Consider the following 72,089-nt stretch of genomic DNA (forward strand, 5'->3'; position numbering starts at 1 on the left):
GTATTCCAAACTAAAGTTTTGAATACTATTCGCTCATCTCTAAAGAAGAACAAGAAAGAAGAAGAATAAGAAAGAAGAAGAACAAGAAAGAACAAGAAAGAAGAAGAACAAGAAAGAAGAATATCAAGAAAGAAGAAGAATACAGATGAGTGAATAGTAATCGAAATTCTAGTTTCGAATAACTCGCTCCTTAGGAATGAATGGAATCGGCGGGTGCGTAGCCGGCAATTAAACCCTTGGTATTCAGCCGCTTCCATTCTATCCTATGAGAGAAATGTATTTGAAACTAGAAACTTATAAGAATAAGAGAGAAAAAGAACAAGAAAGAACAAGAAAGAAGAAGAACAAGAAAGAAGAAGAACAAGAAAGAAGAAGAACAAGAGAGAAGAACAAGAAAGAAGAATTAAGATGAGCAAATAGTATTCGAAACTCTAATTTCGAATACCTCGCTCCATACGAATGAATGCAAGTGGACGGCGCACGGACGGCGCACAACATCTTGGTTTTCCGCCGCTTCTATTCAATTCAATGGCAGCGTGGTATTCCAAACTAAAGTTTCGAATACTATTCGCTCATCTCTAAAGAAGAACAAGAAAGAAGAAGAATAAGAAAGAAGAAGAACAAGAAAGAACAAGAAAGAAGAAGAATAAGAAAGAAGAATTAGAAGAAAGCAAGAAGAGGAACAAGAAAGAAAAACAAAAAAAGAACAAGAAAGAAGAACAAGAAATTAGAAGAAAACAAGAAGAACAAGAAATAAGAACAAGAAAGAACAAGAAAGAAGAAAGATCAAGAAAGAAAGAAGAAGAACATGAAAGAACAAGAACAAAAAAGAAGAACAAGAAAGAAAAAGATCAAGGAAGAAGAGGAATAGAGATGAGCGAATAGTATTTGAAACTCTAGTTTCGAATACCTTGCTCCATAGAAATGAATGGAAGCGGACGGGGCTTAATCCCTTGGTTTTCCGCCGCATCTATTCATTCGTATGGGAGCAAGGTATTCGAAACTAGAGTTTCGAATACTATTTGCTCATCTGCAATGAAGAACAAGAAAGGAGAAGAACAAGAAAGAACAAAAAAGAAGTAAAGCAAGAAAGAAGAAAAACTAGAAAAAAAGAAGAACAAGAAAGAAGTACAAGAAAGAAGAACAAGAAATAAGAAAGAATAACAAGAAAGAAGATAAAAAAAGAAGAAATATAAGAAAGAAGAAGAACAAGAAGATCAAGAAAGAAGAACAAGAAAGAAGACGAACAAGAAAGAAGAAGAACAAGAAAGAAGAAGAGGAAGAAGCAAGAAAGAAGAACAAGAAAGAAAAACAGGAAAGAAAGAAGAAGAACCAGAAGAAGAAAGAAGAAAGAAGAAGATGAAATTTAGGAAGACTGTCTCGGGCAGTCACTACATAAATGTTTGGGAGCAGTGGCGTAAATACCATGGTAGCAGTGGTAGCAGCTGCCACAGGGCCCCGGACATTAGGGGCCAGGCGACAGTTGCTACCCCTGCAGGGTTTTTTTTTCCTTAATAGGCTCCTTAATATCCCCACACCCTCAAGGGCCCCATACCTTCCCTACCAAAAGTAGAAGATCGGCAGTAGACAAATCACTGCTAGATGCAGGGCTGCAAATGCTTCTTGTAAAAGCATCCGCACACAGCAGCTTCCTGTGCCGCCCCTCCCCCTCCTCAGTATCGGAGTGTGAGGGGAGACATCCTATGCGATGTATCTGCTCTCTTCAACAGGCCCGAGGGTTCAGACAAGGCTGTAGCCTGAGCCCAACGCTCTTCAACATCTACATCAATGAACTGGCTACAGCCCTGGAGGCCTCACCAACCCCAGGCCTCACCCTGAACAATCCTGAGGTGAAGTTCCTGCTATACGTTGATGACCTCCTACTCCTGTCCTCCACCAAGAAAGACCTCCAAGAAAGCCTGTCAGTGCTGGAAAAATTCAGCACCACATGGGCTCTACCCATCAACCACAAGAAGACCAAAGTCATGGTATTTCAGAAGAAGGGCCACAACAAAGCCCCCACCCCACAATTCACACTGAATGGCTCCACACTGGAGAAAACCAACAGCTACACCTGGGGCTGGAGCCCAGCCAATCAGGAAGCTTCAAAGCAGCAATAGAAACCCTGAAAGCAAAAGCCTGCAGAACCTTCTAAGCCATCAGAAGACAACTCTACCACCTCCAACCACCGGTGAGGGTCTGGCTGAAGATATTTGATGTAGTCATCGCTCCGATCCTTCTCTATGGCAGCGAGGTTTGGGGCCCAGCCACCTACCCAGACCAGTCAAAATGGGATTCCAGCCCAACAGAGAACTTCCACCTGGAGTTCTGCAAGTACCTGCTCCATGTCCATCGCAGCACCTCCAACATGACCTGCAGGGCAGAGCTAGGCAGCTAGGCTATGGCTCACCATGCAGAAGAGGGCACTATCATTCTGGACACACATACAGGGCAGCAGTCCTGGCTCTTACCACCACCAAGCCTGGCTGAGCCACAGAGCCCCGAGAAAAACTGATACCCCCCCAACCAAGCATCAGCCATCTGCCAAGACAAAACCCCCAACATGCCCTGAACAAGGCTCAAATAAAAGGAGTCATTGAGAGAGACAGAGAGCGGTACATCGAGGAATGGAGAAGCGCAATAAATAACTCCAAGAAATTCACTGTGTACCAGTCACTGCAAAGGGACTACACCATGGCCACCTACCTGGAGAGAATATGCCACCCCAAACACAGACAGACCCTGAGCTGGTATAGACTGAGCGCCCACAACCTGAAGATGGAAACGGGGCGACACAGGCAGACGTACAAGCCACAGGAGAACAGACTGTGCCAGCACTGTGACCAGGGGGCCCTAGAAGACGAAACCCACTTCATGCTACACTGCACCAAATACTCAGCTGTGAGGGCCGTCTACTACCAAAGACTCTCTGCCCACATCCCAGACTTCATATCTGCAGACGAGAAGAGGAAACTCTACATCCTACTGGGAGAAGAAGAGGCCACTGTGGAGATCGCTGCCCAATATGTGTCCAGCTGTCACCAAACCAGAGGAAGATGAGACTCCACGGACTGTTATACCCTGTTAGCTATCTATCTCCTATCTATCTTATCTATCTATCTATCTATCTATCTATCTATCTATCTATCTATCTATCTGTATTTGCTTCTATACATGTCTACCATTATACATACTAGAATTGTATTTTATAATGTGATGTTTAGGCCTGATTCACATCTGCGTTCAGGTTTCCGTTCATGGAGTCTGCTTGGGACCCCCAAACAGAAACCTACACGCCTTAAAAAGCGGTTACTTTCAGGGTCTCCAATTATTATACTCTGTGGTCTGAAAAGACCCCAGAGTATAATAATTGTTCAAGGGTGTTCATTATGGGGCATAATGGTATGTGAGTAGGGGCCACTATGGGGCATAATGGTGTATGCAGGGGCCACTATGGGGCATAATAGAGCGCGCAGGAATTTGCCGGAGGTTGGTCGGTCAAGGTCTTTAGTGTCAGTCAGGAAGGGGGGGGGGCATGTCAAAAAATCGCCACGGGGCCCCACCATTCCTAGTTACGCCACTGTTTGGGAGGCTTTCACTGCGGAGCTGTTTAGGAATGTTGTCTTAGACAGTCATTGCAGTGGCGTTTGTGATGGCTTTCTTGGATCGTCACTTCAGAGGCATTTGGGAAGGCTGTATTGGATGGTCACTGCATGTGCGCAAGAAAAAACTGTGGAGATTGCAGGAAAGCTGTGTTGGACAGTCATTAAACAGACTGTATTGGACAGTCAATACTTCTTGGACAATCTTTAAATTAAACCCTATCAACCAACAAACAAGTGTTTATTCTTTTGTTAGCTGGTTGGTGCATTTTTACACGGGCCAATAGTCAGGAACAAGCGCTCACATTAACACTTGTTTTACCTAATCACTGGCTCCTGCAAAAGGGTCTTGCTTATTGAGCTTCTACAACTTCATGCTCAACTGACAATGTCTGTAATGCGCTGCAGAATATGATGGTGCTATATAAGTAAGCATAATAAATAACCAAATAATAATCTGTAGCAAAGTGTTACTGTTTGTTTGCCCCTTAATGCCCAGAGGGAAGGGCTTTCATCAGCCATGGTTCCCCAGACATTTTTTCTCCACAGGGAGTTTTCCTCTACTGAGTGTTGGCAGATGACTCTTTGTGAGTCTGGGGTTGGGATTTACTTGGTCATTTATGACCTAATCAAGCATTTGGCCTAATAATTACAATTATTACAAATAAATCTTATTTTATTAAAAAACCAAACATTTGTTTCATTATTACCAGTGTATAAGTATTTATACCTCCAAAATATCAACCTATCAAATATTAGAAAAAATGTGAAAGGTTCACAGCTCACCCACAATGAAAAGAGTCGGCTAAACCTTTATGTGCGCGAAAGATATACCCCCGGCTAGGGCAATAATGTAACCAGAAAAACAAACAATCTTCAGCACAAAAAAGGTATTTTTTTAAAACATAGTATTTATTTCAAAAACATTAAAAAATAGTACCAGATGTAGAAAAAATATAGCACTTACATGGTAGATTCCATAGATAAACGCATGTTTTGAGAAAAGTCAACCAGCCTACGCGTTTCAGGACATCCGTCCCTTACTCATGGCGATGTATCAAATATTAACCTGTTTCCCCACCGTCCCTGATGAAATGCTTTCCACCCTAATCGCTAAATCCAACTTCACCTCTTGCACGCTTTACCCGATCCAGTCTGATCTCATCACCAAACTCATTGAAGTCATTACTCCATCCCGAACTCATCTCTTCAAATTACCCCTAACCAAAGGGGCCACACGGTGGCTCAGTGGTTAGCCCTGCAGCCCTGGAGTCCTGGTGTTTAAATCCCTATAAGGGCATAAAACCATCTGCAAGGAGTTTGTATGTTCTCCCCGTGTTTGCATGGATTTCCATCCCATATTCCAAAGACATACTGAAAGGGAAAAATGTACATTGTGAGCTCTATGTGGGGCTTACAATCTACATTAAAAAAAAAAAAAATTACCCCTAACCAATGGATCCTTCCCGTCCAACTTCAAGCATACTACAGTCACTCCTATACTAAAGAAACTGTCCCTTGATCCATCCTCTGCGGCCAACTATCGCCCCATCTCACTGTTCCTGTATATCTCCATCCACTCCGAACTATCCTCCTATCTCTCGTCAAACTTACTGTTTGACAGACTACAGTCAGGCTTCAAACCCCGTCACTCCACCAAAGTCACTAACCACCTTCTAACTGCCAAAGCCAAGCGTCACTACTCTGTCCTCCTCCTTGAGCTCTCCTCTGCCTTTAACACAGTCGACCACTCCCTCTTGTTAGAAACTCTCTCATCCCTTGGCATCTCAGACCTGGCCCTTTGCTGGATCTCCTTATACCTCAGCAACCGCACATTCAGCGACTCCAACTCCCATCTCCTGACCATGCCCTCTCTCTGTAGGTGTCCCCCTCAGTCCTAGGACCCTTCCTGTGTTCCATCTACACCAGGGGTAGGGAACGTACGGCTCTCCAGCTGTTGCAAAACTACAACTCCCAGCATGCATACTTGCTCTGCTGTTCTTGGAACTCCCATGGAAGTGAGTGGAGCATGTTGAGAGTTGTAGTTTCACAGCAACTGGAGAGCCAAAGGTTCCCTACCCCTGATCTACACCCTCAGCCATCTCATAGAATCTCATGGTGTTCAATACCGTTGCTATGCTGACGGCACTCAAATCTCTTTGGACCAGACATTACCTCTCTGTTGGCTAGAGTTCCAAAGTGTCTAGCAGCCGTAGCCTCCTTTCTCTCTTCCCACTTTTTCAAACTCAACATGGAGAAAACAGAGTTCATCATCTTTGCCCCGCCTCGAACAGCCCCTCTATCTCAACCATCTATCAAGGTTAATGGAACCACACTTACCCCTGTCCTACGGGTCTGCTACCCTGGGATAATGCTGGACTCTAACCTATCCTTCAAATCGCACATACAAACCCTCAACACCTCCAACTCAAGAACATCTATTGAATCTGCTCTTTCCTCACCCCTGAAACCACAAAGATGCTAGTCCATGCTCTCATAATCTCCAGTTTAGATTACTGTAACACCCTTCTCCATGGCGTCCCAGCGAATACTCTCGCCCCCCTCCAGTCCACCTTAAACTGTGCCACTCGCTTAGTGCCCCTGTTCTTCTTCGGCCGCTCCCCTTTGCCAATCCTTCACTGGTTACTCATTGCCCAGTGGATGGAATTCAAAATACTAACGCTGACATACGAGGGGTGATCCAAAAGTAATGATAATCAATAATATACACAATGAATATAGTAAAAATAATTTATTTTTCTACATAGTCTCCTAACAAGTCTATACATTTAGTCCATCTCTTTTCTAAACTTAGAATTCCCTTAGAAAAAAATTCTTGATCTTGACCAGGGGTGCCCAATACGTCGATCGCGATCTACCGGTCGATCGCAAAGGATGTATGGTTCGATCAAGGGATGCAGCCAGGGATCCCCGCTGTCTGCTTGTTCACAGTGCAGGCTGAGAGTCGACTCTGAGCCTGCGCTGTGAACAAGTACTCCGGACACTTGCAGGTCGGGCAGCAGCAGCTCCGGGGGATGACGCGCTCCCCGCTTTTAGGGATGGAGGGAGCTGGGGTGCTGCTTGCTCACAGTGCAGGCTGAGAGTCATCTCCGGACACTGACAGGCGGGGTTGCCGCAGCCCCAGCCTGCCTGTGTCCAGAGATAACTCTCAGCCTACGCTGTGAACAAGCAGACACAGGGGATCCCTGGGCGGCCACAGAACGCCGCTGTCTTCTGCTCTCATGCTCCGCTCGACCTTACCCACATGCCTGGCCCCGCCCACAGACATGTCCCGTCCCACCCACAGACCCACCCCGGCTCCGCCCACAAGAAGTGGGTAGTAGATCTTTTGCCTTGGTTAGTTTATAAAGTAGCTCACATGCTGAAAAAGTGTGAGTACCCCTGATCTTGACCCTCAAAAAAATCCTCAACAGCGGTTATCACGTTGCTATCGTGGTCAAATTTCTTGCCCGGAGGTGTTCCGTGAGCCGAGGAAAGAGAAAGAAGTCACTGGGGGCTAGATCTGGCGAATGGGGGGGGGGGAAAGTTCCACCAGTTCAAAGCCCGCTTCTTGGACGGCAGCCACGGCAACTGCAGCTTTGTGAGCCAGCGCATTGTCTTGGTGAAACAGCACTCCAGCCCGCAGTTTGCTGCACCTTTTCTCCTTGATAGCCTCCCGCAATCTTCTTATTTGTTCTGCGTAGTAGGAGCCCGTAATAGTGGCTCCCTTCTCCAAATAGTCCACCATAATAATTCCTTCAGCGTCCCAAAAAACGGACGTCATAACCTTCCCTGCTGAGCTTGACACTGAATTTCTTCGGCGTCTGTTCGTTGGCTCGTTTCCATGTCATCGATTGTTGTTTAGTTTCGGGTTCAAAGTGGTGGATCCAGGTCTCGTCCATGGTCACAAAACGTGACAAAAAATTCTCCTGGTCTGCTTGGAACTTTTCAAGATTTGCTCTTGAAATGTCGACTCGTTTCTTCTTTTGCTCGTCGGTTAACATTCTCAGTACCCAACGCGTGGAGACCTTTCTCATATGCAATTCGTTCGCAAGGATTCTTTGAATACTGCCACATGAGATCCCTGTGACCTCAGCTACATGCCTGATAGTCACTCTTCGATCTGCCAATACAACTTCTTCAACTTTTTTCACGTTATCTTCAGTGAGGAACGTGGATGGGCGTCCTTCACGATGTTCATCTTCCGTCGATGTTCTTCCTAGCTTAAACTCCTTGGCCCAGCGTGCAACTGTGGAATATGGAGGAGAAGAGTCCCCCAATGTTTCCACCAAGTCGCTGTGTATGTCTTTGGTAGACATTTTTTTTCAAGCAGAGGTATTTGATGACAGCTCTGATTTCGTTTTTTTCCATTTTGATGTTCACTCCTCGGCAGTTCGTATTCAAATGAATGTAGCTCCCGAGAATCGCGGCCTATTTAAGTGATTTTTTTTTCCCTGAACTAGTGGGTACCTAAGAGAGCAGAGGACATTTTATTTTTATTTTTGTGTGCACCATAAATAGGATTTTCATTACTTTTGGATCACCTCTCGTACAAAGCCATCCACAACCTATCCCTTCCATATATCTCTGACCTAATCTCCTGCTATCTACCCCACATGCAACCTACAATCCTCCAATGAGCTCCTACTCTGCCCTGCTCTACTCTTATCCGCTCTTCACACAATCATCTCCAAGATTTCTCTCGTGCATCCCCATACTTTGAAAGTCCTTAGTAAGACACATAAGACTGACCCCCCACAATCACAGGCTTCAAAGAAGGACCTGAAGACTCACCTATTCAGAAAGGCCTACAACCTCCAATACCACTACTGTCACCACACCACCATCTGAACAGTCTCTATCCCTCTTCCCTCATAGATTGTAAGCCCCTGCAGGCAGGACCCTCTATCCCACTGTGCCTGTTGGTCACTGTTAGTAGTATATTTGTTTTGCGTATTTTATTTAAACCCTCAAATGTACAGCCTCATGGAATTAATGGTGCTATATAAACAATAATATATATATATATTATATATATATATATATATATATATATATATTAATTTATCCCTCTGCTTCTGATCGAGGTGGGACACCCATTTATCAGCCATTTGGGAGTATAACAGCCACATCTGGAAGAAGAATGGAAAGGGAATATGCGTAATATTTTGTTTATAGTGAGTCTATAATCAGTATATCCTACTAATATTATAAATGTGAAAGTTTGTGTGTTTGGATGTTTAGATGTTTGTGAGTTTGGATGTTCGTTCCTCAATCACGCAAAAACGGCTGAACGGATTTGCATGAAAATTGCCACATACATAGATAGGAACCCCGGTGACAACATAGGCTACTTTTTATCCTGGTAAATTACGTCACTACACGACCGCAGTGAAGGAATTTAGGTTCACACAACACTAAAGGACCTGTGATGACATCATCACAGGTCCTTAAGCCATTCTCAGATAGGATCATGCTAGGCAGTGGGTGGAGCTACACACTTTTGTGGGCGGAGCTATATAGGATGAAGCTGGACAGTGTGAAAGTCTCATAGAAGATCAGGAGACTACAGAACATGCAGGCTGTGTGTGGGCAAGAGGACTATATCGGGTGTAGAGTTTCAGTGAGTACTACAGGGAATGTGTTGTTCTGCCTCTGATGGGGGAGAACTTTGGCACATTTCAGCAACATCTGTTCAGCCCTTTGTAACAGAGAAGCTGCTCAGTCACATAACCAAACCCCTGTAATCACAATTGCACGATATAGCAGAGTTTAGGCAGTGCTGTAGCACACCTCTATTGGCTTTGGATATGCAAACATGTACATACAGCTGGGTATCCTACGCATATGCAGCGATGTAGCAGAGTTGAGATGCGGGAGCAGGCTGATCGAACTGTGGCAAATTTCTGCAACATCTGTTCAGCTGTTTCCAACACAGAAGCTACATGGCCAGATGTAGCAGAGCTTAGGCCGCGCTGTAGCACAGCTGAGTACGCAATCCATATAATCAGAGATGTACATACAACTGAGTATGCAGCGCATATGCAGCTATGTAGCAGAGCCGAGACGCGGGAGCAAGCTGATCATCCACAACAGCAATTGGCTAAATATAAGCGGCTCAGTGCCAACACCAACTTGCAAACGAAGTTGCGGGCAGATGCTAGTTGGTTATAAACCTAATCACAGTACCTTTTAGGTTGAAGCCCCACTTTGAGAAAATGCATTGTTACAGTACCTGCAAAGTGAATCATATTCTGGTTATCTACAAGTTGCAGAAAAAAAAAACCCCACCACATTTTTGAAAATCACAGCATGTCACTTATACCTGTGGAAACGTTGTTCCATAGGTGTAATAAGAGCTGAAGTCTGCAGAGGAAAACTGCAAAAATGCCAAGAAAAACGTTGTGGAACCATGATGAGTTTTCATCACATTTTTCTTCTGCTACGTGGAGCCTTAACCTTAGAGGTAAAAAAGTGCTCTTGGAAACTGTAGACTCACCTCTACAAGGTACTGGGATTAGGTTTATAACCAATTTTCTGCTGACAAACACACACAGGGTGACTGTAGGTACATTATACAGCTTCAGCCCATTTAAGTCTGTGCATGGGAACGGATGCAAATAAAGCTGACACTTCCACAAGAAGTTTTGTTTTGAGAGATGGCATGAGTAAGAGCTACAGCTTGAACACATCAAGCCCAATCTGTGTCTTTACAGTCAGGATATCGATTACACATTGTATACCTGTTGAGGCCTCCGTATTAACTAACCCTTATACAATATCATCAATCTTTCGCACATAAGAAAGCAGCCTGGTATACAATTTTTAGTGTATGTAGTGCAGTAATAAGCATTTAAAGTGCATGTAGATAGTTTTAGTCCTACTAGGTTAATCAATGTAGACAGAGTACAAGATCAGGCAGAAACCCCTCCAGAGTACCTCATAAGGTTGGCTCGCGTCTTCAGTCATTTCCTCCTGATAAAGACTGAGTAAAGTCCCTTGTACATCATGTTCGTGAGAACCATTCTCCTAAGGAAGTGTCTGGGATACTTCCCCTTCTCTCTTGACTTTCTTTCGATAAAAAAATAAAACAAAAACACAACACACACACGCTCTCCACAAAGTGGTATGGAAATGGCCTAAGAAACATTTTAAGATTCATTTTTCTGCAAGTTTGCTCAGAGATGCTGTAAGTCACCTTTTAGGATAAATCCACACACTAGGAGAAAATAAAAAAAATATTTGTGCATGTAGTGATCTGTGACAGACCTTACTTGGTTCACATGAGTGCCACATATGGCATAAATTGAGACTAGGGTCAGGCCTCAGGTGGCAAATTGCTGAATCCGTGAGGAAGTGGCACCTCTACTTCTACTGCCTATTAGGGCTAGTTCACACAGGCACAGAGGGGGCGGATTATGGCACGGAATCCACTCCCTCACAATGGTGGTCTATGGAGAGCTGCCCTTTCTTCAGGCAGACTCGCGGCAGCAACCTCCAGAGTCGGCCCATTCATTTGAGCCTACTCCGGAGGGGGAAGCCGTTACTGTCGGAAGCCGTGACAGTCGTGGCAGGCATATTTTGACCCGAGAGTGATGCGGCTCCCCGCGTCACTCTCTGTGCCAAAATCCGCCCTTCCACTCCCTGTGTGAACAGGACCTTAAGCTCTGGTTACTTTGCTGCCCCTATAAACAGCTGCATAAATTAGGTGCCGAGTCAGAGGATATGGGGAATAGATAGACTCCCAGACACTAAGAAGGTCTCAACATGTGCGAGGTCACATTCACCGTGCAAGAATGTGCTATGAGTTCCATTGTGGTCTATCTCCAAGGAGACGCAGGCAGAGTGTTAAGGAATTCTCTAACTTTGGAGCAAGGGGTGGGTGGCCGGTGCCAGTGTCAGTGCAAGTGTTCTTCAGGAATTAGAACGCTTCACTAACTATGGCACTGGTTTCTTCTGCTGGCAATCAGCTTAATTGTAATAAAGTGACCAAGACAGACATACTCCCCTTTCCCTCACAGTTGTAGGCTTCTGCTCCCCTTTTTGTTGTATAACAGGGTGCACCGCAAAAGCTGTGAGGCTCCCATGACCACTAAAGACTAATAAGTGAACTCCGTGGTCGCTGAAGAGGGGTTGATGACATCACTCACATATGTCAAATTCCTTCCTTAAACAGATTCCTTAAGCTATATGAGCATCACACCTTCCGATGCTGTAAATCCCAGCATGAGCATGAAAGGAGACCAGAAACTAACTGAGCACCAGGGATATCTTTCGTTTTAAACCCACTCTAGCCACCTCCAAGGATGTTCCAAGGATGTTCCAAGTCCCCGGACAACTATTTTAGGAATTAATGTCAGACAAAAATATAGGGCAATTCTAGGTAGTATTATCAAAACTATCCACACTGGCCTACAGGCCCACTGCCACATAAAAGACAACATGATTCTAAAAAAATATAAATTTATTGAAAATTACATAAATAAATAATAGTATACATTCAGAAGTAATTGGTGCAACCAGCAATAGATGCAATGAAATACATACTAGTAGGCTTCCATGAGGTAATATGTTTTATAATCAGTCAATGCAATATTCCATGAAAAAAAGTAGGTATCATTAGCTATATACGAGTATACAAGAGCTTTTGAATCACTAGAAATACTAACTAGAAAGCCAATGTGTTTACACTTAGTATTGCAGACATAATATTGCAGGCATAAAGAAGAGCATGTGAACTACTTTGAACATTACCTGTATGTATATCATGCACCGATACGCGCCCCGACGCGCGTTTCACCACGCAAGTGGCTTCGTCAGGGGGAGATAGTTATAGCTATCTCCCCCTGACGAAACCACTTGCGTGGTGAAACGCGCGTCGGGGCGCGTATCGGTGCATGATATACATACAGGTAATGTTCAAAGTAGTTCACATGCTCTTCTTTATGCCTGCAATATTATGTCTGCAATACTAAGTGTAAACACATTGGCTTTCTAGTTAGTATTTCTAGTGATTCAAAAGCTCTTGTATACTCGTATATAGCTAATGATACCTACTTTTTTTCATGGAATATTGCATTGACTGATTATAAAACATATTACCTCATGGAAGCCTACTAGTATGTATTTCATTGCATCTATTGCTGGTTGCACCAATTACTTCTGAATGTATACTATTATTTATGTAATTTTCAATAAATTTATATTTTTTTTAGAATCATGTTGTCTTTTATGTGGTAGTGGGCCTGTAGGCCAGTGTGGATAGTTTAGGAATTATACTAAAAGCAAATGTAAAACTCATCAGCAGTGTTCGATAGGTCATTGCACTTGTTGCCCAATTTCCAAGTCTATCCTTAGAAAAATTACTTTAATTCAATATACAACTGAGGGTTTTGAAGTCAAGGGAGTGGAAAGCTAGCATATAAAAGGCAAATGTCTTTACGATCCATTGGAGAAGGAGAGGCCATTTCAATTTTCACCTTCGACAGCAGAAAAGCTAGAATTCACTCTGTTTACATGTGGATTGAGTTACAGGTTCAACCTATAGATTGCAAAGTTTAAAAACTACACAGAAGTGATACGTTGTGGTTTTAATATATGTATTGCAGGTCAATTTGCTAAAATCTCATCCACTTTGCTTATACTGTAACGTATTATGTTTTTTCCTGCCTTTAAATTCAGTCTGAAGATTAGCAGTGTATCCACACCTTGTGGATGCTTGTAGCAGTTTTTTTCTATCAAATACATTTACCACCAGCACACCATATTGTGGCTGCTGCCAATCCTACCTTTAGCACCCATCCTATGGATAGTCAACTACATAATGTGCTGTTTCTACCAGATACAAATGATTTAACAGAAAGCAAAGTCCCACCACCAACCAAGAACAGAGACAGATTAAAATACCAGTTTGCATTTATTTTCTCATTGTACATGTGTTTATTTTTCTTTTTACAATCGAAAAATCACGTGTGTCAAATTCCAACTTTTACAGGCAGTCAGGCAGAGAACAGAATACAAAAACAGAGACAAACAAGTAAAGTTATTTTACAATTATAAGCTTTATTTTTATAAAGAAATTTTAAAAGGCAGAAATGTGGAACACAAGCTGAAGGTCTTGAGATAAAGCTAGTCTGAAGTTTTGCTGTACAAAGCATGAAAAAAAAAAAAAAAATCAAAGCACAGACAGGTGGGTTCTGCAAATTGATAATTCCATCTATCAAAAATGCTGGTGTATAATGTGTGCATTATTTAGCAATAGTGTGCAGGGAGACTTTTTTTTTCTTTTTTTGAGTGTAGGAAGTGGAACATAATTTAATACACAATGTAAAAAAAAAAAATTGATCCCATTCAGTATTGAGAATAAATCGCTGGTAGATCAACCACAAAATACATGGTTTCAATTGTGCCTTATTACAAGGTCTCTGGGGCTCATCCCTTTAACCTCTGAAATTCCTATTATTCATACACACATCATATTGGTTGTATTACATAAATCTAAACAATACCCTTGTGCAGTGGTGTGCCCCTAGTTATCACTAACATATGCAAGTGCCAAGGTCATTGTCACTCAACCTCCATTGGTTTTCTAGGAACAGATTTGTATATGTTGCATTAACAAAAAAAAAAAAAAAAAAAAAAGGTTCATGGGAACTATGATTTTGGCACACATTCTAATGAAGTGAGCAGAAGAATCAGACAGGGAACATGAAACACAGACCTACACGACTGCTGAGGTTGCAGCAGATCAACAAACTGCATGTCCATCTTCAATTTCCTGTCCCATTTCTGGTCTGTGAGGCCCATTTGTCTTGTACCACTTGAACATGTCACAAGATCGGTATGTGGGCATGTTAGAACATAACAATTGCCTCTTGTTGAAGTCTGAACTATTATTAGCATGAGAAGATTACCATCAATATACAAAACTAACATTGTCAGTAGGGTTTTCAGGAACATTCTGTAGGTTGTGAAAAAAGATGGGTACATTATAGGGAAGGGCATTAAAAATCACCAGTAGCCATAATATTGTTGGTCTAGAAAACTGCCTGGATTTTAAAAAGCAGCTATTTCAGTTATTAGACTGGCAAATTTAATTTGGAGTTGGAAAAAAATAGTTAAAAGACAACTATATAAATATCAGAAGAGCTGGGGGACGTTAAAACCAACTAGTATACAGCGACTATGACCTGGGAAACAGGCTAGTGCAACTTGCTATTGATCATATAGTTGTGCTATGCAAGTACAGCGAACCACCAAGTTTAAATGCTGTTCCTTATTCCAAAAGTGCTCCTAAGTCTAGGAAGCCATTTTGGAAAGGGATAGCCAAAAAGAGTCAAAACAGTTCCAAAATAAAATATGGCACAGACAAAAACACAAACTCCCAGAATCCCACATGTGCTTTTTACTTACAAAAACCAAGATTGTTTAGGGATAAAGAGTATGGATAAAGAAGGAGGCACTGCATGTACATTCGATGCTTCCTGAAGACATTTTCGCAATCCCACTCGTGCCTAACTCTAGATAGACATTTATGTGGAGAAACAAATGAAACAAAACCATGGATACATACATTTACAGTACAAACGGTGCATATAGCTCTTTGCTACTGAAGTCTCTGGCATTGTATAGCAGGTGGTGCAGCAGCAAAAGAAGCTACTCACTTTGTTCTATTCTTCTTTCCAAAAAGATTCTAGTACTTTGCTTATAGAATGGAGCAACGTTGCTTCTTCCTGTGTTTTCGGACTTGCAGTGCTGCCCTTGTTGCCATTTCAAACACTTCCCGCACACCATCCTTAGTCTTAGCAGAACATTCAAGATAACCAAAGGCGTTAATCCTATTGGCCATTTCTCTTCCATCTTCTGGTTTGACAGGCTCCTGTAGAAAAAAAAATAATAATAATATATTTTCTCTGGCGTGTGTATAATCTACATATCCATGCACTCGTCTTAGCAGTAGATAACAAATACATATACATTTATCTTCAGCAGTGCCAGGGAAGCATTTCAATAGTCTATGGGATCCTGGGTAACTGCTTTTTAAGTGGGCCTGAAGAACCAAAACCCAAGCGCAGGAGTGAACCTAGCATCACCTACAACTACGGTATTTGCTATGTTATGGTATGAAAAAAATTGCCAAAATTCTGCTTCAGGTTCACTCATAAGCTTCAAAGCACACTTGGGGAATTCATCACTCATTCTATGCCAGAAAATTGTCTTAGAGCAGTGGTTCTTAACCAGGGTTCAATCGAACCCTAGGCCATATGCACGGTTCATTTTGTGTACCAATAAAAAAACATATACCCATGTCTTGAATTTGGAAAAAAATCATTTCATTTATCATTAAAGAAGGGTTTGGTAGATGTGCATATGAAACTGGTGGGTTCGGTACCTCAAGGTTAAGAACTAGAGATGAGCGAACAGTAAAATGTTCGAGATTCGATATTTGTTTCGAGTAGCCCCTCAATATTCGACTACTCGAATTGAATATCGAATCCTATTATACTCTATTGGGGGAAAATGCTCATTTCAGGGGTAGGCAACGTTCGATCAAATTACACTTACCAAGTCCACGAGTGAGGGTCGGGCTGGATCCTCCGAGAAGTCTTCTCTGTGAAGCGTCCCCGCGGCGTCTTCTGGCTCTGAATTCACTCTGCCAGGCATCGGGCCTGGGCAGAGCCAACTGCGCATGCCTGCACTACAAGCGGGCATACGCAGTCGGCTCTGCCCAGGCCCGAAGCCTGGCAGAGTGAATTCAGAGCCAGAAGACGCCGCGGGGAAGCTGCACGGAGAAGAATTCTAAAGGTAGAAGAACCAGCGTTGATTGGCCGACTGTATAGCATTTGGCCAATCAATGCTGGTTCTGCAACTTTTCCGCTCGAATAGCGAGTAGTACTCGATCGAGTACGAGTATTTCGAATACCGTAGTATTCGATCGAATACCTACTCGATCGAATACTACTCGCTCATCTCTTAAGAACCACTGTCTTAGAGGGATGATATTATGGAACACATTATCTGCAAAGCCCTGTTTTAGAAACAAATGTGTTCTACAACCTCCATTCTATGCTTCACGTGCTACATTGTGTGACTATCGGTGGAGAAGGACAGGGCTGGGGACGCCTCGGCCAGACAGATTCATTATAACTTACACCACTTTTCTCCATTTTAGTGCAGGGACTTACACCTGATTTATTAAAAGAATGTGGCCTATTCATTAATATCTCATTCTCTGTGCCCTAGGTATATATACGCCATTGGCAAGCAGATTTCGGATGGCACATTTTGTATTTTTAGTAGGTCCATACTTACTTGTTTCATCTTTGTTAATTCCCTTCGGGTATGTTCATCATTTCTAAGATCTTTTTTGTTACCAACTAGAATGATTGGAACATTAGGGCAGAAATGTTTTACTTCCGGAGTCCACTTCTCTGGAATGTTCTCTGTTTTAAAGGGAGGGGGGAAAAAAAAATATAAGGTAAAAAAGTCAAAGCAGATCTGCAATTGATTTTTTTTTTTTTTTTTTTTTTTTTAAATAACCAAGCAAAAGCCTTTGGACTAGAACCAAGAGGTAAAAGGTACTTATAAGGGATTTTTTTTTTTTTTTTTAGCATGAGCGTGTGCGTGTGTGTGTGTGTTGGGGGGGGGGGGGGGAGGGATGGTGGGCAATTTATATTTTTCCCACCTTCCCCAGTCTCTGAAAAAAACAAAAACACACGTCAACTCATTTAGGGTATGTTCACATGATGGAAAGGTGGCGGTAATCTTTTCCGTCTTGTGAACTTTCTGCGCGGCTAGCAACGACAGGATGCTGATGCAGCATCGGCACTGTCACTGCAGCCTGCTCCTGAATAGGCCCGAATGAACGGGCCTAAACAGGAGCGTGTCTCGAGCTGCTGCTGATTTAGCCACGGAATCCCCAACAAGATAGGGCATGTTGCTTCTTTTTTCCGCTACTAGCTAGTGGGAAAAAAAAAGCAAGCAGTTCCCATTGAAGTCAATGGGAGCCTTTTTTGCAGGCATATTTTGAGACAAATTCCGCGTCGAAATCCGCCTGCAAAAAACTCCATATGAACATACCCTTAGCAATTTAAGCTGCGAGTCTAGTATGGTGGTACTCAGGCTGTCATGTGAAGCTTTAAATGAAGTGGCGGGACCCTTGCATGACCACTCCTTTCAAATGCCTCCATAATGGTGAAACTCAAGACTTCAGTTCTAGTTTTGGAGGGCAAGGAGTCAGAGCTGTCCACACATTATACCGTTATAACTTATTATGTAGAAAGGTGATAAAGGTTTGCGAAGAGATTTAACATTGCATTCTCATAGTATAAAAGCTCCATCTTATTCTTATTTTATTAATAAATAAAAGGCTAAAATAATGCAAATCTAAAGGAAGACTTGAACAGTGTACTTGCTGGATTTGGTGTATGACAATATTTTGTACTACCATCAAATCTCCTCCTCCCTATAGTTATACTTAACGCATGGATATGGCCATTTTCTTACCTAAACTGTCTGGGCTGTCAATTGAGAAACACATCAGAATAACATCAGTATCAGGGTATGAGAGTGGGCGCAGTCTGTCGTAATCCTCCTGTCCTGCTGTGTCCCACAGAGCCAGTTCCACCTACATTGAAATAACCTAATTAGTTTGCACAGAAGGAGAGGAAGGATTATAGGATTAGGAGCGAGCAGGAGAGATAAAGAGAAAAGTGGAACTTGAGAGGTGCTTAGCATTTAGCGCATTCAGATTGTATAACTGGCACGAATACCAAGAAGAATTGGACAATCCGGCTAAGAGCCACGCAATTAAAATGTAAACTCTCCCTCGAGACAGCTTTTTGTTTTAGCATTCTTCAAAGAGGCAAGTTTTATTTGTATACAGTAGAAACAAATTAAAGGGGTATTCGCACCACAGACATTTATAGTGCATCCTGTGGATATGCCATAAATGTGTGATAGATGTGGGGCGCTCACCCATCTGCAGAATGAGAGTCCCTTAATACACTTCCTACCTGGTGAGAAAGTCAGGCAAGTATAAATGGTAAAGTGGCTGTGCATATATGTGAGACATATACTTAAATGTATATTGAAGCTTTATATCTTGGGACAAACGTCTGGAAATCATGTATTCCGGGGTGGATTATAATCATTATAAACCAATTTAGTTATCTACTGTATCAGCATCCTATACTGTTTTGGGGCACAGGAGTCTACTGTAGGTGGATATTTGTTAAACTAACCTCAAAAGTTTGGTCACGTGAATATTCTTTACGTTTGCTCAAGGTTTCATTTGCCCAAATTTGCTCAACCAAATCTAGTATTCTCTTCAAACCCCAAGGGAGGAGAGTAAAAAATAGACCATGTTACTCACCTCCCCTGAAGTCTAGTGCAGGTTCCCGCTCTCTTCTGGCCTCAGGAGGCCCATGGAGGACAGGAACCTAAGTCAGAGCCAAGGGTTTATTCACCTCCCCTGGGCCTCTAGTATTATACTTCCTTTTAAGCTGATGAGCAGTTTGTGGATGGTCAACTGAACTGCGAAGGGGCCACATTGATATATAATACTGGGGGGGGGGTGTTTGCTATTGGACATTACTCTGTGACCAGGATCTTTGGTGGGAATTGGGGGGGGGGGGGGGAGCGGGCATATTATACTGCATCATTGTCTATAAGGCCTTATGCTCAGACTGATTATACTCAGACTGCTTTGAGGCCATATTGTATAAGCAAGTAAGAAAAGTAAGGAAAAAAAAAAAAAAAAAAAAAAAGAAAAAAGCATGCAGTTCTGCGTGCCATAAAAAATAGTGGTTTATAAAAGGGGCAGAATGGTATAAAGGCAATCCCTTGCCCCAGGGCAGCTGGTGGCAGCCAGTGAATGGCTGAGCAGGCATTTCATGTACATTAAGACAAAAATCAGGGAGCAGAGACCAGCAAGGACCTTTAGAAGGAGACCTTCTAGCCATCTACTTTACCAAATACTTATACATCTTCTGAGATAACGCCAAGTATGTTTTCTTAGAACTTGGCTTTGTGTTGTTCCTTTGTTACTATTCCTAGAAACTTCTGAACAAATTGACAAGTGGGCTCTATCAGATGGGTGCGTGTTTTTACACTCTGTCTTTATCCAATCAGTGCCGACAGTAATGAAACTTGTTCGGACACTCCCCTATGACAAATGAAATGGTCACCAAGTTGACACTTTTTTCCATATATTTCCAGGAGGAATTAAAAAGGAAAATAGTGTAATAAGGGTAATGGGAATATTTATGGAAATAGACATATTAGGAGTGTTGACAAGCCCTTTATAAGGAGGTGTCTGTAAGCAATGCTTATGGGGAAGCGCACAGTGGACCCTGGAGCAATATGCACCACTGAACATAAAAAGCATGGGCGGAGGTTGTAACAAGCAGCGTTAGCTGGCCATAAACCGAATCCTGCTGCAACAAACATCTACCAAAATGTATTAATGAATGAGAGCTCCAAAATTCAATAGCTGTCAGGACTGTAGAAATCAATATAATATTCAATATTTTTTGGAAAGCACTTCAGTATAGTAAATGTATCAACACTGGTATACAATAATACCGCAAACAAGTCAAACCATAAATGGTGTTAGAAATTCCATTTTGGAGATTATAATTTGATCAATTCAAAGAAACTGGCATGTATGGAATACTACATCTATTTCATTACATCCATTTTGGGCTCTGGCCAAAAAAATCTGCATCAAGAACAACTGTATGTGCGATTTCAGTTTAGCAAATATGGAGTCCTGCAGATTTTTAAATCTCCGATTTGGCCATTGCAGTTGATTAAATAAATCAGTATTCACAAAAAAAATCCAAATAAATGTAAAAATCTGACAAAATTAAAATATAATAAATGTTCACACCTAGATACTGTAGTCACAGTTTAAAAAAAAAAAAAAAAAAAAAAAAAAAAAAAACTATAATGGCATGCATCATACAATTTATAGTCTTACCTGTTTTCCATCTACTTCAATATCAGCAATGTAGTTCTCAAAGACAGTAGGCACATACACCTCTGGAAACTGGTCCTTGCTAAACACAATAAGGAGACAGGTTTTTCCACACGCACCATCTCCAACAATTACCAGCTTTTTCCGAATCGCTGCCATTGCTGCAAAGAGAATAAAAGATCGGATTTATTCACAGAACGGTCTTTTATAGGACAATCTCATGTAAATCATACTTTAGATGAAGAGTAGTGCGGGCGCTGTAATCCATTTAGTTTTAAAAGCCATTTTTATAACTTTATCATATTGTAGATAAATGATGGAAAAAATGACTGCACAGGCATACTCATGCACTGCAGATCTGTTGCAGACATTTTAACATCAAAAACAAAAAAACCCTGTCCACCCACATGAAGAGCGTTGTTTGGTAGCATGCATATGGATTTCTGCAAGCTGCAATATGACAAGTGGGACAATCGCACAAATTTCTGCAACAAATCTGCCACAAGTAAATCCACCAATAAGAAAGTTTCTCTGATCGAAGGCTTTAATAGTATTTTATTGGTATATAGAGATATACATCTCTATATGGCAGCATAAAAAAAAAAAATTAAAATCTCACAAAGTATACATGTTATAAATGTAAAGCAACATACTACTGTAATATTCAGATAAATTCTTAGTCACAATTTTAGAGGACATGAAACGTCATCTTTAACTTTTGCAAATATTATAAGTTGTTGCAGTGATATTGGTGCCATTTATTTTGGGTCAAGCCTCATAGCTCAAAATCAACGCTGGTTGGAGACTTACCACCCCCCACTCCCTGACAGTACAAACCTATAGAAGTATCCCGTCAAATTCCTCACCACCCAGCAATGATTCAGCTGCAATGCCGACTGACAGGGATATTGGTACCAAAGCAAACAGCATCAATATCTCTGCAACTGGAGCAGACACCAGCAAAAGTGACAGTGCAGAACATTGCCAGCTTTGTGCCAGTATAGAACACTCACAATGTGAGAGGACATGAAAAGGTTCTCTAAGTCAGCAGCTCAACCATTAGGTTTCCTGCCTTCCCCACACAGCATTATAGGTTCGAGAGCCAACCTAATATAATGAAAAATATACAGAATAAATAGATAGCTAGGGATCCTCATTACACTGAACTGATGTTACAGGGCAGGGAATACTAATGAACCGGCAACTGGGTGATCAGGTGAGGGGGCTGAAAATTGGGAGACTAACAGGAAACCCATGAGAGTTTTAGAGTGACTTCACAATATTATACTAGCAATCATGCCCCCTAGTGGTCAAGTCCCATAGTGGGACAAAGTATAAATGTAAAAACGATAATATATTATATAATAAAATGCTGTAAATGTTCTTCAATTGTCTTGCATAAGAAAAGTCATTTAAAATAGCCATATTTTGTATTGATGCAAAAACCTAGTACATAATAGAACATTGCTTAGCTGCTTATCCCACTGAGTGAACAATGTAAACAATTTAAAAAAAACAAAAAAAACAAACACTTTTTTTTGGTTACATTGCCTCCAATATAGTTAAACAGTCTTGGAAGTGCATATGTGTGGGAGTCGCAGGTGTCAGAACCTCGCACATCTATTATCGATGGCCTTTAAAATAGGTGATAAGCAAATGGCATTTTGTTGCAAAGGTATGAGGTTTTTTTTCTTTTCTTCAAGGGGTATAACCTTTATAAAAAGAGCACAGCTAAATATACTCAGACCCTATATAACTATATTGCACCCCGGATTGTTACCAGTTAAATAAAATAGTCAATAACAGACAAATATTGTCTTAAATTTTATTGTGTGTTTTAATGGTTTTGCCGATGCCAAATAAGTCTTACTTTCTATGTTTTGTAAAAGTTATTTAATTGTATTAACAAGGGTTTGTTGTAACTTAGTTTGCTTCTGGATGGTTTTATTAAAAAAAAATAAAAATAATTATAGAAACACCATGCTATAGCAAATCCTGCCCAAGGCTGGGGCCCCATGTGGCATAAAGGCTGCAGCAAAAACTAAGGCATTTTACAATCCTTGCAAAGTGCACTGCACCTTAAATCGTCTTAAGGCGCTGGTACACCTTGTGGCATAAATGCAACGATTTGTCTACAATTAAAACACCGTGTGAAATAAAAGGCATTTTACAGTCCCTGCGAATTCAATCCACACATTGTGGAAAAATTTGTGCAGTGGACATTTTTGGAAATCGCAGCATGTCAGTTATACCAACGAAAATGCCGACAGTTTCCCCATAGGTATAATGGAAGCAGAATGTCCGCAGTTCTGTGAAAAGTGCTGCAGGAAAGACTGACGCGTTGCCACCATGCTTTTTTGCTGCGGCCTGCAATGTGGAGCCTTAGATTATAAGATTCTGATGTTAACAGAATTAACACTTCACAAAAGAGAACAGCAAACAGATTGATCTTGGCTAGAACGCCATGTAGATCATCATAGACCTTTATGTGAAGAGTAGATTTGAAGCAATGTGTGGGAGGCATTACCAAAAGTAATACAAACAGCTGAAGGGGTAGTGTCTCTGTCAATGCATATTAACATCAAGAATCGACACCAAATGTTTTTAGTGAGGGATAACAAGTAAACACCAAGAGCCAATATCACAAAGCTGCAGTGACATGCATGCTGATAACAGACTATGGATTGTTAACATTAAATATATTACTTTTAAAGAAGAAGGACTGGATTATGGGTATGCAAAATTGTCAATTTATACAATTTCCTAATCTTGGGCCTGTGCAAAGTTTCAGGGGTTGTCCTATAGTGAAAAGGAAAACCTCTATGGCCAACTATAAGTGGAAACGAAAGAATGTGTTTGCTTTGCTGTATATAAAGGTAGGATTAAAAAAAAAAAAAAAAAAAAAAAATACACCTGGTGTACATTATACCTGAAATCTAGATCTACAAATGTGCCGATGTTTTCATGTGGCAATCTTGTTAAATGCTTAAGGGAAGTTTTTTAGATTTAGGCAAATTTCCCTATTGTGGCCCTACTTTTATTTAAAAAAAAAAAAAAAAAAAAGCATTAAAGAAACACTTTATTCTTATATGCTAATTATGTGTGCGGAGTACAGAGGGTGTTCCCCCTGTGCTCCAAGCACAGCACCGTCATATCCAGTATTCCGCTTTCTCTTGCTGCTGCACATCTTGTCATCCCCCCCTTCTCATTCTTCACTGTTAGCAGCACTTCTCACTCTAGCACATGAGCAGGATTTGTACAGCATATCTATTATACCTACAGAAACACTGACATTTTCCATATAGGTATAATTTAAGCAAAAAGTCCACAGAGGACCTTCCACTGCTGTTTTCCCAGGGCCACAACTCTAATGAGGCAAGGTGAGGCAGCCGCCACAGGCACCACTTTCGGAGGGGGTGGCAACAAACAGAGCGGCCCTATCCTGCACTAGTTTGGACCTCAGTCTGAGCGCAGGCGGAGTCATCACGCCACCTGTGTTCAGACGCAGACATCCTTTTGCTAAGTGAAGGCGGCGGCATGGGAGCAGCAGCGGCAAGGGATCTCAAGGTAGGCAAATAAATACTTTTGTTTTTTTTATTTAATAGGCCGCTACCTGTTGGGGATACTCCAGCACATAGTGGCTAATTTACATACCCGAGCCTGCTCATGGCCACCCCCTCGCTTTCCCCTCTTGTTATAGGATGGGGGGGGGGGCTGTGAGCAGGCCCAGGCCCAGGTCGTGAGCCCACTACTGTCATTATACTTGAGGGTTTTTTTCAGATCCCTGAGTATAATAATTGGAGCCCTAAGGAAAGTGAGGGAACATAATAAACACTGTTACTCACCTTGGCTGGTTCTGGTGTTAATCCTAGCAGGCTTCAGGCCTGTATGGTAAGGTCTCAAACCACATGACATCTGGGACATTACCATACAAGCCTGAAGCCTGCTACAGTAGGAGTAACATCGGATCCCGAGAGTTGAGTAACACTATTTATTATGTTACCTCACCTCCCCTGGTGTTCCGATTATTATACTCAGGGGTCTGAAAAGTATAATAGTTCAGGGTGGGCCATTATATGGCATAATAGAGTTGGGTGGGCAACTGTGGGGCATAATAGTTGGGTGGGTAACTGTGTGGCATAATAGAGGTTGTAGGAGCTACAGCAATCCTGGCAACCTCTATTATGTCCCCAGCGGCCCTCTCCAACTTCTATTATGCTCCACAGCCACTGTGAGGGATAATAGAGTTTGCAGGGAGCCGTACATGGATAAATGAGAAGTAAAAGATGTCTGTGTTGCAAACTTTACACAGTCACAGCTGTAAGAAGTGGTCATTGCAGTCCAAAGGGAAAACGTCTTGAAATGAGGGAGCCTGGAAATGTGGGAAGAAGTCACCTGTAAGTAACAAAATATTACTGCACTGTATACATTTTAATGTTACAGCTAGCACACCCACCACCACCACCTGATGCGCACGATCAAAAGAAAACCCATATCGCTCACCCTCCCCAGTCTCCAGTCCTGGGAGGGAGTCTTTTGATCATCCGCCTCAGGCAGCAGAGGGGCTAGGTTCACCGCAGCGTTTTTCCTGCATTGCTTTTTTGCTGTGGCTTGTTAAGGCCCCATCACATGGAGTATACGCTAGCTGATTCTGAACGTGTAAACATTCCAAATCAGCGGCGTTTAAAACAGATCCCATTGCTTTCTATGGGAGCCGGCATACGTGTGCTCACCATAGAAATGAATGGGCTGCTTTTCTCCATTCATTTCTATGGGGAGCATACAAAGAGCTTACCTAATTTTGAAACGTCCCCTCAAGAAATTTATCAAAGGGTGTAATGATCATTTTCATTTTCAAAAATTAACACACAATGCACAAAGGATTCTGCAAAATGAGGAATTTAATTTTTTGTGATATATGCCTTTTTGCACCAACTTGTGTGAAAGAGTCTGTTCTATCATTTCTATGGAGGGTTTTCGGCTCCCCCAGTGATCAGGAGGACAGGGGACTAATTTCCAGTGCTCCACTTCTATGGGGCTTAGGCTGGTGCCGGATATTACAGTCATGACAGTGTCATAGAGGTGAATAAAGGACTGGTCATGCAAGAGCACTGGCACTCCATTCACAAGGAGGCTATGGGGGAACTTTCGGTCCCCTATTCTTCTGATTGCTGGGGTTCTGATAGTTGTGTACTGTAGTAATCGGACATTTATCCCCTGTCCTGTGGATAGGGACTAAGTGTCCATAACAGCACAACCCCTTTAAAGAAATCTTTCAGAGATTTGCAGTCATAAGTAGACATCTGGCCATAGACGTTTATGGAGTAGTTGAGCAGGATAGCTGTTCAGGTGACAGTTATTTTAAGATCATGACCAGCTGACTTCTGTTTACTCAGTTTTCCTCTCCGACACGGCATTGGTTCAGGGACAATTTCAGTAGTGACCTTACAATTATTCATTCACTGCAGTAAACAAGACTTTGTATCCAATAAGTTTTCCTCTCAGACACCACTGAGCTCTGAAAACCACATATACCATCCAGTTATATCACACTTCTGACCTAGCCCTAGGAGGAAAGAACAGACACAAAGGAGGCCTTTCAGGTTAAGAGATGTATGAAATGGTCAATCTCACAGAAAACTATTTCTTCATGGAATGTGGATCCACCCCACAAAGGAAGGGGAAAAAAATCACCTGTATTGTTATCCGACACAGGCGTGGACTTTAGCCAAAGTTACATAACCTTGGCTGAATTTCACAACCTGTATTGCAGAAAGAAATCTAAGACGTGGTAGGAAAGGCACATGGCAGTACGAACTAGAGAAAGCTGGGTACAAGGAAACGCCTGTAACTATATAGCTATTTATAATGTGTAGAATATGTAGAAAGGTTACAGGAAGTCATTTATTATTTGTAACTGTGAATCACCTGTTGTTTTACCTTCCTACACCTGTGACATGATGAAACTTCATATACAGGCCGCGCACACTACAATTGTTTTATATGAGAATACATTTATCTGAAGGTGAAAGGGTGTGGCATTGCAGAGAAAGGTATACGACAATGCACTTACAAATGCTGAGATACCGTATATCATTGATCATCTGACAGCAAGGTAACCGCCATCTCGCAGTCATAGCAAAAGGAAAAACATACATGTGAAAAAGAGGAGAAATCCTGCACTAACAAAGATTTCTAATGAAAAAAGGGAAATTTGAAATAAAAATTAAAAAAATTAAATAAAAACCAAGTGAAATCTAATCCAAGCTTTAAGTGGTGGGATTTTTTCAGCCCATACTATTCATCCAACCACAGCAAGGAAGTGTACACGGCCTCCAGTGAGAGAGAAGCATTCAGAAAATTCCAACCGCATTCCTTTTAAAAGCCGATTAGCTTCTACTTAGAACACTTTACTGAGCCAACGTATCAGATTTACTCTCCACCACAAGATGCACCATGTCTGCTTACACAGAGGTTTGGAGAGGTTGCATGAAACCTACACCAATTCTGCAGACCCCGCATGATAGGAATGCTTATGGGAAGAAGGGTTTTATTTTGCCACGTACTGTAAACCATCAGACCTTGTTCACAAACCTGTCTTTCAGGGTCTTATCTCCCAAAGCCATCACTTTACAGCAGTAAAAGCTGAACTATTTCACCTTATGTTCTGCAGTTACCCTGAACCGCAGGACTTAGGAGTAGGGAAATATCACACACTTTTACTTCACTGCATATTTATATGGGGAAAAAAAATAAAATAAAAAATAAGCATCATGTTTACCCATCAAATGTACCCAAAAATCTGCCATTTCAATGTGTAATCCATAGGAAGGGGTTTTTGGAGTTTTTAACTCCTATTGATTCCTACATTTAAAATGGAGGTTGGAAGTTTTTTTTTTTTTTGAACAGGCTATAAAAGTTCTAACATTTGAAATCTTGCAGCATTAAATCAGCATCTTCCAAGCACATCAATGCCAAGGCCCCACGTTGCGGAAACCCAGCATTTTTTGTTGCGTTTTTTGAGCCAAAGACGGAAGTGGATTTAACAAAGGAAAGAGTCTTCCTTTTTTATTACCCATTCCTTTTCAAGCCACTCCTGACTGACACAAAAAAAAACGCAGCAAGGACCTAGTGGCAGCCCTCCGGCAAAATGACAGTACCCACCAGATAGTGTGGCAGTTGTGGAATATTTTACAATTCTTCTACTTTCCAAACCTTATTTTATGCCCCCTCTCTCGGAGTCCTTACTCTGCATTTGTGAGAAAACTTTTTGAGGTTAAAAAAAACAAACAAAAATAGTTGTGGAAAAGTCAGAAACAGCAAATTTCACAGAAATTCTGAAGAGTTTACTTCTGTGCACTTTCTGCTATTATATCTATACAGAAATTACAGCATTGCGGTACGTACAATTAACATGCTGCGATATACAAAGCAGCAAGCATTATTGAAATTGCAGCATTTCCACTAGGATATTTTTTTCTGCAATGTGTGGATGGCATTAGCCAGAATCCCATCCATTTTACAGGGACTGTAAAACGCAGCGTTTTTACATTTTCGCAACACGGGGCTCCACTGGAAACAGTTAACAAGTTTATCAAGCATCTAACAACCCCTAATACAGTTAACTCTTCAATGGTGGTTTCACTCTACAGGTTTGAGATTTTTGTAGTTTTCTGTGTTTTTTTTTAACCATTTTATCATCTGAATGAGCTGGTGAGGTGTGTGCGAGTGTGTGTGTGTGTGTGTGGGGGGGGGAGATTGGGGGTCACTAGGTAGACTATTGAAAGAGAAAATATATAAACTGAGGTAGTGTAAGAATTATACTTGATTGTGAACAACTTTATAATAACGCAAATCAAGCCTGAAATCTAGAATTTCAAGAAAACAATAGTAGATGAAACAATGCTATCTCTCTCGCAGGGACACTATATTCAGATATAAAATAAAGGATTCAGATAAAACAGGGGGAAGTCATGTACGTCATGGTCAAAAGGAAAATTTCAGAAGTTATGGTTGTTCTTAACTCTCCAAAAAAAAAAAAAAATGCCCAGCATTATGTTGGTAATCAGAGGGGACACAGAATTACACCAATGCCAACAGTGAAGATCCGAGATGTTCTTGTCTATGTGCTATACAATTTGACTGAATGCGAAGCAGTATGTCATTACAGCATTTCTGAAAGGTTCGTCTTTGAAAAAAGCCATTTGTCATTCATTCAATCCACTCGCATCAAGTTCTATCAAATGCATCCTGATCTTAGTCACAAGTACACTGTGTACATTTACACCGGTCACATGCACCAAGCATATGTAAAATGTGATTTATATAGAGGCTAGACGGGGAAAGCCTTTTCCCTGGGAAACAATTCTACTTGTCATCACCTCCAAAGGTTTATATTATTGATAAAACAACAAGGAATAAAGTCACACCAGTATGAAAAAAGGAAAAGAGTATATTAAAATACATAGAGATATATCTATATATACACACAATGCTATTTCCTTCCTTGACTCAACACATAGAAAGTCATGCATCTACATTATACATTACTACCATGTTATCATCATCATCATCATCCTCATTAGTTTGGGATGTTCGAGGTATGGGGGGGGAATAAATAAACAAAAAAAATTAAACACACCCCACAAACAATTCTCTGCTATAAACCCCTTATTGCCATATATGTATGGGTTATAGATTGTGCATACACAGAAGTTGCACGCACACCATAACTCGCCATAGTCAGCAATAACAGGCTTTACTTCCTCAGTAACAGACAAGATTGGCCACTTAAACCAACCAATGCCACCGGAGTCAAGTGAAGTAAAAGGTCCCTTGTTGAAACAAATACATTTTTTTTTTACAAGACTTCAAAAGGCTGCCTTAAAAATGTTATAGCTAAAAAAAAATACATCTCATCTCACATAAAAACAAGTAAACAAGCAGTCATCTATCGGCAACAGAATAAGAAAGTGTGTTGCAAAATGCCCATGCACAGTAAAGAGACCTCTCCTTATGGAAGGAAGACAATGGGGTAAATTTATTAAGATTGGCATTTCACATGTCAATCTTAATAAAGGGCCAACAGGAATAAATAAATAAAGCGCCTCCCTGTGCGCCAGAAAAGAAATCTACGCAACTGGTGAAGATCTCCTCCATAACCAGCTCATTCACATTCACGGACAGTAGAAAGCAAGTCACAGAATAAGACCTGTCACATCTTTAGCATAAGACAGGTCCAAAGAGGTTTGTCAAATTGCATATGACCATATTAGTATGTTGCTCCCATACGCACGTAAGCCACTAATCCCTCCACCTACAGTGAAGGTGAAGTAATTTATCTACCTTCAGGACAAGAATGTTAAAATATTCTATACACATGAGATAGCTGCTGATGAGATCTTGTTTTACCTTCAGTTATTCCTACTCATCCCCTTCCCATACACATGCATCCTCACTTGACTGGCTCTCAATAAGGAAAAGGGAATAAAGGTGGACAGCATATCAGCCCATTTCTAACCAATGATGTTGACGGAGTCTGACAACTATATAATGTTTATATGATCTTTTCCTACCTGGGGGCAACTAGAGGGGGGCATTGAATTAGGGCAGCTGGAGAGGGATATTAAACTGTGAAGTCTAGAATCATGTAATGTATAATAAAAACATCCTTAAAAGCTGAATGATAGATATAGTTGCTTATGCTTGAAACCAGGATATAGTGATATGTTGAGAAGAAGATGGCACTTGCACTTCAGAGAGCAAGAAAAAACAAATGTTTGGCTTGCTACCAGAAGACAGCTCCCCAAGGTTACCACGCAGGACCGACAGTAGCTGGCTATATATGGCACTGCTTAAACTTTTTCTGTTTGATTGAGATAGATCATACCAATCAGGAATGAATATGAAAACCTACGCTGTTATCTCTCTTACTTCTCTGCTACTATTTAACCCCCGTGGTCTTAAATAAAAGTGCGTCAGCACACATTCCTCTGCTAAGAGAGGAGCTAATACCAACCTTTGCGTCTGGTATCAATACCTCGTCGCTAGCCCTTAGCTCATATCAATTAGGACAATGACAGTTACCCGGGATGATTGGTCGATTAGTCATAAACATAACTCTGACCTTATCAAAACCATGGGGCAACTAAAGGGGGATGTTAATGTCCTGCTGCCGCCAGTTTAATGTCCTCCTCCGCTTGCCCTTAGTTTAATGTCCTCTTCCAGCTACCCCCATGTTTAAACACGACCTGGTATCCAGGACAGTTGGGAGCAGTGTCTCAGTTCCTAAGAGCCTCATAAATGCGTTTTTTCGGATGGTCTTAGGGGACCCCTTTGAAATGGTCGTTTGACCCCCCAAAGGGTTATGACCCACAGTTTGAGACCTGCTGCATAAGATTGTTGGCCAGGACCAGCAATGTAAGCAGCTTCAACCAATGAATAAACTAATGGGTCTATGGTCTTTACTTCCAGGAAATACCATAATATGGATAATGATTTTAGAACTTTATAACCAAAAGTATTTTTAAAATTTAAACAGGACTTCATACAAATGTGCACCATTTCCTGTGACATGACAGAAGGAGAGTATTTAGTTGGATAGGATTATAAACTACTTCTATAAAGGACAGATCCTTGATCAAGATCCAGTTATTGCGATGCAATTTGGCTATCCATATGGGATGCAATTAATGTAGTCAGCTAAACAATGGTAATTCTGGCAGATTGCAGTTGTCATGAGACTGGATTGTCTGCCAGCCTTTTCTAACATCCTATCAGTTCTAATGAGAAGAAGATTGAAGGTGCCTGGCTGTTTGTCAACTTTGGCATTTGACCCTCTAACAAATTGCCAGGTCAAGCCTGGGAAATTATAGGACTCCACAAGTGTTGACCCCATCATTTAAAATAGGATTCTCATTTTGTACTTTGCTCAAATCTACTAATTTTTGGAAGACAGAGGCATGAAACCGAACACCAGATAGTCATAGGATCAGGCATGTTAATGACTAAACCAGTGAAATACAAATAGCAATGTAGGCTCTCCATCTATATATGCACGTGCTGCCTGGATTGGATTTTCAGTCCCAAGTAAGGATGAGCAAAATTGGTTCATAACGAATCTTCCAGAAGTATCTGGTTAGGTCGAACCCACAATTTTGGGGCTCACCACCAATGAACCACCATTATATATTGTGTTAAACCTCAAGGGACTGCTGAGGTCTGTGATTGGGCCTCAGTGGTTATGTGGTGCATGCCAACATCATGAATGGCTAAAAAAGGAATAGGAAATATATAGGAAGTACTTATACTATTACATTGTGCTCAATCCACTCCTGACTTTGGTTCAAAAAACACAGAAAAATCTGCAACAAACTTTTTTTTCTTATGCAAAGTGAGGTTTCTACCCACCTCCCATGAGCCCCTGCTTATACTCTGCAGGCTGAAGAGATCCCAAATCTCAGCCTTCCAAAATTTATAAGTTTTCTATTGACATGATTTGCCACCATGTTGGTAAGTCAAATCAGGAGTGGGCTGAAAACACAGAAGAGGTGCAAACATTTCATTATACTACACTCTGTATAGTCTATTAGTAAATGTGAGCCATTATGTGAAGGGACCTAGTGAAAAAGCAAAGAGATTCTGGTAATATTCTGGGGAAAAAAAAAAAAAAGTATGTAGTTTGCAGTAATTTTCAGATCTGAGATCCTCCGCCACTGACCTCTACCCCCATAGTGTCAAAAGATAAAAGATTATCTATAATTTCAATTGCCCTTTGAACTTTTCTTTTTGTCACTACCTAGCACATAGCATTCATATCATATACATATCATATACGATGTGCTTGGTGTGGTTTGTTGTAATCCACATTACCTCTAGCACACTACAGTCAAGCTGGTCACCCAACTTCACACCCTGCCTGCACCACAATATCCTTCCCTATATTTTTGCAGAATTTACTATCTATGACCAAAAGAAAAGAAGTTCTTAATATGCACCCTAACCCTCTCTGAGCCACGAACTGATCAAATAAGGGACTATAGACAGATTAAAGGGATTGTATTACATTACAAAAATGCAACAATTTTACTCTAGAAACAGCATATTTGTATATCATCTGTACTGCAATTTAGCACCAGTCAAGCATCTGCAATACCAAATGCAGCCTATGGACAAGTGGTCCTGTTTCTGTGCTTCAAGAGGGATAGAAAGTCTACAGGTAAGAATTTTATCAAGTCAAAAATTAAATGTAGCCCATATTTTTAGATGCACATACAGCCAGAAAACCCCCCCCCCCTTCCTTTCCAAAAAAAAAAAAACCCAAAAAACAAAAAACAAACACACACACACACACACAGTGACTTGCAAAAGAAAAAGTATTCAGCCCCCTTCAACCTTTTGCCACATTTCAGGCTTCAAACAGATGTAGTAGAAGTAGTGCTTTTTTTTTTGAGCCACAGCCAGTAGATTATTAAAACAATGGGAACAATAAAGGAAGGACTTCTACTTCTTACCAAATCTACCCTGGCTTGACTAGTGCCAATCACTTGCTGAATGATATGAATGATAGTAGGTAAGTACTATGTGGCTTTAAAGAGGACACCTCACCAGGCCTGAAAAACCCAATGACATACATAATCTGTCACTGTGTCTAAGCATTTTTAGTGTTTTGTTTATCCAAAACTATTCAGCCATTCCAAAGATATGAGCCCTTTGTGGTTTCTCTGTAGGAGAGGTCTCTGTGTACTATATGCCATGCAGCATTACCACTCGGATAATATACAATAATTTGAATCAACCATAAAAGTGCTTGTATGTCTGAACAGATTGCAAGGCGATTAAACAAAAAGGTAAATCTAAACAGCCACTGAGCGTCCAACATCATTGGGTCTGTCTGGGTTTACATGAAGAGACAGTAGGATTTGAGAAAGTCTACAGCGACAGAAGATCTGTGGTTAGTGCTCCAAGATGTTCAGGCAAACTTCCTTTCAGAATTCCCTTCAAAAACTATGTGCAAGTTCACTTAGAGGAATTGATATTGTTTTGAAGGTAAAGGGTTATGACATTAAATATTGATTTAGATTTTGTCTACCTGACAGTCTGCCCGTAGCCCTATACTGTCAGAGGAGGCGTTACTTTCTGCCCAGCCATAACGCTAAGTGGTGATGAATACCGCCCCTGCCCCCCCCCCCCCTCCTTACAGTACTTATCTGTAGATGAGTAATGGCTGGGCAGTAAAGATCACCCCCTCTGACAGTATAGCGCTACAGAGACTATCAGGAACACCCTTCTTACAGTGAAGCGCTATCGGTAATGGTAGTGGTTCTCAACTTGTGGTACATGTGCTCCAGGTAGTATGAACCACAACTATGAACCACTGGTTGATGTTACATGCTGGTCTGCCTGCAGGCCCCCTGCCCAGGATGGACGCACATACATGTCTGCAGGCACCACACTTACTATAGACACACAATAAGCACTTCCATCAAAATGGATGCTCATTACAGTTACTAAACATCCCCAGGAGTGAGGGATGAGCTGTATTGAGTGCCAATGAGTACTGAAGCAAACGCCCACTGCGCTTCTAAAGTAAAGATAATGCCCGTAGCCATGCAACATGGGCACCTGTCCTGTGCGGGGAGGGGGGGGGGGACCCTGCATGCTGTGCAGTATACAAAATAGACATCACTGGGTGTAGGGCCATTATGTTACACGTGAACACTGTACATGACTTAAGTCCTGCTTTGGGGGTACTCAGTTGGTTCAGTGCTCAGTTGCAAACTTTTTTTTTAAATGTAGATTGTGAGCCCCACATAGAGCTCACAATGTACATTTTTCCCTATCAGTATGTCTTTTTTTTTTTTTTTGGAATCCATGCAAACACGGGGAGAACATACAAACTCATTGCAGATGGTTTTTTGCCCATGGCAGGATTTGAACACCAGGACTCCAGTGCTGCAAGGCTGCAGTGCTAATCACTGAGCCACCGTGTGGCCCCCCAGTTGCAAACTTTTGTAAAAAAAAAAAAAAAAAAAAAAAAAAAAAACAATAAGGGAGAAGACAAAAAGAGCTAAATGAGTAATACTATTTTTTTTCTTTATGTAAGTTGCGGGAAAGTGGATGTGGTTAAGCTGTGAAACTGATTTATATCAGATTTCTCAAATGCAAATTTTTTTTTTTAAAAAGGAGATACCTTGGCCGTAAGGTAAGAGCATAGAAAGCAGAGAAATATCTCAGGACAGAATTGTTGAAATTAAAGATTCACAACAAAGTTTGCCAAATTTGCCACAAAATATAGCCAATTGGGCCACTCATGATAGCATACCTCCCATTATAGATGGTAAGGGATCTTATATAATGACTATTGTTCACAACAAACCTTTAAAAGGGGCTCCATCATTGGGAAAAGTCATTTTTAACTAAGCACATACATGCATAGCCTTTACAAATGTTATTTCACACATACCTTTTGCATGTAAATTGTCTCAGTGGCTTTTGAATGAGCCAGTTTTTATTCATATGCCAATTAGCTTCCAGCCGGCACAGGAAGTTCCCAGCAGTACTCATCTCTGGTATTCTCTCCTCCTATCTCTGTGTGCAAACAGGAAGCAGGAAGTCAGCAGCAGCAGCCTGTGCTGTACACATACATAGGAAGCAATAGGCAGAGGGTGCACAATGAGACTTCCGAGGTGCACAGAGAGGCTAATTAGCATATGAATACTGCACAAGTGGCTATTTTCTCGTGGCCTCTGGGCATACGCAGTCTGCTCTGCCCAAGGTCCGAGGCCTAGAAGTTACAAGCCACCGCCAGAAGAAGAGTCTGAAGATGATGCTGCTGAAGAAGATGGAGGCGGCGCTGGAGAGAGCTCTCTCGCAGCATTGGGGACACCCCCAGTGCTGTCTGAGCGCTGGAGCCCGCCCCCAGTGCTGCGAGATAGCTCATTTGCATACCGACAAGAACCGGGATTGTAGGCGAACGGCGGCACGGAGAAGACAACGAAAGGTAGGAGACAAATAGCCTTTCTTACGGCTATTCCAAAGTGGTATCTAGAAAAAAAATAGTGTGTGAATGATAGGATCCCTTTACGTGATCATAAGCATGATGAAGATGTTTGGAGCAAACAATACGCAAGGAAAGGGAGGAAGAGTGTAAGGAAAAAAAAAAAAAAAAAAAGTAACAAGACATGTATCTGATGGAAAAATTTTTTTTACTTTTAAATAAAAAAAACAAAAAAACACAACAACCTTGTTTTCCCATAATTGCCCCGATTATTGGCCCCTAAGTTTCACTATAGATATTAGACTTTTGTTAATACAGTTGAAGTGATCTGCCAACTGTGAAATATTCATTAATCTACCCGAGTTAACCCCTTTCTTTCCATGTTGCAGCATGGAAAATGAAACACGACAGCCACCATTTTCTTGGAGACACCAATGGTTGTCAAAGCAGAGCCGAAGTACTGTATGTAAATAGAAGCTGTAATAACCCAGTTCTCCATTTTACTTATGGTACTGATTTAGGCAAATGTTTTACTCATTCAGATCTAAAATAAAACTTTACATTTTGGTAACAGGAAGCCAGGATGATGCCAAGTGTTCAACATGCCAACTATAGAACGACAAATATACATATAGCCTTCATCTAAATCCAAACAAATTGCATCCTATAAGTCATTCTTCTACAAGCCAGAATGGATAGTCAATCCGCAAGAACGTAACGTCTGCTCTGATAGACTTCAGCCAACCATGGATGGCCATTCATATGAACAGGTCATACATTTCTGGCACAAGTTGGCTGGCCCTTTGCTTCTTTGGGCAAAATCAGTTATTTGTTCTGAGAAAGGAAATTAAGCTTTTTTTTCACTGAACAAAAAACACTGTTGTGTTGCCTTGTGCAATATCTATTGGACAGAGAAACAAAATTTCCAGAGTTTAGGTGTAACTACACAACAGAATATAACTTGGACAATTTCTCCTGTATAAGAAGCGAGCCATTCACCATCAATAGTGACTTATGGCTTTCTTCTTTGCTAGCGATACATTATGTGCGTTTTAGCATTCAACAGGAATGTGCTGAAGAATGAAGGGGCTACACAATGCTCTGTATAATCTTTATCAAGGAGACCATCAGGGCAAACTATGCCAAGTTTCCATAGTAACCTTCTGACAAGCGCCAATGAAGCGTAGAAGGCCCAAGTCTACCATCTGCATGACTGTTACATTAGAGTCATCGCTGACTATAACACCCTGTATCAACAATGAGGGTGAAGTCTTCCTCAACATGGATAGATGTGGATTTCTTGGCCACAATTCTGACTTATGTTATTGACTGTGGCAGCGTTCCATTCCCATTTTGTAAATCTTCATGTTATCTTTACAGTACGTGGTGTTCACAGGTGTGAGAAACCCACAGCTATTTCAATAAGAGAAGATATCGATATCCAGGAAGCATGTTCAGACTACATCGGAATATATTTCAGGCTTACTTTACAGTAGTACACCTGAATATTATAGATCACAGCACAACTACAATGTGTAATACTGGACGACACTACATCTGATATGCAAATGTACAACAGAAACTCATGGCTGCCTCATTACTGCCATGCCTCCTCACAGGTTGTGTGTGGTATTGCAGTTCATGCACATTTTGGTTTCAAGAATCTAATATATTTACTAAATACCATACTGAACAGCAAATACAGCCTACAATTATATAGAGACGTCACAAGTAGCAGAAATAGCCAAGTTCAGGAAAACTCCCACACCTGGCGCAACAACAATGCTATATTGTCAGTATGTGCTCGATTTACACACAGTACAATTCATGTTTTACTTTTTCCTCCCTATTCAGGAAGGTCGTACTGTTTTGTACACAGTCAAAGCTGAATCATTTCCAGCAAAAGAACTGCCAAATTGTTTCATGGAGGGGTAACCGGAATATCTACTCCGAGTGTGCGCTTCCTGAATGGGGGCTATACAGGGGGATTTCCATACTCCCATCCCTCTCATCCTGCTTCATACAAAACAAAAGTCCACAATTCTCTGACCTACAAAACCTCAAGAGGGTGGGGTGATGGGAGGTAAAACACAAAATGAACAATGTCCTACAATAAGAACATTAGTCATCACTATGAATGAAGCAAACACCGCACAAACTTTATGCTATAGGAAGTGGGGTCATTGTGTCATTATTAAAATATTGCATAATTCATTCACATCTGATATGCAGGATACAAAGGAACTGCAGAGGAAAACAGCAACTTTAGGGCAAAATCTTTATCAAGCACGGGCAGGTATGGAGAACCAGAGAGGAGACCAATAGTTCTTCTGCATGGTTTTGTGTTCTATCCAGACAAGAAGGTTATAGTATGCTGTAAACGTCCATGAAAACAAAGCACTTACATGCACCAGCTTGCATTAGGAATGAAGAATGCATGCTTTGTGAGAAGAGAATGTAGGTCAGATAATTGGAAGAACATTATTTTGGTTACCTTGTGGATGTAAAAGCAGCTTCACTGAAAGTAAAAGGTGTGTACCTCTATTCAGAGAGGAACGCAGCTCCCTTCCAAGCAGTGAAAAGCAATACTTAGTAATGGCAATGCAGCACTACAAAGCAGAATAGCCAGAGTGGTCACCTAAACATGTGATTGGTTAACAAGAAATAGGAACATTGGAAATACAAAAGGAAGTGCTTATACTTTTCCCTTCTGCTCAGGCCACTCCAGGCTTTGGCTAAACACACACAAAAATAAAATAAAACAAATGCAGCTTTTCTGCAATGTAGAACTTCCTAATTGTAAAAACCATTTCAAAAAACGCCAAGCGGTTTTCCCCTCCCGTAAAGTGAATGGGCTGCAAAAAACGCACAGAAAAAAAAAAGCGCTTTTTTCGCCTCCCATTTACTGCTGAAAACAGGAAATAACGGCCACTTTGAGGCTAAAGATTTTTTTGTTCCCTTTTTTTGAGCCAAAGCCAGGAGTGGATTGAGCAGAAGGTAGACGTATAAGAGCTTCCTATACATCTCCCATTCCTTTTGTAGCCATTCTTGGCTTTGGCTCAAAAACTGCAACAAAATCTGCAACAACAAAAAAGCTGCAATTCCGCAACATGGGGCCTTAGCCTGAGAACGTGTCAGTAGTATAAACATACAAAAATCACCTGCAGGTCTATCTAGCCCATATGAATCACAGCAGCTAAAACTTATAAAAGTTCATCCCATACAGCTAACCAACAATAGACAGTCCAAAATCTTCAGAAGTTATATCTTATGTATAGGCACAAAACTATCAGAATGTTTTTAAATTTAGACTTTAGCTACATTGAAACAATAAAAGTTGGTTTGTGAAGGTGTGTATAGCTTTTAGAGGGCTCAAACTTCCATGCTCCTCCAGGTTACCAATTCAATATGGATATTTATCCCTAGAAATGTTCACAAAAACATGAGGTTAAAAGGGGTTATGTGAAAAGAGACATTTCTTCTCACTCCATTTAATTCATAGGTGTGTGGCAGAGTGCCTTAAAGATGTTGTCCAATTTTTTAAAAAAAAATATGCCAGGGGGAAGTGAAAAACCAAAAAAAAAAAAACAAAAAAAACAAACAAAATCATACTGACTTATCCTGGGCGCTCCAGTATCCTCTCAGTGGGGTCTGGTCATGTGATCGCTGAGACCAATCAGCGGAGCTCAGGAAGAGACCCGTGAGAAGAAGCACCAGACCAAACTGGGAGGACACCAGAGCCACAGTGATATTGCATATCCTTTGCTGAGACCACGGATTGGCCTCAGTATTCATATGTGGCTGGGACTTCCGCCACATGTCTGTATGGGACAGAAGACCAGACTGCAGGGAGCCACTGGAGCACTGTGGAAAGGAGAGTATGCAGTGAAGAAAATAAAAATTCATACTCTCCTTTCCACGGTGTCCCACTGCCTCCCTGCGTTGTCCAGTCTTTACAATCACATGCTGATGTATGGCTGAAGTCCCAGCCACACATGACTGCTGAGTCCAATCGGCGACCTTAGCGAAGGGCATGTGATGTCACTACCTGTGACATCATGAGTCTCTGCCCGAGGCCTGCCAAGGCCCATCAGCAGCATCCGTGACGTCATAGTCAGTCAACAGTTTTTCTTTGAGAAGACGCTGGAGAAGAAGGAACGGAACATGTCAGAATGACACCGGAGCATCAGGGACAGTTGAGTATTTTTTTTTTTAAACTTTTCTTTAGCTCCCCCAGTTGTCAAGACATAAAAAAAAAAAAAAAAAAAAAAATACATGGGACAACCTCTTTAAATCTCTGTGTTCTGCTACTCTATTCCTGGGCAATCACTGTTGTTATTTTTGGTGCCCGATATACTATTAAGACTCTTTACTGTCAGGAGGGCGGAGTTATGCAGGAGCAGAAAAAGGGTTGTGATTCTGAGTAATAGTTGAGGAGGGGTTATCATTAACCTATGCAACCGACTTCCTGAACCCTACACACTTGCTCGGCCACCACTCCTCACCTACACTAGCCTGCCAGCAATAACCTTTCCAACAGTCCCATATAAATGAATGGAGCAGTGGTGAGCATGACCATCAAACCAATCCTTGTGATCACTACAGGTACCAGCAGTTGGACCTCCAGCAATTAAAGACTTATTGCGCATCCACATGATGGGGATAAGGGCCTGTAGTGGGAAACAAGCGTTTACAGGGAACATAAATCAACACACATTTCTAATATAAACTTACAAACTCAATACAAAAGTGAAAAATTAATCCAATTTTTTAATAAAGAAGGAAAAAAAAAAAAAAGTATTGCCATTATGGTTGCTTATTCACATTCAGTTGAATAATAGCCCCCGTGGAATTGGATTTTAGGCTAGCGAAGAATGTAAGTCCTAGCATGGATTCATAGCAGGTACCTAAAATGTTGAAAGAACTGGATTTACATAACTGGATCAATGCCCAAGCTAAAGTAAGCATTTACCAACCACAGCAAATGAGGCCCACACGCCTTTCCTTTCCCTTGCAGAAGCATGTAATTGTCTAACTGCGTTTCAAAGTGAAGCCGCAATCCTATTTATTTCAACCACTTTGTACAAAAGGAATATGCCTAAATTTTAGATTACATCTGAAGGGTGCACAAGAGCAAGGAGGAGGCCAACCTTCTTAGGTCTTCGCCCAGCCATAAAGGAAATAAAAAATTAAAAAAAAAAAAAATCCTACACCTTTCTATGTGAATACTAGGAACCAGCATATAAAGTGTGGAATACCAATAAAACTAGCATAAGTTTACATACATCAGTCAGATAAATGTCATTCTTTACTGAGGCGGAAAGGACGTTCTGGAGAAATATTATAGGTATGACAGTAGGCAAATTTTTGTCTTTATTTTCTTTCCATAGACATTTTCTAAAAGTAAATGGGGCGGAGCTGCAATATCAGATACATTTCATTCCCAATAGTAGCACAGTTTCTGAAACAAACCAAAAAAAAAAGTGGCAGAAATATTGGTTTGTTGCAAAACTTGGCATGCAGTTCTGTCTCCGTGTCGGAGACCAAGCCTATAATAATTTACGAGTCTTACCACAAGAGGATGTAAAATTGCTTTACCAACTGCACTATATAAAGGCCATCAGAGGCTACTTTTGGGTAGTATACCTTTTGACAAAAGTTGTTAATTCATTTGAAATACATTTTGCCCAGCTTCCAAGGCTTTTAGAGAAGGAACAACACCAACAGAGAAGCAGGATGGATTTTTTTGATGAACTGCCTGCCACGTAGGTTGTTCTGAATGTTAGGAGCAGTGCATATGTGAGGGCACGTATACATGGAGAACAGATTCTGGATGCCGCAGACAGACCGCAGTATAGTGGATCTCTTAATCAACTGACAAACATATGCAGCTCTTGTGCACCATCCACACATAGGTGGCATATTATACACTCTTGTCTATGCCTGGTCCATTTCAGGCACTTAGCAGAAGGAAATTTGATGTCACAATGCCCATCACTTCTTCTCCCACTGATAACTAGCTACCATAGCTTTCGTTTGCAATGGTGTCATGAAGGAGAAATCAGATATGGACGGCAACTGTATTAACAAATCCAGGTTCTGTTTGGGATCAAACAATGGATGAGATCAGTTATGGAGAGCTTGTGGTGAGCGCTTTTATTGAGCTCCTTCATTGGAGCAACAGATGATCTGGGGAGTCACCCCTAGTAGTAATCCAAGGGAAAAGCTCAGCGATACATGCAGGTCATCCTTCAGCCATATACTTGGTTTCTTGCGGTAGGGCTTCCAACTGGCATTTTTCAGCAGGAGAAGGATTATCTGCCCACTTCTTTAGTCCGATTTATTGCCAATCGAACATTTATGAGATCAGCTTCAATAATCTACAACTAAGCAGGATCTACAAGCCAACTGCAACATCTGTGAGCATTCGTGCTGCAGGATACCATATGGAACCTGTATACCACCAGTGCCCAACCACATCTCGTCTTGTATCCTCTGAATTGTACAATTTTTTCCAATAAACTTCTCCGTTCACCCTAATATCAGTCTAATCACTTCCATATAATCACACATATCCTTTGATTCCAATAACTCCTTTTTGGTGCATTATTTTTCATCAATTAATGCATTTACGAGAGACCAAGCTTAATATAGAAAAGATTATGATACCATTTTAAAATATAGCATAGATTTGCACCTGATAGAAAGAACTATGTTGAATGGTCTTGGAAGGGCTTGTTGGTTGTTATGGAAACTTCTTGAGCTGGCTCTTAAATTTGTGAGTCACCTTCAGGATTTGACTAACAGCAGATGAATGTAGTCATATAGGAAAAAATATATATTTTTGTTTATGTCTTTAGGGAAATCAGAGCAGATTGCAAAACCAAAGAGCCTTCAGCACTACAGCATGCTGCCTTCATATGGTACTCTATTGTGCCATAGAAACACTGCTTCATGCAGGGAAACTACTGCCCATCTGAAATTGGGCACATACTAAAAGGTACAGTGTAAGCCTATATATATTACACCAAAAACACACAAAAATATTCTGATGTGTTTATGAGTTATCATACAACCAAAATAATGTATGGAGTAGATTTGTAATAACGTTCTGTAGACTAAAAAGTCTTCTCTTTAATGATCTTCCATCTATGAAGGACCTTTCTTTGAAGTAAATTTTCCAGGGTGATTTTTTTTTTTTTTTTTTTTTGATCACTTGATGTTATTAAACATGTATGGGCAGTCTGAACACTGACCAATATGGACTAAAGCCCACTTCACATCTGTGTTCGGATCATTCCTTTACCCTCTTCTACATGAAAAACGCGGAGAGAAAAGCGATGCAAGCAGCACATCTTTCATGTGGAAACAGAGCAGAAAGCACAGACTGCATTATAGTCTATGGGGTCTGCGGGTTTCCTAAGGTAACCACTTTTTTATGCAGATTAGGTTTCCATTTGTAGGTTCCCCAAGCGGACTTGCCGAACAGAAACCCACGCGCAGATGTGAACTAGGCCTTATTAGTATATGGTTGCAGCTGCAAAACAATCATTAAAAAATTGCTCATTCAATGGTGGTTCAACCATCAATCTTATTTTTATTTCAAGTGTAGGTTATTGATGACAACTCACAATTGTAACTCATATGTTCTCACTAATAGGAACAAAGCACAACAGAAGCTCAGCAGAGTAAGGCCTCGTTCACATCTGCATTGGTATTCTGTCCGGGGAAGTCCACATGAGGACCCCACCGAGCGTAATACCAAACGCAACTGCAAGCGCTGTGCCAGTGAAAGCACACAGACCCCATAGACTATAATGGGAACCATGACCTTGTCGCTAGATCTCCACAGGGATCATGCGGACAGGAAAGTAGTTCACAAGCTATGATTCGTGCGAGCAGCGAGCGGCAAGCACACGGACCCCATTATAGCACTTGCGTTCAGTATTCCGTTTGGGGGTCCCCATGTGGACTCCCCAAATGGAGTACCAAACGCAGATGTGAACGAAAGGCAAGAGGAAATGAAAACCTGCGACTGGCAAAAGCCCACATGTAATAGTCATTAGAAACATACCATCAACGTGGCACATGGGGTGGATTTTATCATATCCTACAATCCAGAATTGTGATGTAAAACAAATTATTTTAATACTAGATTTATAGATTAAATTTATCATACATTAGGCAACCTTTGGCTCAAATTATGCCAACATAGACTCCAGGTCCCATCATTCAATGGGATCCTTTGCTATACAGTGTTGCATTAAGGGCCATTTGTTCTGGGTGAGACCACCTATGTGTGAATGATATCCAATTGGGCATGTTATTTTTTTTTTCCTGCCAGATATTGTATAAAATCAGAGATGTATCAAGTGCAAACCTTAGACAAATGAGTGCCAAGTTACAGCTCTGCATACGGAGTGATAAAATATGTGCAAGTTCAGTCTGAACTGGATTTAGGATCAAATTTGGTAAATCCAAACCTGCCGTACAATGGACAGAAGCTGTCAGTGTCTAAAACAGATGTATGACAGTCTCACCAAGATTCTGGAGCATTTTTCACAGCAAATCTGCCTTCATGCGTCTGTGAAACTAATCTATTACGAGAAACTGCTCGCTTCAGTTTGTAGTCCATGAATGAAATTAATTCAGGTTTCTGTCAAAATATTTAATATCTTCATTTAATTCATGGACTCAATTAAACAGTTTCCAATTACAACCTTATGTTTTCTAACAAACAAGATGTGGTCTCCACCTGCCGAAGCAGCGGCACTCTAAGCACAACGTCATGTTCTTAACAGTATTCTGAACATTCACAAACCGCAAATTGGGGCAGGGTCAACCACATGAGAACTACTGGATCAGTCAGTGAGGCGAGGGCGCACATCAATCATTCTTTTGATGTTACTACTTGAAGTTTCTTTCGTATTTATTTTTATAGGGTTCTCAATCTTGGTAAACCCAAGTCCCATAGCATAGGGAGAAGTCAAGCTGAACTGTTTCTGACCCCATGAAGAGAAGATTTGGCATACTTTCACTGGATTTTCTCCTTTTTACATACATTCCACAGGGTTTATATATACATATTAGATTAGAAGTGCACAGGGTTGTTTTGTGCTACTGGAATTAGGGCTTTCTAGTGTACAATTCTGAGCGTCTGGATTTTTTACGAATGGCGGAGAGGGAATATACCGGTCATACGATGTTGTGGTGTTTTTCTGCTGCTTATATTTTTCATTTTGCGAGAACAAATTACTTTAAAGAATTTTGATAGTAAAACTCGGAGCTAGATTTATTTAGCCGAGACAAAGATTCAGTCTGCTGCCCTAGCCCTGTATCTAAATACTCTAGCTTGTGATTGCCGGCACCCAGGGGACATGCCCAGCAATACTAGAGGTTTCATACTCTTCCTCATAGAAGGCCTTACATGGATTCTGTAGGGCGAATTTGTAAAGTCACTGCCTGACCACATTATTTGCACTCAAAGTTTACATTTAGGCAGTGACACAGAAGAGATCACAGAAGAGAGTGCTCAGTCTCTACTAGGTGGAATCGAGGCAGAATATGTATTATATTACCATTCATTACAAGTGCCTTTTATGCTGAGTGAATCTAAATTGTAATGAATTCAAGTTATTCATGCATGTTTGCACCATTCATTGAGCAGATGATAATAGAAATTCATTTAGCTTTATTAAATAACTCATTTTTATACTGTTCAAAGGGTTCCAATAAAAACACAAGAAAATACGGTACTAATTCTATACAGATGTTACTATTGTTGTAGGCAAACTCATTGGTGTACCGAGACTTAGATAAATAAGATTTCTCACTCAATATACGGTACATTAACAAGTTAAATGGAAATTATAATAAATGTTTACTAATGAATGTTACTTTCTATGAATCTGAACCGACCAGTACTCCGAAGCAAAAGGAAACTAAAGTTTGAAACCTTCTGCTTTATGCAATGTATTCATTCTTAGGAGCCAAACTAATGTACTAAATGAAATCAGTAGAAGCTTAGCATGGTTGCAGTTCAAAGGTTACTCGGAAGGTGTGCAGTGGATTTTATTACTCATTTCTATTTTTAACTCTTATGACTCAAAGCAGATCCCTCTACTGAGGGATTTCCTCATGTAGAACCAAGGGGACTAAGAATAGACAGAGGCAAGTTGGTGGTTGATCAACCATTCAACGATTGTAGGAATGATCATCTTAATAGTCATTTCTGAGAAGCAGCCATGCACATTGTGGCCCATATGGCTTGTTTTAGTTGTTTAGAATGACCAAACATATTTGGTGACAAGTAAAGATTGAACCTTCCTGGGAGCCAGGGCTGTGGAGTCCAAACCAATTTTTGGTAGAGTCAGAGTAGGGGAAAAAATTGCCGACATCAGCTTCAAAATAGAATTATTAATACTATAATTAAATTAGGCACATAGTTCATTTACATATTTACTTTCATAGAAACTCAGCTACTAGCTTTTTAATGATTTAGAAGATTTTTACTGATAGCTGACCATGGTTACCAGCAATTTATGAAGGAGTCAGAGTTGGGCTGGGGAAAAAAAAAAAAAAGCAGGTAGGTTTGGGAACATTTTGACAACATCCTTTCAAAGGAAACATTGTTAATGGAAGAAAGATATTATAGGAGTTGTCCAGGAATTATTGATTAATTTACCTTGTCAGGCGGAATGAATTTGATGGACCAGAGGGTTCTGGCGACATCATGTTATAAACAGCTTTCAGCTCCCTGGTGTTGCTCCATGCCCACCCCTTCCCTGATCTCATAGGTAATTTACCTGTGCTATAGAGGCTGTCTAACCATAGAAAAGTAATCCTCCATAGCTAAGGTAATTAATTGCCTGTGAGATCGGGGAAGGAGTGGACAGAGCCAAAGAAAGAATCGAACGCTGATCACATGATTCGGGAACGTGACATCACCGGAGCCTCCTGGTCCATCAACAACATTCCACCAGACCTGGTAAGTGAAAATACTCCCTGAACAACCCTTTTAAGAGATACCATAGAAATTTTGTCACAATTGACCTACACATACATGCGCACTTGGAAGAATGCACTGTGCTGCTGCCAGACCATCCAATATCCTGAGCCTGTTTTCACCTGACATTGTCTATTGTGGGAAAGGACAGGTTCAGCTGACATTAACTTAATGCGTATGGTCAGCAGGAGAACAAAAGATCTTTCATTTGACTATAGGACAAACGTTTCAGACATGCAGTTTTACTCCAGGAGCATTCATTATGGTTTAATAGTATTGTAGTGTAATATCTAACTTCTTAAAGTGTTATTCCCATTTTGACATTTATGACTATGTAATTGGTATGCTTGATAGATGCCAGTCTTGCTTCTAAAATCTACTTTTACAATGTCTGTAAAGCGCTGTGGAATATGATGGCCCTATACAATTAAGCATAATAAATAAATATTGAAAACAGGGCCCAGTTTATGGCCGCAAGGGCAGGGGTCTTAGTATTCACTTACATGGAGGTTCTGAAAATAGCCAGAGCTGCCTGTTATTAGAAGACAGCTATGTTACAATCCATCCACAAATATGAATCTATGTATGTATTTCTATATATACAGTATAGGGCAGGTTCACACCTGCGCCCGGTCTCCACTTTACAGCGAAACCGGACACAAAGTTGGACATGCAGGACTTTGTGTCCGGTTTAAAAAAAAATAAAAATGTTTTCACCAAGGAGACCACAAGACGCTCACAGCCGCTCACGGGCAGACACTGAATGCTGGGTTTCCGTCTCCTGTTGGCAGAACACGGAAATCCACAAAGCGGAGATCGTGTGCTGGTGTGAACCCGCCCATATATGTATGCATTACTAACGTGTGGATGTGCTGTACAAAACTACTTTAATTAAATTGTTAGTCAGCGCTATACCATTCTGTTCTGCCTGTGCAGGCTACAAAGTTATGAATTCTATGCCAAACACCCATCTATCCTAAGAGCAAATTATAATATTTCTTTAGCTTTTGCTTCCTGAACGCCTTATTGGCTATGAACAAAGGTTATAGGTAGATCTATGAGACATCTAGTTTTCCAGAACTTTCTTGCAAAATTACAGTCTTCATTGTGGATATCACTAAAAATGTGATTAGTAAAATGTCAATAATCAGTAAATAATATGGCAGTAAATCTGGATCAATGGATTACGTGGGGCATTCAGGACATGCTTGTGCTCTGTGTTGTAGAACTATAAATACACAAATGGAAAGGTTAAAGTCAAACTTCCTCACCACTCACACTATGGCAAACCCACACGCCCCATTTCTAGGATTTGCTTTGACTTAGTAGGGCTTGCAGTTACACATTCCTTTATAAGGTTTGCTGAAGCTAGGAGATGCAAGGCTAGAATACAGCTATGTAGGGGAAGGAAAGGTGGTAAAGCAAAGGCCATGGGTAGTTGGTGCCATGGAGAACCAACAAGCCCTTTTTTTTTTTTCTCAATTCTAATGCAATACCAGTCCATGAAGAGGCTGGTTCTGTAGGGTAACTATTCCCTGCATCCAATTTAAAAAAAAAAAAAAAAAAAAAAAAAAAAACAAAACACAACAGAAATTGTTCCCCCTGCTGGGGAGAGCCAAATAGGAAGAAAATGTGTGAAAGACTAGAGAGAAAGGAAAGGGAGGAAAGAATATCAAGAGACTATGAATGGGTGTGGGGGACCAGAGGGAAGTCCAGATTCATAACTTCATAGTCCCCACGCAGCCTCTGGACTCAATGTAATTTGAATTATTTATAGTCAGAAGAATATAGTACCCAAAGAATAGGACCCAGTTATGCCCAGTCTTTTGAGAATAACCATATCTGTCACACAACTTAGCCATCAGATCTTCCATCAGTCACATACATCTCCAACGCTAAGGAGCCACTGTTGCAGACAGTTCCTGTACATCTCTATAGGGCTGGTATGCTGGCCCTGGCTGCATTGACTAGATAGCGCACTACCAATATGAAATAGGATTTCTATGGGATACCACTCAGATGGAGGAAGAAGGCCAGCATAAAATGTAGAGTCCGCAAATGAAGCGGGATTTCTCCATACGTCCCTCCACCAACAAACCTTTCTGCCTTGATCAAGGATTTTAGATACAGGGGTGGGACAGCAACCTTCAAGATATAGTTCAATAAGTCAGATTGGGTATAATTGTCTGATTGGTAAGGGTCTAACTACTAACAAGACCTTGTCAATTCTATGAGACTGCTTGAGATAGCCAAGTGCTATTCTTTTCTTTAGTCCCATAGAGTTGACTAGAGCAGCAGAGCAATCATAAAAGGCATCATGGGACCCCCTACCTCCACCATTTTTGTGATGGGTGGAAGTCCCTCTACCAATCAGCCAATTGTCCATAACATGGATAGAAGCTAACTTGCGGTAACAGAAATACACCTTTAGTCTTTTTTTCTTGGGTAAAGGAAAGCCTAGCTATGACCCTGTATGACAATATGCTGAGGTCAGACCTAAGAGAGAACTTTGCTATACATCGAGAAGAAGGTGTGGTAGTCAACTAGGACAACTCTGCTCTATACGTCTGGACGAACCAGATAAACTGCCTCTACCTCATGATCATGACTAGTAATAACCTACAAACATGACAACTTTAAAAATCAAATCTACCAGGAAGACATTGAAGCAAATAAATACAGTTTCTAAGTTCTTTCTTAGGTTGGCCATAAAGTAGCTAAGTTTTGTCCGACAGCTATCTCACCCAATCCCCCATACACATGCATATTCGACCAAGAAGTGCATGTGTACGGAATGGGACAGAGGTGGTAAGGAGTCTGGCAGTGGCTCATCTCCCCAAAGACAGAAAAATCAGGCGGCTAAAATCTTAAACATCTGTTGGTCCATTCTCCCCACCACACAGCGGGTCAGCATCTTTGGCCACCAATCTCATAACATGTACTTAATCTGGCACTATAATTGGTAAATAAATTTACAAATACTAAAACAACTAATAAATAATGTTTGCTTTTGATCAAAATCAATAAAAAAACAAAACAAAAAAACAGGCCATTTGTTTAGAATGGAATAAAGCTCACTAGTATCATTCAATTTGTAGCATTCACTAAGTTTTAAGACCCAACACTAGTACAAAAATAAGTCAAATGCTAGTATTTTAGGGTGTAAAACACAGCTTGTTCTACATACACTATGTACTGTTATAAGTGAATAAACAAGCAAACATTTGCTGACTTTTAATTCATATTTTTGACTCCTTGTGGCAAACCTTGTGAAAGCCACTGTGCACTGATCACACAGCAGAGATCAAGGCTCACATTGAAACGCCAAGACAGTCACAAGACATTCCCCAGCAAAGCATATGAAATGGTAGAAAAGTTGTGAGATGAATGTTGTTCATGGACGATCATAACAAATACATGTTACTCCATAGAGACCCAATTATTGAAGTCTTTTGTTCCAGAGCGTCAGTGGGTTAGAGTTACTATTGATGCATATTTTAATTAGTGTCACGTCTGACAGTCATGCAAGTGGGTTTATTCGGGAAGAAATGATATGTCTAAGGTAACCACATAGGTAATCATTTAGGACTATCGCCTCTGCCACACAAACACCCTATAAAAGGACTCATCCACTTCTAAAGATCAAAAACTGTGCTAGGAAGCAGCTAAATGTGGTGCAGCCCCCCTGCCACCTAATCATCAATATCTAATCGGTTAGGGCATTTGGTGTTGGAGCCCCACCAATCAGCTGCTCATAGCATATGAAACAGAGAATGGGTCAGGATACTGTGTAGTGGCCGGGCCAGGATACTGCAGCTTCGCTACCTTTCAAGTAAATAGGCTCTGCGGCTTGGATCACCTTCAATTTATTACTGATGAGTTTCCATTAGGGAAAAAAAAAAAAAAAAAAAAAACCTTTATTGCTGAAAAGGCAACTGTATGGAATAGCAGTGGAATAACATGTAGAGATTTGAAATATTCAGGTACTACCACAGATGCATTAGTTCCCATGTAGACCATGGCCTTCATCACCGTGACCTTGGCTCAGTTTTAAGAAGGGTATTTATGCCATCAACTTGCCACACAATTTCCTAAATTTAGTACTCATATAAAAGAACATCCTTCTCTGGACATATCTGTAATAAAGTGGCTACCAGACTTCAGAATTTGGAAGTGTTGCAGCATGGAAGCCATGAAAATGACACCAACTCAAAGGAAAATGACAAAAACTGTAGTCACAAATATGAGCAATAGTAATAATGGTCTCCATTGTCAGTGTAAAGAAACTGACACACCATTCCATAATCTGTATATAGATCACATTCTCCAGGTAAATCTCCACCTGGGACAACATTAAGTCTTCCTGAGTCTCCAGGAAAGATTTTAATATACCATAAGGAATTTAGTAAATTATATATCAAAAACAAAACCTAGAAGCATTATGTAACCATGCATGTGCTAGAAGAACAGAAAAACCTTGTACATTATCATTACTGAGGCCAAGACTGCAGAGTCCTAGGTATTAAAGGGATCCTATCATACAAACATATTTTTTTCTTAGTAACACGTTGGAATAGCCATAAGAAAGGCTATTCTTCTCCGCCATGCCGTTCGCCTAAAATCCTGGTTCTTGTCACTATGCAAATTAGTTCACTCGCAGCACTGGGGTCGGGCCCCAGCGATCAAACAGCACTGGGGGCGTCCCCAATGCTGCCAGAGAACTCTCCAGTGCCGCCTCCATCTTTGTCAGCAGTGTCCTCTTCATCCTCTTCTTCCGGCGCAGGTTTCTGACTTCTAGGCCTTGGGCAGAGCAGACTGCGCATGCCCACAGGCCATGAGAAAATGGCTGCTTGCACAGTATTGTAAGTGGCCATTTTCTCGTGGCCTGTGGGTATGCGCAGTCTACTCTGCCCAAGGCCCGAGACCTAGAAGTCGTAAACCTGTGCCGGAAGAAGAGGCCGTTGCTGACAAAGATGGAGACGGCGCTGGAGAGAGTTCTCTGGCAGCATTGGGGACGCCCCCAGTGCTGTTTGATCGTTGGGGCCCGACCCCAGTGCTGCGAGTGAACTAATTTGCATACCGGCAAGAACCGGGATTTTAGGCAAACGGCAGGGCGGAGAAGACAACAAAAGGTAAGAGAAGAATAGCCTTTCTTAAGGCTATTCCGACGTGTTACTAAGGGAAAAAATTCTGTTTGTATGATAGGATCCCTTTAAGCTGGCCTTAGACTCTACATCTAGTAGATGTCCTTCCATTCACAGGTGTCTAGCAACACTTTACTCTCCTCATCCCATGTAGAACATATGTATGCTTAGCCAAACTGAGTATCCCTTGTGTATGGCCAGACTTATTATATAAGCATATTGACTAGCACTTATTCATAAGGTTTTCACACGCGGGGAAATGTACAGACAGTATGTACATAATCTACTCTTATTAAAGTCATCCAATAATATTATTAAGGAATATCAATATTCCATTCACTTTTCTACCCTTGGATATTATCAGGATTATACATTTTGTTGGCAAGGACCGTATAGTAGGTCAATAAAAACGTATAAATGAAACTTTGTGAAGATATTCTTTGAACCCATTAGAACATGTGGAGCTGAAATACCAGATTTCTGGGCTCAGAGATCACACAAGGTTATATGGCAGATCAGTGAAATCCTTTAAAAGTTTATCTCAAGGAGAACATATTCCGTACCCCCCAAAAACCCCACAGCATAACGTTTTGAATAGTGAATAGCAGTATGGTAAAGATATGAGAACACGTTCGAATGGTAATAAGGAGAAATAAAGAGGAAGCTTTCACCTTCTTACACCAATCTGTCCGCATCATTAACCATTAGAGGCGCAGACAATAATGAGGCCTAAGGTAGCAAAACTTATTTAAACTGGTTTCCATGGAAACTGAAAGAGAGCTTCCCAAGCCGATAGTCTCTATAGAAGAACTCACACCCTCATTCCTCCCCACTCCTTTACCACCCACTTCCCCGCCCCTCTGCCATCACCCTGGATGCCACCTCTATACAGGACACTCCTGTCCCTCTCTCCTCCACCACAAGGCAAACTGGTTTCATAAACACTGGTCTTTTCTACAAGGGTGTGTGTCACTCACAGTCCCCGCTCCAAAGTGTCACACATAGATCTGTACAACAGCAAGTTAACGTTTAGATAGATCAAAGGGAGCACAAGTACAATATAAAATTTAATACAGAATATATAGAAGAATTATATGTAATCCATTCCCAGAGCCACCGCTAAGTAACCATTAATAATTCACTGTTTACAAATATGTAGCTAGAAACAAATACATGGACATGTCTCACCAATGAAGCTTCTATTATTATTATTACATGGAGTGAGAGCTGCCCTGGATCTGCCGCACAGTGTACACAGACACACAATAACCTGTGGATACTCAGACAGCTACAACACAACAACCCAACATCCAACCTGCTGCTACTTCTCCATTAGAATAACACACAAGGGTTAGACCCAGGACTCTGGAACTTGTACAAAACACAATAAACTTTGCTACAGATCCAAAGCCCGAAAACAGCAGCACTGGCAATAAACAGCAGCAATGTCTCAGAAATGAGTGTTGTGTAGACTTGATCACCTCCTATAGAGGTGTGGTACGCGCCCCTCTGGCTGGACAGACACTTGGCAGACACCCCCTGATCTGGGATGACAGGGACCCCTCACCTTATTAAGACTCCAGCAGCTCTGGCTCCCCAGGAAGGATGAGATGTGTGCTGCTTGCCCGGCCAAGGACTGCAGTGTCTTGGGCTTGACTGTCTGAGCAGTGGAAGTGACAGGCAGCTCCCACTCCCTACTCTCTAGACTGCAGGCTTCACTGAAGGAAGGAGGGGCAGCTCTGTGCTAGAGGAAGAATTAAATCCTCCACCCCCTCAGGGTTCACCATGACATCATTGTCAAAGGATTGTGGGAGAGGAGGTTGAAAGGAAAAAAAAGGCAGCTAATTAACCTGTGTGGCGCTGGAAATGCTCCATTCGGTACTGCATGGTGTGCACAGCACTGAAACAACTTAACATGTACTCCTACAAGCAGTGACTGCATCCACATGTCTGAGGACTGCTTAAAGAACCGTGCATTTGTGAACTGTTATTTATGTCACTGACATAGTCCGCAGTGCTCCTGCCTACCGAGGCGCTCCCAGCCTTAATGTTATTAGAACGCAAACACGTACACTATGGTTTGGTTCACAGGTAGCAAAATGAGAAGCTTACGGAAGTCTAAAACATTATTTATTAGGATAATCTATTTCAAATAAAAATGATAACTTTGCGTTTCCTAAAAATTCCTTATTGTTCTGTTTTTACAGCTTCTAGCTCCACGCTAAATCTGGCCATACATCTTAGTTTTTTTGACAACTGTAATTGTTGGTAACTACAATTTCACCATTAATGCTGGCAATTAAATTACCCTGTAGACAGTTTCAGAAAAAAAAACAAACAAAAAAAAAAACAAATAGTTTGTGAAAATTGTCTGATGATGGGCCAAAATTGGTCAGTTAGGACATGTTTGCATTCCGCATGTGAACATTACGCGCAGCTAACTGCGATGGGATGCTGGTGCAGTGCACCAGCATTCTGTTGTGGCATTCCGCTACAGATTAGGCCCAAATGAATGGGCTTAATCCGGAGAGAGCTTCACGCCGTGGACGCCATGGCTGATTCAGTCGCAGAATCCGTGGCGAAAGGGTCATTTTTAGAGATGAGTGAACACTGTTCGGATCAGCCGAACCGAACAGCACGCTCCCATAGAAATAATTGGAAGCACCTGGCACATGTGCTTTGCCGGTGGCCGGTCGCTTAACCCCCCGCGTGCCGGCCGCTTCCATTCATTTCCATGGGAGTGTGCTGTGAGCGTGCTGTTCGGAACGGCTGTTCTGAACAGTGTTCGCTCATCTCTAGTCATTTTGCTTCTTGTTTCTGTTACTAACTAACGGAAAAAAGAAGTGAGGGGCTCCCATTGAAGGCGTTTTTTCAGGCAGATTTTGAGGCAGATTCCGCGTCAAAATCCGCTTGCAAAACTCTCGGGGTGAACAGACCCATACAGATAGTCCCCTGAAAATACTATTAACATGCAGATAGTGCCCCCTACAGTAATTAGTGTCACACAGTTTCCTTGGAAATATCAGTGCCCAGCAAATAGTGTCCTCCCACTTTGTAATAAAGCTCCCAGTGGCATATTAAGGGTGCGGTTATAGTAATCACTACTATGCCCTTGACTGTAAGCGGCCTATCTATAACATAAGAAAACACAAGTATAAATGGAACATGGTAATTGACAACTTAAGAGCTTCATTTTATGCTTCTGAATGCTTCCCTAATGTGCCCATTACTAACAGTGCACCCCAATTGTGACTATAGTTACCTTACTCACCCAAAAATCTTGGCCATTGTGAAAAAAAAAATAGAGAGAGGGAAAGTGTTTTAAAGACTTGACTTAAGATAGCACAGCTGCAAATTTATGTGCCTCAACTCCACCTGTGCCCCTTTGACTCTAGCTAGTCTATGTGCCCTCTCACAGTGGCCCCCTCATTGGCCCCCAAACAATATAATGCCCCCTCACTTTTTGGAACCATAAACTTTGCCCTGAGGCAACAATCAGCTATATCAGTGGCTGTTGATGCAGTTGATAATCAGGATGGAGATATTTGTGTCACCAGACAAGATCCAGGGCTTATGCCCTGAAATCTCTTGCCCTATTGACCCCACTGACCTGCCAGAGATAGCAGAGCTGAGATGTATCTCTGGTGTAGCAGAGCTCAGCACACATTCAGCTCTTATACATCTCTGGATGTAGTATAGCTCAGCGCACACTCAGTTCTGCTACATCTCTGGATGTAGTATAGCTCAGCGCACACTCAGATCTGCTACATCTCTGGATGTAGTAGAGCTCAGCGCACACTCAGCTCTGCTACATCTCGGGTGTAGCAGAGCTCAGCGCACACTCAGCTCTGCTACATCTTGGGCGTAAGTGGCGTAATACAGGTACAGAGCCCCAAAGAGCTGTTTCAGTAACATTCCCACCTAAATAAAGGTAATCCCTAGCTAACCCTGCCACTACATCTATCCCTGTCTCACAGTCACATAGTTCACAGTCTCATATGACCCGGATATTAAATCCACTATTCGTATAAATTGCAGGTCACCTGATTTAGCCAGCGCAGTTATTGGTGCAAAAAAAGAGCCAGGGAAGGTGGGAGGGGAATCAAATTTTTAATGTGTTTGCTTCGTGGTATTCGATTGTAATCGAATACCTCGAATGGCCTGATATTCGATCGAATATCAATTCGATCGAATGCCATTCACTCATCTCTAATTCATATGCTTGGGGTTTTTTTTAATAGTTAGAGGGAAATAAGTAGCTGTAGAATGAAGTGGAGCATTCCATTATTTTCTTCTATATTCATATGGAATCTGACAAAAACAAAAACTGCTATTTTTCCAGAGTCATGGTTTTATGGCTCAGTACAAAACAGAGCTTCTATATAGCTATTTACTGAGACTTCTGCAGTTAAATAACAGCTGCGCCTTCTATAAACAGGTAAGATGTATTTACAAGTGGCATGCTTTGGCTGAAAATGTGGAAAAAAGGATTCATTGGCCAAATATTCATTTGTACTCCATTTACATGAGGAGTGGCAGTGTCCGTACCTCGCTAAAATATGAGCTACACTGCTCAATGGAAGGTCAACTTTCCATGAGCCATAGTTGTTAGTCAACTAACTATGAGCAGAGAGGTTGCAAGGAAATGTTCAGCATAGACAGAGACATAGCTATGATTTCTAATAATTATTTTCCATATTAAGGGGCGTTCACACTTGGGCCGCTGTCCACCCGCTGTGATTCCGCAGAAATTGCAGGAAAAACAGCTTGAGGATGGTTTGCCGGTGGTCAGTTTATAACTAGAGATGAGCAAGTAGTATTCGATCGAGTAGGTATTCGATCGAATACTACGGTATTCGAAATATTCGTACTCGATCGAATACTACTCGCTATTCGAATGGAAAAATTTGATGCAGAACCAGCATTGATTGGCCGAATGCTATACAGTCGGCCAATCAACGCTGGTTCTTCTCCTACCTTTAGAAGTCTTCTCTGCGCAGCGTCCCCGCGGCGTCTTCCAGCACATGCCCACGCTACAGGTAAATGGCCGCTTTGACTGTAAGCGCCCATTTTCTTGTAGTGCGGGTATGCGCAGTCGGCTCTGCCCAGGCCCGATGCCTGGCAGAGTGAATTCAGAGCCGGAAGACGCCCCGGGGACGCTGCACGGAGAAGACTTCTCGGAGGATCCAGCCCGACCCTCACTCGTGGACTTGGTAAGTTCAATTTGATCGAATGTTGCCTACCCCTGAAACGAGCATTTTCCCCCCATAGACTATAATAGGATTCGATATTCGATTCGAGTAGTCGAATATTGAGGGACTTCTCGAAACGAATCTCGAGTATTTAACTACTCGCTCATCTCTATTTATAACCCATTCATTTCAATGGGCTTTTAAAGCAAACCGCCGTTGTCCACATACAGCCTCTCCGCCCTGAAACCAATTTTTTTGTATCTACACAAAGTCCTGCATGTCTGGCTTTGTGTCAATGCAAAAAAAGCGGTTTCACGGTGGAGAGGCTGCATACAGACACCGGCGGTTTGCTTTAAAAACCCATTCAAAGGGGGGCAGCACGGTGGCTCACTGGTTAGCACTGCAGCCTAGCTGCGCTGTAGTCCTGGGCTCAAACCTTGCCAGGAACAACATCTGCAAGGAGTTTGTATGTTCTCCCCGTGTTTGTGTGAATTTCCTCCCATTCTACAAAGACATACTGATAGAACGGAAAAAAAAAGTACATCGTGATCCCTATATGGGGCTCACAATCTACATTAAACAAAAAAACATTCAAAGGAATGGGTTTTTAAACTGACCACCAGCAAGCCGTCCCCAAACTGTTTTTCCTGCAATATCGGTGGAATCATGGCGGGTGGACAGCGGCACAAGTGTGAACACCCCCTAAATCTTATGTCACGTTTATTTTCCTTCGAAAAAGTGTAGGCAGCACTAACAGGGTTTCCGTTTATTGTAGACAGTGGTGATAAGATTATAAGGAGCCTTCATTTTTTCCATTGGCGCTTGTGTGAGAGTTCCTTATAATGATTGTAATGCTTATAGAACAACTCACCAAGAAATTTCCATATAAACATGCAACGAAACATCTGTACAGATCCAGTCATGTCTTATAATCTTTGCATGCTATTGGTATATCAGTACTGTAAAACACCATATACAGTAGCTCAAGAGCCTGGAACCTGCAGCATGCCAGCTATTGTGAATCCACAACTCCTGGCATGCCCGGACAGTGCAGTGATCTGGGCACACTGAGAGCTGTAGTTTCCCAACAGCTGGAGTGCCACACCTTGCTTTCCCCTGCCATAGATCATCAGATATATTAAGCTGTATTTCAGAAACATTATATACATATAAAGCCCAGTATCTGCTGTAACTGCACAAGGAAAACTCGCATTTCGGCAATTTAACTCCTTAGATTCTGCTGTCAATAATAATTGTGGCATCTAAGTAGCTAGACAGAGGGCATCATTATCCCCACCATAAATCAGGTTGTTGATGGCTTGTCATGGTAGTCAGGGGCCTAACAATGGTCCCCATGTCAGCCATCTTAAGTGCAACTACAAGTCACTATACAAATAATGCACAGCAACGCAGAAGTATGAGCAATGAGACTCATAGAAATGTAAGTCACCAAGTGGGACTAAAATAAAATTAAAAACAAGGCCAAGATTGCTGTTTTTAGTCATCTCCAAAACATTGTAATGAAATGTAATGATATAAATGTCATATCCTATAAAAGTATAAGGGTGTCATATCCCATAATGATTCAAATTATAGCCTTAACTCATCTTGCGAAAAACAAACCCTTATATGCCTCTGTACTCTAAGGGTCCATTCACACGGAGTAAACGCGTGCTCATTTTGGCAAAATACACATGTAAAAAAATACACGTGTAAAAAAATTCACGTGTAAAAATAAGACCACTTCAATGACATTTTTTTAAACGTCTAAAAAAAACACATCAAAATACACGTCAAAATACACGTGTAAAATGTCATTGAGTCTTATTTTTACACGTGTATTCTTTATATGTGTATTTTGCCAAAATACACGCACGTTTACTCCGTGTGAACGGGCCCGAAGTCTTAAGAGCCCGTTCACACGGAGTAAACGTGCGTGTATTTTTGCAAAATATACATATAAAAAATACACGTGTAAAAATAAGACTCCATTGACTTCATTTTTTTACACGTGTGAAAAAACACATCAAAATACACGTCAAAATACACGTGTAAAATGTCATTGAAGTCAATGGGAGTCTTATTTTTACACACGTATTCTTTACACGTGTATTTTGCCAAAATGAGCGCGCGTTAACTCCGTGTGAATGGACCCTCAGTGGTCCCCAACCTTTTTTGCACCAGGGACCGGCTTCAAGCAAGACCATTTTTAGTTAGTGCTTACTTATCATTTAATTATGACATTTATAATGTGAATGTGACAACTCACCGTAGGTTCAGATTGAGTGGGAGTACTGGATTTGTTTCCCTGGATCAGTTGGAGCTCTGGGTTTGTTTTACTGCAGCAAGACGGTCCCATGTAAGGGTGATGGAAGACAGTGACAGAAGGTGGATTCACCTGGCTTGTTCACAAATGGGTTGCGAATCCATTCCTTCTTAGTTCGTGGGTCTTTTGTGGTTGGAAAAAGCTGAGCTAGTTGATCATGCACCAGCTTGGAGAATGAAAGCTCAGGCTCGTCTCTTCCAAAATTCTTGTTAATGTTTGAAACATGTCAAATATCCCTCTTTTCACTCACCGTCAGGGCCAGCGTCAGCGCACGGCATAGTCGGGCAAGTGCCGGGGCCCACAGAGCCTCTGGTCTCTGTGGACCGATGAGCTGAATACATAGGCAATTAAAAGCAGGAGCTGTGAGCTCAGCTCCTGCTTTAACGCTGCGGCCTATGCTTTCGTGTGTAGCCACGATGTGATGACGTCATCGCGCCTACAACTATGTGAATGGAGTGAGAGAGCGGAGAGAGGAGCATCGGGGGAGCGATGGAAGGTAAGTGTAAGTGTTTGTTTTGTATTAAATGTTAAGGTGGAACATAATGAAGGGGGCCCATGAAACTGGGGGGCAAATGAAGGGGAGGGAGGGAACGGCATGACACTGGGGCAGATGGGGGGCGTGGAACAGCATTACACTGGGGCAGAGACGGGGGGACATGAAACTGGGCAGATGAAGGGGAGGAGAACGGCATGAAACTGGGGACAGAGATGGAGTGGGCCCAATGAAACTGGGGAGCAAATGAAGGGGAGGGGGGGAACGGCATGACACTGGGGCAGATGGGGGGGTGGAACAGCATGACACTGGGGCAGAGACGGGGGACATGAAACTGGGCAGATGAAGGGGGAGAACGGCATGAAACTGGGGACAGAGATGAAGGTGTATATGAAACTGGGGGAGAGATGGAGGGGGCCATATAATTTACAGGTGACTGTAGGAGGTTTATACTGTGTGGGAGCACATGAAAAATGAATGAGAATGGGCGGAGTCAACATAAAAGTGGGTGGGGCTAAATTTGCCACGGCGTGCAAAGCGCACCGCACATTTTGCCCCACTTTCTACTATTTAAAAATTGGGAGGTATGGCGTTGGTGACGCCACACTCCTGCGTGACGTCACTCACTTCATCTGCGACACACAGTGTCTCGACTCCCCCGCCTCCTTTACAAGGGGGCCCACTGAGGCTCTGTCGCCCAAGGGCCCATAAAAACCTGGAGCCGGTCCTGCTCACCGTCCCCACACTTCCAGTTTGGCTTTCAATGCAGCAACTTTATCTGCAGTTATCATTCTCAGAGTATGAAAATACAAAAAATGTAATAGTGAAGCTCTCACCACCTTGGAATGAAATGAATTCCAAATGCTGACATGAACATGATGAAGAGGCCACACGGAGAGGAGCCCCGGACTGCAACTATGCAGCAAAGATGAAGACTGAAACCGGAAAAATGTTCACTCGCGTGCTGTTTTAAAATATAACTTTTAATCTAAAGCGAAGTTAAAAAATGAAATGTACATGGAATCTAGTCATGATAAAAACAAGGAACTTACACGTTTCGGGAATAAAATATGCTTCCCTTAGTCATAGCTATTCCCGAAATGCGTAAGCTTTTGTTCCTTGCTTTTATCATGACTGGATTCCATGTACATGTCATGTTTTAACCTCGCTTTGGATTAAAAGTTATATTTTAAAACAGCACGCTGGAGTGAACATCTTTCCGGTTTCAGTTGTCATTCTCCCCTGAAGTCACAGATTAAGTTGTTTAAAGAGGACCTTTCACCACTTTTGGGCACATGCAGTGTTATATACTGCCAGAAAGACGACAGTGCGCTGAATTCAGCGCACTGTCGGCTTTCCCGATCTGTGCCTGGTGTAAAGAGCTTACGGTGCCGGTACCGTAGTGCTCTATGGTCAGAAGGGAGTTTCTGACCATTAGCCAGAGACGTCCTTCTGCCTCGCGGCGCCTATCCCGCTGTGCTGTGGAGCGTGGAGGAACGCCCCCTCCCTCTGCTCACACTGCTCGTCCATAGACGAGTATTATCAGGGAGGGAGGGGGCGTTCCTCCCGGCTCCACAGCACAGCGCGATAGGCGCCACGAGGCGCAGTATATAACACTGGCAGTATATAACACTGCATGTGCCCAAAAGTGGTGAAAGGTCCTCTTTAACAAGATGAATATGTCACACAAATAAGCCTATTTTGTGACCCATTCCTCACTACTGAAATGTGCTGCAAGTTGCGATTCTTTTTCTAAAAGAAGTCTATGAAGCTGTTCTCGTAACTCAAAAACTCTGGCCAGTGCTCTACCGTTAGAAAGTCATCTGACATTTGTGCTCCTCACAGAGCTCCTCGAACAGACGTGAGTTAAGGGCATGTGCTTTGATATGATTAATAACTTTAATCACATCTTGCAAAAACGCTCTTTAGTTCAGGTGCCAGCATTTCTCTATGGATGTGTAACATCCGGCCGCATGCTGCGGCGCAGGAGATGTGTTCAGTTGTGATTTTTTTTCCGTTTGGTTCTCCTTGCTCTGTCTGAACACTGCCCTATTCTTTCACCTTGGTAATTGATTTTCCACCACACCCATCTCCTTCACCTTCAGTTTGCTCTGATCATCTAGAGGTTAATCTGGCCTTGCCCTGTGATTGACAGCTGCCTTCCTGTCAACTCCATGGGCGGGTTCTTCCTCCCTATTTAACCTTGGTTCCTATTCAGACCAGCGCTTGCTATTGCCGTGCGCATACCTGCTCTGACTTTCGCTGTTTTTGATTACTCTATTATACTTGACCTTTGGCTTTCCACACTGACTTCTCTTCTTGGACTCCGATTTGGTACTGCATTGCCCGACTGTTACTGACCCTTGGCTAAGTTGACTTCCCATTGTTGTTGTTCGTCTTGTCTGCGTTTTGTGTGTCACATACTCAGGGAGGGAACGTCTTCGTGGTTGCCGCCTATTACGTAGGATAGGGCCTGGCAATAGGAAGGGAGAGCGGGGGGCATAAGCCTAGGGCTCACTGTCTCTTGTGTCCCCGTTCCAGGGTTCCCTAACAGGATGACTCTATGGACTCGCATTCAGATGCAACCTCTTTGACCCGAGTAGTTAAATCAGAAAGCCGTCCAGTCATGGCAACTTCTCCGTCCGTGCATATGCCGACACAAAATAACCAATTTAATTTTCCTGATATGTAATCATCCAAAGACTTCTATAGTTCTGCACTTGTGGTGTTGGTAGGCAACAATAAGGCATATAACATATCCTCACACACATCCTCCTGAAAAATGTGTCGCCCATAAACAAGCATCATCGCCTTGTTGTCAACGTCAGTAGACTCATCAACTTGGATTGCATACCATGGTGACGCATTAATCCTCTATAACAATTGTATCTCAATGTATTCTGCTACTTCATTAATTCGTCTATTGACAGTGCTCGCTGAAAGAGGAACCTTTGCCACCCTCCTCTTCTTTTTTCGGCGATGCCCTCTGGTCCTGGCTCTTCCCTGCCGTGATCTTCCTCTTCTTCAGGTGGGCTTGGTTCAAATCCGGCGCGTGCGCAGTATGCTCGCGAACTGCCATTGGAAAAAATGGCGCCGGAATGTGCGCAGTAGTGCTCCAGAGGGAGCGCTACTGTGCATGGTCGGATTTGAACCAATCTCGCCGGAAGAAGTGGACGATGAAGCCAGGGGAAGAGACAGTACCGGAGGGTGTCACCGATAAAAGAAGAAAGAAGAGGAATGCGTGCCAGAAGATGACATGGGACCGTGCATCACCGCCCAGCGTGCACAATAAGTATAATTTACACATATGTTTTTATGGTTTTATTTTAAAACGAGGGGAGGGGTAAAATAACATTAGCGGTGCCTGAATAGCCTTTTTAAAGGCTATACGAATATGTGGGGCTCATACAGCATAGTTTTGCTGATAGAGCCCCTTTAACTACAGCCTCTTCTAAAAGATCATGGCAAATGTCTTTAGCGGCAGGCAAGATCAACTCTTCACCAATAGTGAAGGGCTTCTTAGCCTTGGCAATGTGGTTAGCCACTAAGAATGATGCTCTCAGTGCAGACACATTTGTTGATGTGCTGGCCTCCAATAACTGCTTCTGTCCTTCATGTTCATCTTTTTTTCTTTCGAAAAACTCAAAAGGCTTATGTATATATATATTTATATATTGTAAGAGGGTGACAGGCAGAGTGCTGGAGTCATAGTATATCTCACTCAGGTTTCTGACATATGTGTGGTCCAGTGCAGGTGTTGAGTAGGCCACAGTCCCATGTGTGGGTCCTGGGCTCATTACTGGACCATAAATGGCTGCAGAGTCGACACTTCAGGAGGCGCTTGAGTCTGCCCTGAAATACTGAGAGTCTGATGAGACAGTACTATGCTATTTTGTTTGTTCGTGTGGTTGGTAGTAAGCCACATGTATGGTTAACATTATACTATTTAGTTAGAGCTCGGATGCCCAAGGTTTTGTTTGACGTTTTTATATATGTGTGTTTGTGTGTGTATATCTCACCTTGGGGGTTTATATCTCACCGGGTTTCCTCAACCAGGGGAGCTAAAGGAAACCCAGAAAGATAATTGCTGCTCTAGCAGAATGTAGTCTACCACTGCTCTCTTGTTTAAAGTATTATGGGTTGGTTCTTCTGGACTGGAGAGCAGGTTGGTAGTTGGAGTCTTCCAGTCCACACCCTTGATCCACTATGAGTTTTTCCTTAATCCCAGGTGCTCACAGGCGAGGCTTCCTCATGTTGATTACTAGTGAAGGAAGCCTGGTAAAAGGGGGGCAGACAGTGTTTTTCTGGCAGAATGAGAGAAAGCACTCCTTGGACTACCTTTACAGTTTGGCTACTACTTTTGGTGATGTGTCTGCTTGACCTGCTCTAGAGTAGAAAGGTATGCTGGTGTACAGTTAGAGCTGGACAAGCTTAGGTTTTTGTTTCTTTTGTTTTGCTTGCACTCTGTTTTGTGCTTGAACTGTGTCATTGCTGACCCCTACGGTGTGAGCCGGACACCCTTACAATATGTATACACACATTTATATTTATATTTCATTCATTTTATTTATTTATTTTTTTATTTCTAGGTATCTGTCAACACATAAGAACTTCTCCTCCATGCACTTCCAGTTCCGTCTTGGCAAGTCAACAATCTCCTACATTGTCCAAGACACTTGCCAGGCCCTGTGGGATATGCTTTGTGATGAATTTATCCCACATCCAACAACAGAACAATGGAAGGACATTGCATTCAAGTTCTGGGAGGAGCACATTTTCCAAACTGTGTAGGAGCAGTTGATGGAAAGCACATCCGTCTCCAGAAACCTGCAAGGAGTGGCTCCCTGTTCTTTAATTACAAGAAATAATTTTCCATTGTGTTGATGACTATTGCTGATGCCCAGTATCTTTTTGTGACTGTGGGCATTGGTTAATACGGCCCCACAACAACCCAGAATCTTCAAGGACTCTGCAATGGGATGGAGAATATATTGTGGAAAATTTGGATTGTCAGCAACAAAGCCATATCCTGGAACTGATGGACTTCCTTTGCCATTTGTGGTTGTTGGCGATGAGGTCTTTGAGATGTGCAGAAACCTTCTTAAACCATACTCCAGCCATTGAATCAACTACCAGAAAGGAATCTACAACTACAGACTGTGAAGAGCCAGGCAACTTGTGTAGTGTTTGTGATCCCCACTTCAAAATGGAGTATTTTCAACATTACAATCCAGCTGAACCCAAAAACTGTGGGTGATGTGGTGAAAGCCTGCATGGTCGTCCATAACCTTCTGCTGACAAGAGAAACCTGCCAGGAACTGGAGTCTTGGTCACATGGTATCAACTCATCTGGCCCAAGATCAACAGTTGCTGTCAGTCACATGAGGGACAATTTTGCAGCATTTTTTTTCTTTCCAAGGCAGGTTGAGTGGAGTGGCAGGATGGGAGAGTGTAGATTTTTCAATGGACTTTTTTGGGACAGTCAAATATGCGTGAAAATGGCCACTTACTTACTGTGTAAGCGTCCATTTTTCTTGTGGCCACAGGCATGCGCAGTCGTCTCTGCCCGAGACCTAGAAGTTTGACCCCGAGCGCCGGAAGAAGACGCATGAAGAGGCCGTTCCTGAAGAAGATGGAGGAAGCGCTGGAGAGTTCTCTTGCAGCATTGGGGACACCCCCAGTGCCGTTTGAGTGCTGGGGACCGCCCCCAGTGCTGCGAGAGAACTCATTTGCATACCAATGAAAACCAGGATTTATACCAAATGGCGGCGCGGAGAAGACATATCAAGCTAGGAAAAGAATAGCTTTTGTTAAGACTATTCCTATGTGTGATCGACAAAATTTTTTTATTTTAATGGTAGAATTCCTTTAACCCCTTCCCGTCGTCGGCATATTTTGATTTTCGTTTTTTGTTTTTGACTCCCCTCCTTCTAAACTCCATAACTTTTTTATTTCTCCGCTCCCTGGGCCATATGAGGTCTTAATCTTTGCGGGAAAATTTTTTCTTCATGATGCCACCATTAATTATTCTGTATAATGTACTGGTAAGCTGGAAAAAAATTCAGAATGAATGGATTTAAAGAAAAAATGCATTTGTGCGACTTCGGTTTTACGGCATTCACTGTGCAGCCAAAATGGCATGTCATCTGTATTCTATGTTTCGGTATAATTCCGGGGATACCGAATTTATATGCTTTTATTTACATTTAATTTAACTTTTTTATAGTTCCGTGTATGGGGATGCATAGGGCGTCTTTTTTTGCGGAGCCAGGTGTACTTTTTAGTGCTACCATTTTTGGGAATTGCTTTTGCTTTGATCACTTTTTATTAAAGTTTTTATCAGAAGCAAAACTGTGAAAAAATGGCAGATTGGCACTTTTGACTCTTTTTCCTGCTACACCGTTTACTGGGCAGCCGCCATAGTTAAACACCCGGCATGGGCCATACTAGTACGGCGGATGTCGGTAAGGGGTTAAAGATGGTGTTATGGAAGGGATCCTCAGTGGTCAAAGTGTAAATCAGCACCTTAACCAACTCAGGAGGCAAGGCCTCCCTTAACACTATCATAAAGAAACGATTATAGTCACCTTTGACTCTTCTTCTTTTGTTTGTTTGATAATAAAATTGATAATTTTTAATAAAAATAACCATTATTTACCTTTTTTAAAATTGTATATATTTTTTATGCTTAAACCATACTTGTTTACATAAATAAACTGATTAAAATTAATTCCTACATATATCCTCAGAGTTGTCTTGTCCTTTCTGAGCATGCTCAGAAAAAACGGACACAAAATAACAGACGGTTATTGATGACTGTCAGTTACTGTCTGTTATAAGTTTGTTATCCCTAGACAGTAATGTTAAAAAACAACAGGCGCTTGACTTCCATCATAAAACTTTTATTTTTCATGGACACAAAAGTCCTGTCACACATTTGGTATAAACGGACACTAATGGTGACTAATGGATAAAATAGACTAAGGGCTCATTCACATCTGCGCCCGTACTCCGTTCTGCAGGTTTCCATTTCCTGCACAAAACAGGGGAAGGAGACGGAAACCTGCCGGCATGTTTCAAGCCCATTCATTTGAATGGGCTTGAAAAGTCTCCGGCCATGTGCGCCGGTGAGCGTTTTATGCTCTCCGGAGCTAAACTGTTTTTTTTTAAACCGGACACAGATTCGGACATGTAGTACTCTGTGTACGGTTTTAAAAAAAAAAAAAAAAAACAGTTTCGCCGCGGAGCGCATAAAACGCTCACTGGCGCTCACGGCCGGACTCGGCATGCAGAAGACAGAAACCTGAAAATGGAGATCGAACGCTGGTGTGAACCCAGTGTAAACGGATATAACGGATAACTAACAGATAAAATTCCATTTGAATTATTATTATTTTATTTATTTTTTTAGTTATTTAATTTACTTTTTTAAAAACTTTTGTATTTTTTTTTTTATATTGTGTTCTCATAAGGTCAACTCATAATAGACCTTTGGGGACATCTGATCCCTTTTTTTTTATATTGGAGACTGATTTCCCCTGCAACTGAGGCTCGTATACTTAGCCTCAGTTGCAAGAGGAATACAGCCTCCTGCACGCTGTTTTAAGACTAATGGACCTGATCTGGGTCCTGTAGTTCCCAGCAGCTCTTGTAAGACGCTGATCTCGGCACCTCACATAACTGCCAGGTCAGAGTGCGGCTGCATCATGACGGCGCCCATAGCTATGTATACAGCACTCACTGTGCGCTGTGTATACAGTGATCGGTCAGGCAGGAAAGGTGATAAACTTTCCCTGCCTTCTCTCTGGGAGCTCCAGATGAAGTTACAGCTGGCTCCCAGTGTCAGCAGCTGCACGGTTTTGTGCAGCTGTTGAGTTCTGCTTGGACATACCGGTACTCTCATGCCCTCCCTCACTATCTGCACCTCTAACTGAGGGATGTAGCTAGGCGGCAACAAGGTAATATTACCTGGGTGCTGAATGCCAGAGGGGTCCCCAATAAACCACTTTGCCCTGATCAGAGAAATGTAATACAAATACAACAGCAAACTTAACCTTTGATCCTCATTAAAGCTATGTTTTAATTTGGGATTATCCTAAGGATAGGACCACACAGTGCAGTGATGATACAACATAGTCAATAGCTAAAAACACTCTATAAACAATGTAAAACAATGTGGCAAAGGGCATGGCTATCCAGTTTTTATCCACACTTCAGCTGTCATGGCTGCACTACGTGGTCATGTTCTAAGGGTTGAATTCTTTTAGGCTAAGGGTCCATTCACACAAAGTAAACGAGTGCTCATTTTGGCAAAATACAGGTGTAAATACACGTGTAAAAATAAGACTCCTATTGACTTCAATGACATTTTTTTACACATGTAAAAAAAAAATGGTTCGCATTTTTTTGGCGCATTTTTACACGTGTAAAAAATGTCATTGAAGTCAATGGGAGTCTTATTTTTTTCATGTGTATTCTTTGCACATGTATTTTGCCAAAATGAGTGCGCGTTTACTCCGTGTGAATGGACCCTAAACCCCATATTGTGGGGAAACAGCTTTTTTTGTTGCAGTTTTGTTGCCTTTTTTGAGCCAATGCCAGGGGTGGATTGAGCACAAGGGAGAAGTATAAGTGCTTCATATAACAAAAAAAGTTGCTTTTTCGCAAAGTGGGACCTTAGCTTTAGGTTGGAGTCACATAAAATTAGCAGTTGGTTTTATGAATACTGCCGCCATAAAATATGGCCAAACTGGGGTGTTTCTTATGCCATTTGGAATCACTGAAGATATTCCACTACTTTCAATCTTTGCATTACAAATGTTGAAAACCAGACATTAACCTGCAGCATAATTGTACCCACAGTACAGGTCATTTGGTATCCCATCCACTTTGCTGCTTCTGTACATTGCAGTGGGTTAGCTACAGCATCTAACCTCCTATGAGTGGATCTCTTATGGACCCAGACTTGGGATACAAAAAAGGCGTAAGATCTAGAGATGAGCGAACAGTAAAATGTTCGAGGTTCGATATTAGTTTCGAGTAGCCCCTCAATATTCGATTACTCAAATCGAATATCGAACCCTATTATAGTCTATGGGGGAAAATGCTCGTTTCAAGGGTAGGCAACGTTCGATCAAATTATACTTACCAAGTCTACGAGTGAGGGTCGGGCTGGATCCTCCGAGCAGTCTTCTCCTTGCAGCGTCCCTGCGGCGTCTTCTGGCTCTTCATTCACTCTGCCAGGCATCGGGCCTGGGCAGAGCCGACTGCGCATGCCTGCACTACAAGCGGACATGCGCAGTCGGCTCTGGCCAGGCCCGATGCCTGGCAGAGTGAATGAAGAGCCGGAAGACGCCGCGGGGAAGCTGCACAGAGAAGACTTCTAAAGGTAGGAGAAGAACCAGCATTGATTGGCCGACTGTATAGCATTCGGCCAATCAATGCTGGTTCTGCATCCACCTTTTACATTCGAACAGCGAGTGGTACTCGATCGAGTACGAGTATTTGGAATACCGTAGTATTCGATCGAATACCTACTCGATCGAGTACTACTCGCTCATCTCTAGTAAGATCATCTATTGCTATAAAGATATTCATTATATAGTACACCTGAGATACATTAAGGCTAAGACTCCACGTAGCAAAACACACCACATTTCTGCGGGTATAATTGACATGCTGTGAAACGCAGATTTTTTTTCTGCAATGTTTTAATGGGATTAGCCAGAATCCCATCCATTTTGCACGTACTGTAAAAAGCTGTGTTTTCACAACGTGGGGCATCAGCCGTAGGCTAAGGCTCCATGTAATGAGCTGCAGCCAAAAAGCTTTGAGGAAGTAACCAAGATGAAAACGCATTACGTTTTTTGGGGGGTTTTTTACACAGAAAACTCTGCAGTTTTTTTGCTTCTATTATACCTACACAGAAAATTCCAGGTAGGTATAATTGACATGCTGCGATTTGCAAAAACGCAACAGTTTTTCAAATTGCAGCATTTTCACTGTGGATATATTTCTCTGCAATGTGTGGATGGGAATTAGCCAAAATCCTTTCCACTTTGCAGGTGCTGTAAAACCGCGCTGTTTCCACCGTGGCCAAATTGCGGCGTTTACGCTAAATGGGGCCCAGTCCTTAACGGCTTTTAAAATATTTTGCTCACCCCTCAAATGCAGTTAATCTGTAATTTCTTACATTTCATTTGCTGCTCCTTCCTCCAGGCAAGAGTCACATGATATTTCCCTCACTGTTCATTTCCTCTTCTGTTGATGTCTTGTGGGTTCGTTCTTACAATCCACTCCTTCAATGTACTAGACACCATTGCTGACATATTGTGCAAGGGCTGAATAACTGTGTGTGAATGAGCAATGTTGCTACTACGGGAGGCGAACAGAAATGTCGGTGCTACAAGGGTGGTAATTAAATAAAAAATAGAAATAAATTTAGATTTATGTGCACTCAATATATCAGTCAGAATTTTTTTTTTACTTTTTTTCCGAAAAATACATGAATACCAGAAAACCTTTTCAAAGCATTCCAGCTTAGCTTTCAATATACTTTTTCCAACAAAGCTTCAGCATATGCATCGGATAGGAGAGCTGACTCATGCCTGTGTCTCTTTGCAATAAAAAGAAGTACACTTACAAGATTTAGCTATCTAGGACATGTTCATTAATTATCTTCAAGTGGGTAGATTAATCAAGCCAGTGGAAAATGTATTCTGTCACTTAAAATCTAAAATACATGCTAGGAAGTGCTTCACTTCAATGGCATTTGGTAGAACAGCATGTTCCTCTAATTGACACGTTCCTCCTTCAAAACAATGGCCTAACAATATATGATTAAAATCGCAATGTTCATCCCTTTCTGCTTATTTTATTGCATTTCATGGAAACTGGAGAAAGGCTGGTTACAAAGTCACCCAGACGCCACATGCAGCTTGTATGGCTTCTTTTAGGTAACTCCTGACTTCCCAATTCAAGAGGTGGTACTGTGAAGCTTGTATGCAGGGCAAGAAATGTAGTAGTGTGCAACTTCTATACAGGACAAGAAATGTGCTGTGCAGTCTCTCTCTCAGGCTAGAGAAGTAGTACCGAGCAATGTATACAGCAAGAGAGGTACTGTGCCTGAACAATGTATAGAGCAAGAGAGGTACTGTGCAGCATCTGTATATACAGGCCAATAAAATTAGTGATGTGCAGAGTATTTCCAGGGTAAGAGAACTGGTGCTATGGGTGTTTCTACAGATCAGGGGTCCAAGGTCCTGTGCATATGTACTGGATTCTTAATGAACTAACATCAGTATATGGTCTAGAAGTAGAAATTACCAACATTATGTTGAGGCATTGTGCATGTGTAGTGGGAGGTCGTATAGCAGTGATGGCGAACCATTTAGAGACTGAGTGCCCAAGATGTAACCTAAAACCCACTAATTTATCACAAAGTGCCAACATGGCAATTTAACATTAATACTTTGCGAATCCACAATTACGGGCAGTTACCGACCCGCAAAATATGGTCGTGTGAATGGGGCTTTACAGAGCTTTCAATGATACAAGTCAATGTTGTACTAAAAGGTAATAGCTTCTGCATTTGGCATAATTATGAACAATTAATATTCACTATTTACATTGTGAAGATCTGTTTTATAGTGACCGTGCAATGTTAATATAGCCTCTAATAATTTCACATGTCTGTCAAAAAACAGATACCATGTGATATAAATAGTACACAGTACAATCTGTCCCAAAGTGGTTCCCACACAGTATAATCTGCTCCACAGTGGCCCTACACAGTACAATCTGCTCCACAGTGGTTCCCACACAGTATAATCTGCTCCACAGTGGCCCTACACAGTAAAATCTGCTGCAAAATGAACCCCACACAGTATTATCTGTTCCACAGATAGATGCCCACAGAGAGGCCTCTGAGTGCTGCCTCTAGCATGCGTGCCATAGGTTCACCACTACGGTCTTAATAATAAGAAAAATCCCAGCACTCACAAACTGTTCTCGAGGGTTTCTTTATTTCCCCAAGTACTCTGTACATGCCAAGCAAATATATATATATATATATATATATATATATATATATATATATAAACCACAAGAGCAGTTTGTAAGAGCTGGGATCTGCTGTAGAAACTGCCAAAATAAGGATCAATTAAATTTTTATTGTACATAGATTTAGAATTTTAACACTAAGAGGTAAATATAGTGTAGATGTAACAAAGTTTAACTTGACACTGACAACACCTTGACACTGACAACATCAACGTTAAGGGGATTCTACCACTAAATAGCTATTTTTTCTGCTTTAGACTTCGGAATAGCCTTTAGAAAGGCTATTCGTCT

At 41.6% G+C, this 72,089-nt stretch overlaps 1 protein-coding gene across 2 annotated transcripts; it reads right to left on the reverse strand.

Moving 5' to 3' along the window:
- Positions 1-13,512: 13,512 nt before the first annotated feature.
- On the reverse strand, positions 13,513-53,449 carry RHOC (ras homolog family member C). 2 transcript variants are annotated; one of them, XM_075264069.1, is made up of 6 exons: positions 53,295-53,449; positions 20,584-20,741; positions 18,108-18,228; positions 16,914-17,044; positions 15,266-15,480; positions 13,513-15,121 (listed from the first exon to the last, which is right to left on the reverse strand). In XM_075264069.1, the coding sequence occupies exons 2-5, from the start codon at positions 20,737-20,739 to the stop codon at positions 15,307-15,309; spliced, it is 582 nt and encodes a 193-aa protein (XP_075120170.1). In that variant the 5' UTR covers positions 20,740-20,741; positions 53,295-53,449; the 3' UTR covers positions 13,513-15,121; positions 15,266-15,306. The 2 variants fall into 2 exon arrangements, with proteins under 2 accessions (XP_075120170.1, XP_075120169.1); XM_075264068.1 differs by having other exon boundaries at positions 13,513-15,480.
- Positions 53,450-72,089: the final 18,640 nt, after the last annotated feature.

The sequence above is a fragment of the Leptodactylus fuscus genome, chromosome 2, assembly GCF_031893055.1.
Source record: "Leptodactylus fuscus isolate aLepFus1 chromosome 2, aLepFus1.hap2, whole genome shotgun sequence".
NCBI lineage: Eukaryota > Metazoa > Chordata > Amphibia > Anura > Leptodactylidae > Leptodactylus > Leptodactylus fuscus.

Excerpts from the sequence above, each read along its gene's own strand:
- RHOC (XM_075264069.1), bottom strand. The coding sequence starts at position 20,739 with ATGGCAGCGATTCGGAAAAAGCTGGTAATTGTTGGAGATGGTGCGTGT. Across the intron at positions 18,229-20,583 it reads TTGAAGTAGATGGAAAACAG|GTGGAACTGGCTCTGTGGGA; the intron begins GTAAGACTATAA and ends ATTTCAATGTAG. Across the intron at positions 15,481-16,913 it reads AATTAACAAAGATGAAACAA|GAGCCTGTCAAACCAGAAGA; the intron begins GTAAGTATGGAC and ends TTTTTTCTACAG.